The sequence below is a fragment of the Notolepis coatsorum genome, assembly GCF_963971535.1.
Source record: "Notolepis coatsorum genome assembly, chromosome: 17".
Taxonomy (NCBI): domain Eukaryota; kingdom Metazoa; phylum Chordata; class Actinopteri; order Aulopiformes; family Paralepididae; genus Notolepis; species Notolepis coatsorum.
In genome coordinates this window covers 65828994-65901082 of record NC_140181.1, presented here as the reverse complement: position 1 = coordinate 65901082, position 72089 = coordinate 65828994, and positions in this window count along the sequence as shown.

Genomic DNA, 72089 nt, shown 5'->3' with positions numbered 1-72089 from the left:
TGGTGGAATTCCTCACCAGCCTGGGTTTTGCTGTGAACTGGAAGAAGAGTACTCCTCTTCCCAGTCAACAGGTGGAGTACTTGGGCTTAATTCTAAGCTCAAGGTCTATGTGGGCATCCCTCTCAGAGAGGCGGCGAGAGGATATTCTCGGCGCTTGGGAGGTTCCGTCCTGGCAGGACGGTTACGGCGCTGTCCATGATGCCCCTGCTCGGTATGATGGCATCTGCTCAAGCTGTGGTCCCTCTTGGCCTCCTCTTCATGAAGAGGATACAGAGGTGGGTTTTTCAGTATGAAAATAGACCCTGTGGGAGTTAAGTGGAAGCAGCTGAAAGTTCCCATGTCAGTACTGGGGGACCTCGCCCACTGGCGGGGGCCTGGGGCATTCACCAGCGGGGTCCCCATGGGCAGCAGACTGTCACACGTCACGGTCTTCACCGACGCCTCCCTCACGGGATGGGGGGGGACGTGTCGGACTGACGCAGTAGGGAGCAGCTGGCAAGGACCATGCTGCCCGGTCTGCACTACATATCAATGTGTTGGAATTGAAGGCAGTGCTTCTAGTCCTCAGACAGCTCGGCCATCATGTGATGGGCGAGCATGTTCTGATCAGGACTGACAGCACGACATCGGCGTCGTATGTCAACAGACAGGGAGGAGTACGCTCCCCCCGTCTCCACCGGGCGGCGGCCGATTCGATCCGTGGCCGCCCGGGGTTCTGTACGCGTTCCCCTCCACACACCTGATAGCTCAACTGTTGGAGCGGGTACGTCAGGAGTGCAGGACTTTGATCCTGGTCGCGCCGGACTGGGGCACAGCTGTGTGGTTCCCGGCCCTGATTCCGATTTTGGTGGCCCCGCCGTGGCCTGTTCCGTGGTCACTGCGGGCCCTCTCTCAGGCACGCGGAACACTGTTTCTGCCTCCTGTTCTGGGGCAGCCTCTAATGGCTTGGCTGCTGAAAGGGTGAATCTGGAGGGGATGCGTCTTAACTCTACTGTGGTTAACACCATCCAGAACGTGCACGCTCCGTCCACTACCGCGGTTTACGCAGGGAAGTGGCGTACGGTTCGAGAGTGGTGTGAGGTTGGGGGCCTGGACCCGGTGTCATGCCCCCTGGACTCGGTTCTGTCCTTCCTCCAGTCTATCCTGGATAGGCTGTCGGCCTCGACAGTGAAGGTATACGCTGCAGCTATATCTTCTTGTCATGTGGGCTTTGAGCGCAGAACACTGTTCAGCCACCCTCTCGTGGGACGTTTCCTGCTTGGCGCACGGCGTCTCAAGCCTGTGGAACATTCTCTGTCTCCGAGTCCGGACCTCCAACTGTTCCTGGAAAGGCTTTTGGGGGCCCCGTTTGAGCCTCTTGAGCAGGCGCCATTGGATCGTCTGTCTTTAAGACCGCGTTCCTTTTGGCCATCACCTCCGGTAAACGCGTGGGTGAGCTGTGTGCTCTCTCTGTGCTGTCAGAGTGCCTGTCTATTCGGGCCGATAGCAGTGCGACTCTGAGGCCTAATCCGGCCTTTGTGCCAAAGAATATCCGGAGCTCTTATCGCTCCAGGGATATTGTGCTTCAGGCGTTTCACCCTCCTCCTCACACTAGTGAGTTGGAGGCGAGCCTTCACCTGTTGTGTCCTGTCCGTGCGCTGAAGGTTTACCTTAGTCGCACGCAGGATCTCAGGGCTACCGATCAACTGTTGTTTGTTATGGTGGCTCTCACGCAGGTAAGGCGCTGTCCAAGCAACGCCTGTCACATTGGTTGTGCGAGGGCATTGCCCTCTGCTACACTTTGGCTGGACAGGTTCCCCCCGCAGGCGTCAGGGCACACTCCACTCGTGGAGTGGCGGCCTCCGCTGCCCTGTTTGGGGGGGCCTCGGTGGAGGACATCTGCGCTGCGGCCTCCTGGTCCTCCCCGGGCCCTTTTGTTAGGTTTTACCTCATGGACATGACTGGGGGCTCTGTCTCCCAGGCAGTCCTGAGGTCCGGGACCTCTCCTGCATCCCGCCATCAGGTGGGCTAGCAGGTGTGTGTGGACCGCGGAGTGCTATGTCACACGTGGTCCCGCTTGCACTGTGCGTTCTAGGGTGACTGGTTTCCTTTTTCGCACATTGGTTGTAGTTGACTGCCTCCCCCCCTTCGTTAGGACGGGTGGTGGACGGGACTCCCCTCCTCCCTGGCAGGGGCTTATGAGCCCTCAGGGGGTGTATTTGACGTGGCCACGCGTCCGCTCTGCCCCTTTTGATCTCATAATGGCAGAGCGAGACGCGATTGGCCAGTATGAATATATAATGAAGGTTATCCATAACCCTAGTTATATGAATACTGGCTGAGCGTCTCGCTCTTCAGCGCCCTGAGGACCCTTGGCTGTTTTTCACGCATGGAATTCAGACTTGGAAGGACGTGGACGTGACCACTTCCTGTGTCTTGTAGGCACACACGGGAGTAGGCGTGGTCACGTGCAAGTGACGTGCATGTGCAACTTTTTGACATCTCATAATGGCAGAGTGAGACGCTCAGCCAGTATTCATATAACTAGGGTTATAGGATTTTCTTTCTGGAATCAGAAACTTCAGAATGTCATCTTTCAAAAGAGACCAGGCTCATGCATGTGCTATAAGTATAAAGTTGTTTTGGTTTGCAAAAAAAGTATGCAGTCCTCAAAAACGAAAACTAAAATGGCCAAAATGGCCATTGCAGATTAATAACTTTGCTATTTTGGATCTTAGACCCTATTCGTGGTGTACCTGCCACATAGAGACCATAATTTCACTGATTGGTCCAGTATTGAGCTAGCTACAATTTCCCTGCAGGCTTTCACTGTGCTACAGTAGCAGACAATAGGCAATCGTAAATCCTTTGCAAAAACAACGATAAATGTGCTTTTCCAAGACGAGAAGCTCAGGGTGTATTCTTATCTGTTACAGTCGAGGAGGATGAGGATGGTGAGGGAGCCAGAGTCAGCAGAGAGAAGGATGTCATTGGCGATTTTGAGTAGTACTGCTACTGTGCTGTGTTTGGAGTGGAAGCCAGATTGGAATGGTTCCTAGAGGTTGTTGTTTTCAAGGTGAGATTTGAGTTGGGTGGCAAAAGCTCCTTCAAGGACTTTGGACAGGAAGGGGAGGTTGGATATGGATCAGAAGTTGTTGGGGATGTCAGGGTCAAGACCAGGTTTTTTTTTTAGAATGGAGGTAACGTCAGCAAGCTTGAGGGAGGGGGGTACGATGCCAGTGGACAGGGAGGAGTTGATTAATATTGGTAATGAGTGGGGAGACCCTATTTATACAATGGCATGCAAATTTCTTGATTCTGATTGGCTGAAACAGTTACACGTTGTTATTTCTCATAACACACTCCACGTGATCCCAGAACCTGCCCACAACCGAATTACAATCACTCTGCCGTTCGTGGTTTTAGGAATGAAACCAAGATGGCGGACAATAATCTTTATGAATGAATGTATTGATAGCGTCATAACGACTCATTCAAAAACGATTCTGTCACGTGGAATGTGTTAGTTGCTTACACAATGTTGGATTATGTAATTGGTTGGTGATGGTCATGACTCATTGTGAAACAAAATATAAATCGCGCGAAGTGTGTTGTTAGATGCCATTCGTTATAGAACCTCCCTCTCCTTCAAAAGAACACTCTCATTTCACTGTTAATAAACATTTCAATCAATCAATCAATCAAACAAATAACAACCGCTCACTTCACTGTTAGACGGCATGCTTTGAAGCAACATATAGCTTTGAAGTGGTTATGCTTTGGCCCTCTTTCGAAGTGGGTTATGCTTAGAGTTTATCTTTAGAGCAGGGCGATAGACCACCAGCCCTGATTCCAAACTCTAAGCATAACCCACTTCGAAAGAGGGCCAAAGCATAACCACTTCGAAGCACAAGGCGGACATTAATACAATTTTCAATCAATCAATCAATCAATCAATCAATCAATAAAATAAATCTCCATTATGCTTCAATTAATGTGTGTTTATTGTATAGCAATAAGGTTGGATGAATAATAAAATTTTCAATCAATCAATCAATCAATCCAATAACAACCGCTCACTTCATTCTTAGATGGCATGCTTTGAAACAGCGCACCTCCAAGCTCCGATTATTTTGTACCTAGGTTGGATGAATTCGCCAATTGTATAAAAGACATTACACCACTTGTAGTCGTGTGTTATGAGAATTAGAGCATGCCTGGGGGGTCTAACGATCACAAGGGTCACACTCCTGCACGTGATGTAATGCTTAATCGCGATCTGTCTACTATGTACCTGACACAGAGACCATCATTTCACTGATTGGTCCAGTATTGAGCTAGCAAAAATTTCCCTGCAGGCTTTCGCTGCGCTACAATAGCAGACAATAGGCAATCGTAAATCCTTTGCAAAAACAACGATAAATGTGCGTTTTCCAAGACGAGAAGCTCAGGGTGTAATGTTCCGCCTGGCCCTGCTCATTTCTCCCCACCTATGCACGGACTTCTCCCCCCACCTGTTATGGACAATTCCCCTCACTTACTCATGGACTACCCTCGCCTGATCTGCCTCTCCTTGTTAATTTATGTTTGTCCTTTATATTAGGGATGTTCGATATTGGCTTTTTTACCGATATCCGATATACCGATATTGTCCAACTTTCCGATACCGATATCAACCGATACCAATATATGCAGTAATTAACATTACATATCTCTTGGAATTATTATTATTATTATTATCATAACATTATGCATACTTTTCACAATAAATAAAATAAGAATTTGTTCTTACTTGCTTGCCTGGGTAAATAAAGGTTAAATAAAATTAAATTAATTTAAAAAAAGAAAATTGGAAAACCGATAGGCCTACCAATAATTTCCGATATTACATTTCAATGCCAATATCGGCCGATAATAACGGTAGGCTGATAATATCGGACACAGGGCCGCCTCAGGGGGTGTGCGAGCAGTGCGGTCGCACAGGGCCTCGCGGGAAAGGGGGCCTCGCAAATTTTTTTATTTTTATTTTTTTATTTTGCGAGGCCCCCCTTCCCGCGAGGCCCTTTTTCATCACAGACCTAAAATCTAGTTTTGCTTATATGCTTATATATTTCACATTAGACACGTTTGTAGAATGTGTCTGACTTGTTCCTGGGTCTGCAGACATACTCACTATTGGAGCTCAGCCTCTGGGGCTCTGCAGCAGACATACTATTGGTTTCAACGAAGGGAGTGGTTACTTACATCATGTGTAGTACGCCGGCGTGAGTCAGCTGCGTTTGACTATTTCGCGCGTGCAGCTTTTGACTATTATGCTTAGTTATGCCAGCCAAGACGAAGAAAGAGGTCGGTCATTATCAGTCGGTCGGTCACCAAGGAACGTTGACGAAAGGCCTCTCGCTGGCGGGACAAATGGCCGGAGCCTTGTCATGGTATAGCCATGATGATGTCGGCTAGTAGCTAGCTTAGCTAAAGGCTAACTAGCGTTAGCTAACCTAGAGACAGCGCATACAGCCAAGATGAAGAGGATGGTCGTTTGGCAGATGAACTTTGTCAACTCCACGCGGTTGTCTCCATCCTCTTGGACGTTTGGTGAGTTTTTAACCTATTCTATTAACTCTATTCTATTCCCGCCGTGGACATCTCTCTCTCTCTCTCTCTCTCTCTGGAGCTAAACTGGCCGACTAGCTGTTGTAGTACTACTAGTAGCTAACGGTGTGTGGCCTGGTGTCGGCACCTGTATGTAGCCGCATAGCTTGCTTCTGCGTTAGCTAATGGTTAGCGATAGCCTGGTTGAGCTAACTGTTAGCCAGTTAGCTGTTTAGCTACGACGTTAGCTGCCGGCTGCGCTCGGCTGGGAACGTTCGTTTGATGCTATCAGTTAGCCTTGAGTTAGCTGTTAGCTTGTGCTACGACCATTGACATTAGCCGTGAGAATAGCAGGGGGTTATTTTTGTCCCGCCAGCGAGAGGCCTTTTGTCAACGTGGAGACCTGTGTTGCGGCCTTTCGCCCTGCGTTCCTTGGTGCAGGTAAGATTAATGAAAATCATGACATTACCCCACTCTTCCTTCCTTCCCCTCCCGAATGTTTTGTTAATAACGATGTTTTTTTCCAGGCAAAACATATGTTACTTCACAACATTTGGAGATACGACATGTGCTGTGTGTGAATTCATTGTCTTGGTCGTTTGTGTAGCTTGGGTAGCGTTGGGCCGTTGGCCAAAGCTGTGTGTGGCCTGGTGTCAGTAGCCTACCTGGCTAGCCTTTAGCTGTCGGCCATTGGCTCCTTGCTGCTTTGTTTTCTCTGGTATAGACCCTCTTCTCTTTGGATTTAAGTGTTGATCTTTGTCCTTTTGGATCTATGTATATTCATGTTGCCTTTGTGAAGTTATCTTTTCCTTCTGTTTTGTTCTTTCATTAAAAGTTGAATATCCTTTAGGGGGTAATCTTTGCTTATCTCTCTCATACATGCTCTCTCTCTAACACACATGCTCTCTCTCTCTCTCTCTCTTTCTAACACACACAGTCTGCCTATGGCGGCCTTTCTCGATGGCTAGGCTGTGCTCGCTGAGTCTGTACCTAGTCAAGGATCTTCAGTCACAGTGCTCAGGTATTCTGCCACTGTGTACTCTCTGTTTAGGGCCAAATAGCATTTCAATTTCTTTCCAATGTGTCTCTCTCTGTACACTGTATATTGACTGTAGAACGGGAGCTCTCTCTCGCTCTCTCTCTTGCTATATGTTGACTGTATCATGCCTGCAGCCTCGGGCAGCGCTATTATTTACGAATATGTTGACTGTATGAAAAAAAAAATATATATATATATGATATAATTTTTTTTTATTTTTATTTTTTTTTTACCTTTTGGGGGGGGGGGGGCCTCGCGTTTAATTCTCGCACAGGGCCTCGCATTTCTCCCAGGCGGCCCTGATCGGACATCCCTATTTTATCTATGTTCCTTTGTGTTTTTCCTCTCTTGCTCCCTCTCTCGGTCTTCCTCTTGCCCTTCATGTTCCCCTCTCTGGCTTAGTACTCTTGTCTTGTGTATTCTGTTTAGTCTTAGGCCCAGTCCACACTATCACGGGTATTTTTGACACAGAGATTTAAAAAAAATATTCCTCCGTATACACGGGTGGTTTAAAAAAATAACTGCGTCCTCACGCAACTGGAAAAGCTGCTACCGAGTGACGTAATATACATGTAGTACAATGCCAAAGCAATAGGTGGCGATGTAAGTTCAAACATGAAGGCAATTTCAACCAATCAGAAGGGTTTAGCGTTAATACCGGAAGGTTTAGCGTTAATACCGGAAACTGAACTAAAGCCTGGAACACAAACATCCCTCCTTGCTCACAGCCAAAAGTTCTACAGTTTGCAGCTAGAACAACGTGCAATAAACAAAAAAGGATACATTCGCTGTGTGTTCTGCCTCATTTGTTGATGAAACAAAACCAACATCAACACAATTTACCACCAAGAGCGGAGAGTTTAGTCTCACAAAAAGAGCGCTGATATTGTTAGCTTACATGCTAACGTGATTGGGATTTGCCACTATAAACGCTAGCATTGCGGCTAGCGTACATTAGCGTAGTAACGCTAGTAGAATGAATGGATGAAAACGTTTAACCTATTGCAGAATGGGTACAATACAATACGGCTCAATACAAACAATTGTTAAGGGGATGCAGACTGTTGTAGTTTGGACTGGGTTCCTTATAACAATAACTTGACAACACATGAGCTTAGTTGGTAGCCGCAGCTACTTGGGACAGCTCTGCTGTAAACACTGGAAATAATCTCGGTTACTATGTCCACACGCAACCACTGCAACCGGGAATGCGCGCAAAACTTCACCCTGGACTCCGGTTTTCAAAGACCACGGTTGCAGTGTTCTAAAAACCCGGTTGCGTGTGGACGAACAGTGCAACTGCACACATTAAATCACGGTTACATAACACCCTGCGTTCGTGTAGACAGGGCCTTAGTATATAGTCTGTATGTTCTGTCCCATGTGTGTCTTGTCTGCCATTGTTTTAGTCCTAGTAGAATTTGTCTGTTTCCCCTCCCAGGTGTCTCTCGTTGTAATCAGCCCTAGTGTGTCTCCTTTGCCAATTAGCCATGTGTATTTAAGTTCTGTGTTTCCTTGTCTCTGGTGTGCGTTCATTGTATTGTGACCCCTGGATGCATTATGCTGTCGTTGTTCTCTGGATGTCTTCTGTTCCCTGGATGTCATTTGTACTCGTTCATCCACCTGTCTGCAATTGGGTCCTGTCCTCACCACCAACCGTGACAGAATGAACGCACCAAGCAAGGACCCACCCCAACACTTGCTCAACAGTCCTCTAACCTAACCCTAACCCCAACCCCAACCCTAACCCTAACCCTAACCCTAACCCCAACCCTAAGGCCCTATGGCCCCTACTGCTAGGACTGTCTCCTCAGCTAGCATGGTCCCTACTGCTAGGACTGCCTCTTCAGCTAGCATGCTGCTAGGACTGTCTCTAATGCTAGTATAGCCCCTACAGCTAGCATGGCCCTCACTGCTAGTACAGCCCTTACAGCTAGCATGGTCCCTACTGCTAGGACTGCCTCTAATGCTAGCCCCTACAACCAGTGCCGTCTGGGAGAAATGTGAGGCCCTGTGCGAGATTTAAACGTGAGGCCCCCCCCCCCCCCCCCCCCCCACTAAAGGTTAAAAAAAAATTATATAATAATTAATTTATATTTTTTATTATTAATTAATAATTAAAAAAAAAATTGCATACAGTCAACGTATTCTTAAATAATAGCGCTGCCCGAGGCTGGGCATATGATACAGTCAACGTATTCTTAAATAATAGCGCTGCCCGAGGCTTAGTGGCAATGCACCTGTACAGTCGTACACCTGGCAGTAACAGGGAAATGCATAAAACACCCCTGGAACCTGATAAACAAGCTTAAAGCCAGGTTAATTTTTCAAGCACGACATGCAGATTTGCAGTTTTGCCTTATTTGAATCGAACTCTATAAGCTTAGTACACACGTCACAAACTGCACGAGCACAGTGTGAAATGTTCCCAGAGAGCAACTTGTAAAGCTGGAGTGATCATGTTGAGCAGTAATGTCCAGGCAGCAGAACAGTGCGTAGCATTACTGCACATTCAATATTGATACCGGAGCAGACCCTGTTGCATGATACAACACACCGAGTGAGAGAGAGAGAGACAGAGAGAGACCGAGAGAGCGCGAGAGAGAGAGAGAGCGAGAGGGAGAGAGAGAGAGCAAGAGAGAGAGAGAGAGAGTGCGAGCGAGAGAGAGCGCGAGAGAGAGAGAGAGAGAGAGAGAGAGAGAGAGAGAGAGAGAGAAAGAGAGAGAGATCCACGGCAGGAACAGAATAGATTGCATTAAAAACTCACCCTAACGCAGAATCAGGTCCAAGAGGAAGGAGACGACCGTGGAGATGACAAAGTTCACCAGTCCCATGATATTGTCCCCCCGTTGGGATGAACTTGGGAGTCTGTTCCTAGTTTATCTGCCACACGTTAGCACTCGATAACGTAGCTAACGCTAGCTAGCTAGGTTAGCTAACGCTAGTTAGCTGTCCCTGCCTTTAGCTAAGCTACTAGCCGACATGGCTAGCCCGACTGAACCACACGTTAGCACTCGATAACATAGCTAAAGTTAACTAGCTAGCTAGGTTAGCTAACGCTAGTTAGTTGTCCCTGCCTTTAGCTAAGCTACTAGCCGACATGGCTAGCCCGACTGAACCACACGTTAGCACTCGATAACATAGCTAAAGCTAACTAGCTAGCTAGGTTAGCTAACGCTAGTTAGCTGTCCCTGCCTTTAGCTAAGCTACTAGCCGACATGGCTAGTCTGACTGAACGTTCTAACACGCAACAACTTTCATCTTCAGTCCATCTGCCGAACGTCCTCTTCGTCTTGGCATAATCACTATACTTGGTATTGATAAGCTTACGGCATGCTGCGTTATTTCTTCTGCTCCGATGCTGCACATTTGGTTTTCAAAAGTAGGATGCTCTTGGCCAAGACATCCACTCGCTCCCGTGGATAGCGCCGAATAGACCCCGTACCTGTACCCCCTCCCCTCATGGATAATACCGGTCTTCTTCACATCTCTCTACCGACTACCAGACCGACGCCAACCAGCTCCCCCTAGTGTTAGTCCTCCCACGATGCTTTGCACAAAAGTAAACGGGTCATTGAATGAAACCAATAGTATATATCTGCAGAGCCCGGAACACTATTCTACAAACGTGTCTAATGTGAAATATATAAGCATGTAAGCAAAACTAGATTTTAGGTCTGTGATGGAAAGTGATTGTTAACATTCTATTTATTTTATAAATATTTCTATTTTAATAAATAATAAATAATAAATAAAAAATTAAAATTAAAAATTTATTTTTTTCTCGCGAGGCCCTGTGTGACCGCACTGCTCGCACGCCCCTAGCGGCGGCCCTGCCTACAGCTAGCATGGCCCTCACTGCTAGTACAGCCCTTACAGCTAGCATGGTCTCTATTGCTAGCATGGCCTCTACAGCTAGCAAAGTCTCTACAGCTAGCAAGGCCTCTACAGCTAGCAAGGGCTCTACTACTGCTAGCATAGTCTCTACAGCTAGCACAGCCCCTGCAGCTAGCAAAACCCCTACTGCTAGCATAGCCCCTACAGCCAGCATGGCCACTACTGCTAGCACAGCCTCTACTGCTAATGTCCTCTGTGGATCCTGAACACTGAGTAACACTGGTATCACCAACTACCGCAGCAAGCCTAGTGTATGGTGAAGGTGCATCAATCTAAATGAAAGCATCAAAGTGGTGGTGATCTGACACACATCCTGCAGACACAGCAGCAGAAGACATTAAATGTATGTGTACATGCAACTCCATCCTCTCTACACCAACATAATAAATAAATAAATAAATAAGAAACTGATGATTTGGTCCTGTTAACTTTGAATTTTCTATGGGGACTGCCCAGATCCCTCTCATGGACCTGGACCTCACTTTGAGAACCTCTAATGATTCTAGTTATTCAGTATTCATCTCTAATTACTCTAAAATTGCGTACACCCCCCCCCCCCGGGCTGAAGCCCCCAATGTTTTCTAACCCTAAAAACGCCCCTGCTCCACACTACCCCTGACACCTCCTTCCCAGTGAGAGAGCCATTGGTTGTCCCTCCTCTTGGTCAAAAGGGACATGTCCCAAAATTATGTCCTTGTGTAAATTGTTGTTCCTCCTTTCTGTCTCTTGTGGCTGTGTACTCTGGTGGGAACCTATTGATGTCATCGAGGTTCGATTGCCTCGACCTGTGACATAATCTTGATTTGATTAATTTGTACAAATGAATACACAAATACAGCTTAAATTGTCAATGAGCATGAATTGTTTTTACTTAATGTTGTGTGAATCATGGCAATGTAATACTGTAGCTATTTCATCATGTGATGGAATATCACAGTGAACTTTGTTGATGTTATATTCATTAGCTGGCTAGCTAACGTTATCGCCAGTGATGTTCGCTTCACTTCTTACTTCTTAAGTCTAGATACCATGTCTTACAAGAGGCCGTTAGTGTTATATATGATCCTTCCCAGGTTGTCAAAGGGGTGAAGCCACTGGCCTGTAATAGACCTCTCACGGGTGATGTATTGTCTTTGCTGCAGCTATAGGAAAATTAATGGACTATTAATAGATCACTCCTAGCTTCGTCTGTGGTTCATGCAGCTCTGGTCCCGTGAACAAAGCCTTCTAATATACATTTCTCTCTCTGATAAGGCAGGGGGGTTCGAATTCTAAGCAACAAAAAAAGAAAAAATCACTAGCCAAAACTAGCTTAGCATTGCAGATCAAGTCACCCGATGTCACCAGTATCATTCTCTGCTGCAACTTCCGGCCATTTAGGGTTAGCAATTTGGCCTTTAGAAATTTGAACGTTAACAAAGTGAAACACAATTTTCCCATCAACCTCACATGCAGCATCAATGACTAATAAACAGGAAAGGAAAAGACAGCTTATTTCTGCCATAGGGAGGAAAATAAATGACGCAATGATGTGAACACATGCAAGGTCTATGGTTTAAGATGCCTCGCGATGTGCAGGGCTGCTTCAACCAGTTCTCCCTCTTCAGATTTCCGAGGGACAAAGTCAGCCACTGTATGTTATAGGGAGGTGTAGTGGTTAGGTCATTGCTGTTTCCCGCGCGGTTCACCCCTCTTGATATTGCAATGTATTTCCAATGGACCCATTTTAAAATAGTCTTGTTTAAAACAAATAAAGCATGCACATTGGCATGGTGTACCTTTCTGTGTGTATTCATCCACAATCTATAGCTCAACATGAAAAAAAATTATCGTAAAAGTAGCAAAATAACAATGTTTATGTTTTCGTTCACTGACAAACTACACTTAACTTTGGCGCTGCTGACTGACGTCACCACAGCCTAGACTCCTGGCTTTAGTCACCCTGACCCAACACACACGAGTGCTCTGATGAACCACGTTACCATATTTGTATTTATAATTAAAATTGTATAACGTTAATTCGCTGCATATTATATCACTGTAAATACTAATGTAAATCATTGTTTCATTGTACTTATTGTGTATATAGTTTATAACGTTATTGTTTTTTACACAACGTTAGTAGCCAAGTGTGACCGGTGTAAATGGTTCTGCATTGTGTTTCAGTTATGCAAGGGACAGCCAGGACTCCGCTTTGTTGAACACAGGTTTATATTTTTCTCTCAGCCTGTACAATCAAGCAAACAAACACACAGGTTGAGTCAGCAACGGTGCTCTAAGGCTGTGCAACAGTGACCTTTCTGTTTCATCAACATGACAAGAGAGCGTAACGTTATATACAGAAATAAACTATGTTTTTTTTTTATACAATTTGACTCATCTGAATTTCTACAGTTCATTGTCTTGGCTCATTTAAAATATTCACGGATTGCAAGTGACACGGATTGCAAACCATTCTACACTCACCGAAACATGATAGACTCTGTCTCTGTCTCTGGGAACCTCAAAACCTACTCTAGAGAGGCCTTTAACCAAGAACTAGAGAGCATGGACTGGTCAGATGAGCTCAGTGGTACACAGGTTGAAGAAACATGGCTTGGATTCAAAACCAAATTCACAACAATACTTAACAACATGGCACTCCTAAGAACCACCAGGGTTAAAAATCGCGCTGAGCCATGGATGCACACTGAAATACTGACCGCTATGAAAACCAGAGACAAAAAATGCTCTGAACTTCATAAAAGTCAGACAAAGCTTACCAAAAGCTCAAACAGTGAACTCCAAGCCCACGTGGTTGAACAAAAAATTCAAAGAAACAGAAATGACGTAAACACCATGATCAAAACCGCAAAAAAAAGATTTCATCAATGACAAAACCGAGGAAAACAAAAACAAACCCGCAAACTTTGGAAATTACTCAACAACCAACTAGGCTGCAGCAAAAAACTAAAAACCAGATTTACAAACATAAACATAAAGACAGAAAACATGCTCATCACAGACAAACTGGATGTGGCCAAATACCTAAACATATTCTTTACAAACATAGCCACAACACTGGTTAATAAACTACCCTCCCACTCAGGGCATTATGGGGTAGAACACATAGTAGCATACTACAAACACCTAGGGGTCCGCAAAGACGACTTCAAACTGGAAATGGTAACAACAGATGAGGTACTCAAAAAACTGAGTGCCCTCCAACCTAACAAGGCCACTGGCCATGACAACATCCCCTCCAAATTCCTCAGAGACTCAGCAGCCACCATCACCCCAGTCATCACACACAGTGGTGCAGTCGTGGTCACACGCGGTTACACGCCGTGTTACTAGATGATCACTGAGGCAGAAGTACGCGCGCACAAAGATGCGCTCTATCCATTCGTTGTGCGCTAAGTACCCGGCCAGTGGCCACCCATAACAAAAGCGCGTCTTCAACCACGCCCCCGCCCGCAAATACAAACAGATATAAACAGATCATTTGAGTACACCCGGCCACCCATAACAAAAGCGCGTCTTCAACCACGCCCCCGCCCGCAAATACAAACCGATATAAACAGATCATTTGACAACAGTGGCGAATCCTTATAGAAGCCAACGGAAGCCATGCCTCCCTAATATTAAAATATGAATTAATATCAAATATGAAATATAAAAAAAAAAGAAAAAAAAAATATATAGTTTACATTCTTTTTCATCTGTGCATCTGTGTTATATATATATATATTTTTTTTTAAATGTCTCCCTCTTCTCCTTCTCACTCCCTCTAACACACTGTCAGCCTCACTATGCTCACTGCAGCAGGAGAGGAGGCAGATGGTAGGTCTCTTTCTCCAGGCTTCCAGCATTATAGAGTCCAAATCCGATCCTAGCCAATCAGATTCGAGCTGACTGCCACACCCTAAAAGTTTAAAACGGGGCTGAGAGGAAAACACTCAGCATATTTTCCCCTCTGCACTCTGAACATTGTATTAACCCGTAACTGTTCCCACGGGCCGAATATTGCCCCGATCCTCGCGAGATTAAATCCACGGGGACCTCTCGGCGTGCCGAAGCTTTTCATAAATCACTTCCATCATCGAAAACGAGGGGAAAAGGTCGGCTCGCGACCCTGAAAATGTCGCGTGATTTAAAAAATGCTGTATTAAGTGAGCCTATTATGGGATCCACGCGAGCTTTCTATCGTGGAAACATCTGGACGTCCCGCAACTTTTACTCATTCACATGTAGCCCCTAAAATGCTTAGAAAAGGAAAACAGAAAGCGTGGAATAAACTCGCCGAAACGGAAAAGTGTCCCACGGGCGCGCCGTGATTCCGATCCGCGTGAAAATATTCACGGCCATAGAGGAGACCGTGGGACACCTTTTTGCAACCGAATATGTGTCTCGAATTTGCTCCCACGCGGCGCGCAAAATCGTGCAAGGAAAAATCGGACCAAAAATTAACCAATGCTCCAGCAGTATTAATGACCCTGATGTAAACAAGACAAACGTCTTTCTCTGGTCTGCATCCCCTTATACAATTGTGTGTATTGAGCCGTACTGTATTGTACCCATTCTGCAATCTGTTAAATAAATAAAAAGAAAGTTTGACTGGCCGCCGAGCCATACTGTAGTGTACATGGTGACTGCTTGACTAAAAAAAAAAAAAAATATATATATATATATATATATTAATAAAAATATATATATATTTTTTTTTTTTATAATTTTTTTTTGGCTTCCCCTGTTTTTTTACCCACGCGACGCCACTGTTTGACAACAGTATCATGTTCCTACCTGCAACGCAACCTGAACCAACGATGCCACCGCCGCTCCCCAAGAGAAGAAAGTTGCAGCTTCAGAATCAGCTTATCCAAAGCAAACTTAGTTTCGCTATACCTGCACGACCTCCAATGCCCGGGTACAGTACAGTACAGCTCAATACATGCATACAATTGTTAAGGGGATGCAGACCAAGACTTTCGTCTTGTTTACATCAGGGTCCCCCATTTTCAATTCATCATAACATACACCAGATAGACAGTCTTGCTCTCTTAATATGCTGGTTAAATCGGCTGTCTTTAACCTGAATTAGCAAACAAGATACAAAGCATTCAGTTGACTAATTGTATATGTTCTAATGTTCTCTGTTCTAATGTTCCTGCTACCTTTTTCAGCTTCGCTATTTAAAAAAATAAAAAATAAAATCTGTTCTGTGCGCATGCACGTACCGGCGGTGCACGCGCGCGCGTGCGTGGCGTGTTACCAGTTCCCATATTACGACTGCACCACTGATCACACACATAATAAACCTCTCCATAAAACAGGGAGACGTCCCCAAGGACTTCAAAATTGCGAGAGTGACCCCCCCTGCACAAAAAGGGCAGCAAATTAGACCCAGGCAACTACCGCCCTGTTTCTATTCTTAACTCCATCTCGAAAGTCATGGAAAAAAAATTCTACGAACAGGTCGAAAACTACCTAGCGAGAAAAAATCTAATCTACGAATTCCAATCTGGCTTCAGAACATCCCACTCCACTGACACATGCCTTCTCTATTTGAACGACCACATCAAACAAGAGGTGGACGCGGGCAAATACTGCGGCATGGTCATGCTGGACTTACAAAAGGCCTAACTGTAATGAAGAAGATCCAGTTAACGTTACTTCTCGACCTGTGTCTTAGTGATGAAGCTAAGGCTCAGCTTCTTCCCCCAGGCCATCAGAACATTGAACACTGAACTCTCCACACACAAGTACACATGAGCTCACACATACACACACACAAAACACACATTCTGCATTCGCTCACACACAAACGGTCACTTTAAAGGGGACATGCATTGCTATTCCTTGCACTATTTGGGCAACTTTACACAATTCCTGTGAGTCTATGGAAGACATCTGTAAGTTTTTTTTTTTTTTTTTTAATCATTGTTTTATATTTCTAATGGAGTACTCAAAAGCATAATTTTCCAGCCTCAGGATTTCAGCCTGTTATTGGATGGGCTCCGCCCATAAGCGCTTTCAGTGACAGTCACCCACACAGCGTGATACATACGAGAGAGAGCGAGAGAGAACGAGCAAGCGAGAGAGAGGGAGAGGGAGAGAGAGAGAGAGAGAGAGGAGATATGCGTCCCAGGCACACACGTGTCAGGATGGAGGTAGGTGAGTTCCAATTGTTGTAGGCAATCACAGAGACGGAGAAGGTATACTCTTGAACAGGTTCGACTTTAATAGTAAAGAACACAAAGAGTAATACTAGGATACTATGCCAAGGCAAGGGAACGAGAGAATTAGGTAATGGAGCTTAGTGGTGGTCCAGAACTGGAACCGCCCGTGTTATCTCCTGACAAATGACAAGCAGAGGAAAGGAATGTTATATAGCTACTAAATACCAACATTCCACACACACCCCCGTGACAGCCAATCAGAAGCCAACCCCTAATTGACAGCACTAAATGACAGGGAAAACAAGTGACAGTAATCAAGTGACAGATGACAGAGAAGGTGGGAGGTTCCCGACCGTAGTCAAGAACCAGAATCGTAACAGTACCCTCCCCCGACGAACGGCACCAGACGTTCACCTGGGGGCCTCGGGATTCAGCCGCCGGAAATCATCGATCAGGCTGGGATCTAAAATATCCCTTTGAGGCACCCAAGAACGCTCTTCTATCCCGTACCCCTGCCAATCCACCAAGAACTGAAACCCCCTACCCCTCCGCCTACAACCCAAATGGGCTGACCACCCATAAACCGAGGCGGAGGAACCGTAGGCAGTGGCGGGGCCAAGGCTGATGAGAGGAACGGCTTCAACAGGGACACATGAAACGTCGGATGAACCCTCATAGAACTCGGAAGCCGTAGCCTGTAAGCCACACGATTCACCCGACGTACCACCTTAAAGGGTCCTATAAAGCGAGGAGCCAGCTTCCTGGATTCCACCCGGAGAGGGAGATCCCGGGTGGAAAGCCAAACCCGCTGCCCAGGACGGTAAACCGGAGCCGGACGACGCTTGCGTTTAGCCTGCCGCTGGGTACTAACCGAAACCTTCTGCAGCGCCGCCCGGACCCGCTTCCACGTCCTGCGGCAGCGAGCCACATGTGCCTGGGCTGAGGGCACCTCCGCCTCCTGCTCCTGCTCGGGAAACAAAGGAGGTTGAAAACCATACTGACACTGAAAGGGAGACATACCGGTAGAGGAGGAGAGGAGGGTATTATGTGCGTACTCAGCCCATGCCAACCTCTTACTCCACGTTGCCGGGCAACCGGCAACGTAACATCTCAAGACCCCTTCCAGGTCCTGGTTGACGCGCTCCATCTGCCCGTTCGACTGCGGATGAAACCCAGACGAAAGGCTGACGGAGGCGCCGAGACCGGCGGCAAACGCCTTCCAGAACCTGGAAGCGAACTGAGGACCCCGGTCCGACACGATATCCACCGGAAGCCCGTGGACCCGAAAGACATGCTGTATCACCAGATCAGCAGTCTCTCGGGCCGATGGAAGCTTGGGGAGAGGAACAAAATGAGCCGCCTTCGAGAACCGGTCCACCACCACCAAAATGGCGGTGAACCCGTCCGAAAGGGGGTGGCCAGAAATAAAGTCCAGGGATATGTGCGACCAGGGCCGTTTAGGAATAGGAAGTGGCCGGAGGAGACCTGCCGGTGCACGGCGAGAGGTCTTACTGCGTGCGCACATCGGGCAGGCCGCCACAAAGGAACGCATATCCCCCTCCACTGTCGGCCACCAGAACCTCCTACGGATAAATTCCAGGGTCCTGGTGGCCCCAGGGTGGCTGGTGAGGGATGAGGCATGTGCCCACTGCAGCAAACATGAGCGTGCTGCCTTGGGCACATACGACCGCCCCGGAGGGCCCCCGCCAGGATCGGGCTCCCGCGTCAGCGCCGACCTTACCACCTTATCTATGCCCCAAGACACGGGTGCCAAAATCAAGGCCGGTGGAATAATGGGATGGGGCTGCTCCTCCCGGCCAGGAAGATCAAACTGGCGCGATAACGCGTCGGGTTTGATATTCTTGGACCCGGGTCTATAGGAGATGGTAAATCGAAATCGTGTGAAGAATAACGCCCACCTGGCCTGGCGAGCGTTAAGGCGTTTAGCCCCTTGGATGTAAGCCAAGTTCTTATGATTGGTCCAAACAATGAAAGGATGTGCCGCCCCCTCCAACCAATGTCTCCATTCCTCCAGTGCCAATTTGATAGCCAACAACTCCCGATTACCCACGTCGTAGTTGCGCTCGGCTGATGACAGACGGCGAGAAAAAAAAGCACACGGGTGCACTTTCCCATCCTTTAAGCACCTCTGAGAGAGCACCCCCCCCCCACAGCGATGTCAGAGGCATCCACCTCCACAATGAACGGAACCTCTGCATCGTGGCGGATCAATACAGGAGCGGATGTAAATCGACGCTTGAGATCGCAGAAGGCCGACTCTGCCCTAGGCGACCATTCAAAGCTAGGGAGAGAGGCCTTAGTGAGAGTGGTTAACGGATTGGCTAAGGCGCTAAAGTTGCGAATAAAGCGCCTGTAAAAATTTGCAAAGCCCAAAAAACGTTGTAACCCCTTGAGCGACGAAGGCCATGGCCAGTCCAAGACTGCACTCACCTTGGCCGAATCCATGCGTAGATCACCCTTCGTCAACACAAAGCCCAGGAAGGAAACGGTATCAGTGTGAAACACACACTTCTCAGCCTTAACGAATAGTTGATGCTTGAGGAGACGGTCTAGCACCTCCCGAACATGCAGTTGGTGTTGCTCCATATCGCGAGAAAAAATTAGGATATCATCTAGGTAAACAAACACCAACACTAGGGATGTCCCGATCCGATCACGTGATCGGGATCGGGCGTCGATCACGTGCTTTTCAGAGGATCGGGGATCGGGAAAAAATAATAATAAAAATCGGCAGTCAAAAAAAGAAAAATTGTATTCAACAAACATGACCATGTCCACGTCTTAAACTCATACGGAGGCCTTGGTTTTGGTTTTAAATTACATATAATATATCATCATTAATGTATTTATTGTCACACAGAGCAGAATAATTGTCCACAACAAACACATTCCCCTTTAATTTTCACCGTTGCAACAAACACCCCTTTAATTTAGACGCTACACGCTACACGCTACACGCTCGACCACATCACAACAACAGTACAACACGTCGCTCCCGAAACAAGGTTAATATCCACTGACTTGAGCAGCTAGACTTGATGTCAGAGGTTTGGAACTAAGCATTTTAAAATAGAAAGTCAAGCCAGTTGCAATGTTTGCAAGGAGGACAGGCTGGAGGCAAAGTTTTCAGACTAACTTTTCACCTGGAGGATAACGTGAGTTACGTGACTGAGGATTATCGTCGGCGTTTCAGACCAGAATGGACCATTACGTAAGTCGAACACTGAATGTATACTAATGTGCAAACATATATTGAAACTTTTAATATTTCTCATATGAAGCAGAAGCACATTTCTCAGGGTGAATGTAATAACAAAAGCCTCCGCTCTCGCGCCCCGGACTATAGGCAACAGATGGGCTTGTCTCGCTCTGCCAGTTTCTGACAAAAATGCGTCAAAATTGATTACTAATGTGAAAGATCGGATCGGAAACGATCGGATCGATAGATATTTAAAATCACATGATCGGATCGGATCGGAAGCAAAAAAAGGCGATCGGGACATCCCTAACCGACACCCCAATCAAGTCTCGCAGCACGTCGTTAACCAGGGCTTGGAAGACTGCCGGAGCATTAGCCAAACCAAAGGGCATGACCAAATACTCATAGTGACCATTGGGTGTATTAAATGCAGTCTTCCACTCGTCTCCTTCTCTAATCCTGACCAGATTGTATGCATTACGTAAGTCAAGTTTAGAAAAGACCTGTGCCCCCTGTAAGCACTCAAAGGCCGTGTCCATGAGAGGTAAAGGATATCGGTTCTTGATGGAAACGTCATTCAATCCCCTATAATCAATGCACGGGCGCTGATCCCCATCTTTTTTGTCAACAAAGAAGAAACCAGCGCCGGCCGGGGATGTGGAAGGACGTATGTGCCCCGCAAGCAATGCCTCCTCAATGTAGGTGTTCATGGCCAAGGTCTCGGGGCGTGAGAGAGAGAACATTCGCCCGCGAGGCGGGGAGGTACCGGGTAGAAGATTATTGGGACAGTCGTATGATCTATGAGGCGGTATTGCTTTAGCACGCGTCTTGCTAAAAACGTCCGCCAGGTCCCAATAGATCTCAGGAACCCCTATCAAATCGGGATTAGAGGGTGGAACAGAATCTGCGACGCTCCCCACCACCCTGGAGAGAGAAGAAGGAGAAAAAAGAGAAGAGGGGAAGGGAGACAAGGGAGTGGACAAACTCTCGCCGACGACCGACTTCACGTCGACCTCCGTTGAGAGCTTGCCCGTGCTCCAATTAATATTCCGTACACATGAAGACAACCAGGGATGACCCAACACTATAACAGAATAGGGGGAGACAATAACAAATAATTGAACCCACTCCCACCCGCCACCCGGATGTGCATAGGAACAGTACGTTGTGTGACGCTCCCACTGCCCAGGGGCTGACCATCCAGGGCGTAGACAGGAATGGGAACCCCCAACTCTTCTACCGGGATTCCCCATTCTCTCACCAACCCCAAGTGAATGAAATTGCCCGCTGCCCCTGAGTCAATGAGAGCCTTCGTTCCCCTAACGTTACCCCCACAGTTAACCGCCACCTCCAGAAATGTACGTGAGTCAGATGGTAGTGCTGGGGTGAGCCCACCTGCTGGCGCCCTCTCAAGGCCCGGCGGAGCACCTCCCCTTCCCGACTGGCGCCGAGTTGAGCCAGCCTGTTCCCGACAGCTGCCGAAACGATGACCGGTGCGGCCGCACCGGAAGCAACGTCGCTCCTCGATGAAGCGCCGCCGCTCGTCGTCTGAGAGCGACAGCGCCCCAAGCTGCATGGATTCATCACCCAGTGGCTCACTCGTGTAATGCGGGAAGATGTCAACAACGGGAGGAGAAAGGACACGTACCTGGGTAGTATCTTCACGCTCCCTCTCTCTCTCCCGATGTCGGTTGTCCATCCGTATGGCGGTGTTGATGAGCGTTTCCAGCTGCTCAGGGATCTCACGCACGGAGAACTCGTCTTGCATCCGTGCGGAGAGTCCCTTGAGAAATAGAACCACACAAGGAATTTCCGGCCAAGCCGCCTCCCGAGCCACGATCCGAAATTCGATGGCGTATTCTGAGACCGTGCGGGAGCCCTGCCGGCAAGCGAGAAGCCGCCCACCGGCCTCGAAGACCGAGAGTACTCGGGAAGTGTCGAATACCCTTCTCAACTCCCTGGTGAAGTCGTCCACACAGTCGCAGAGAGGCGAACCGCTCTCTAATTCGACCGTAGCCCAGGAGAGTGCTTGACCGGTGAGGAGGGTGATAATATATGCAACTTGTGCTCTGGAAGAGGGGAATGAGCGTGGCTGCAGCTGGAACACGAGTGAGCACTGGGTGATGAACTCCCTGCATGCCTCCGGTGCTCCCGCGTAGCGGCTTGGTGCGGGTAGCCGTGGCTCCTGGTTCCGATCCTGGTGCCCAAGAGCTCCCCGACTCTCCTCGGTGTTGAACGTGGTGTTGAACGACGCCTCTCCTGCCGCTGTCTCACCCACCGTCGTCCTTACCCCCGCCACCTCGACTTGTGCCTGCTGGGCTGTGATGAGCGCCGATTGCGCCGTCTCCTGCGACGCGCTGACAATCCCGCCCAGCCGAACCAACTCGGCGCTGATCAGATGTTGCCATTCCTCCAAGCGCTCCTGTGCACTCTTCTGTGCCCGGAGCATCTCCATGATTGCCTCCATGGAACTCTGATGGTCAGGTCTTCTGTCAGGATGGAGGTAGGTGAGTTCCAATTGTTGTAGGCAATCACAGAGACGGAGAAGGTATACTCTTGAACAGCTTCGACTTTAATAGTAAAGAACACAAAGAGTAATACTAGGATACTATGCCAAGGCAAGGGAACGAGAGAATTAGGTAATGGAGCTTAGTGGTGGTCCAGAACTGGAACCGCCCGCGTTATCTCCGAATGCCTATAGTGAAGACCTGACAAATGACAAGCAGAGGAAAGGAATGTTATATAGCCACCAAATACCAATATTCCACACACACCCCTGTGACAGCCAATCAGAAGCCAGCCCCTAATTGACAGCACTAAATGACAGGGAAAACAAGTGACAGTAATCAAGTGACAGATGACAGAGAAGGTGGGAGGTTCCTGACCGTAGTCAAGAACCAGAATCGTAACACACACGCAGTCAAGTTTGTGTGTAATGCTCCGACGAGGGAGAGAGAGAGAGGAGAGATGCGTCCCCGACACACACGCAGTCAAGTTTGTGTATGTGTGTGTCCCCGACCAGGGAGAGAGATGGCGCACACACATTTACACACACTTCTGCAGTCCCTCCTGCCGTCCCTCTCTCTCTCTCTATCTCTCTCTCCCTCTCTCTCCTCGCTCGTTCTCTGCCTGTCAAACCCCGTTTGAGGAAGTGTCGGGTTACACTATGCCTACGTCCCCGACACACACACAGTCAAGTTTGTGTGTGTGTGTGTGTGTCCCCGACGAGGGAGAGAGATGGCGCACACACATTTACACACACTTCTGCAGTCCCTCCCGCCGTCCCTCTCTCTCTCTCTCGCTCGTTCTCTGCCTGTCAAACCCGCGTTTGAGGAAGTGTCGGGTTACAATGCGGTATCTGGTCTCTGCACTATAATGGTTGATGTGGGCCATGGAGGTGAGTACAACTAGGAGCGGAGCTATGCAAATCAATGCTATATTAACGTCACGGAAACCGTCAAATCAGAACAGTTTAGTTGAGTGAGGGAGGATCTCGTGAACTCGAGACTAGACTGATGAGTCAAATTAGAGACACAGACCCATTGATACTAACCTGTATTACTATAAAACCATGCTAAACACAGAAAAAAGGCATTTATAATGCATGTCCCCTTTAAACATAATGGAAAGGTCACTTTAAGGAAAGAACTGTTGTGGTTCTTGTATAGTATAGTTTAGAAATAGCAAGTATAGCATACGGATATAGAGTAAAAACTGTATATTGTATAGTAGTGTACATAGGACCCAGTGCCTTAATTCGTAGCTAACATAGTATTGCATTATCTCAAGATTTTATCATGTCTATTTTATGTCTATTTTATTACCTGTTTATTATTTAGTATTACATTTACATTTACATTTAGTCATTTAGCTGACGCTTTTATCCAAAGCGACTTACAAGTTCTGTGCGACAAGACAGCAAGAAGGGTATAACTCTATCAGCTGAGTAACAATGTTCATCAAAGTGTTGCGTGTTACAGTGTAGGTTAGTTTATTAGGACAAGTGCATGACATTAAGGTTAGTCGGGGTTAGATTATTATTTTTTTTTTTATCATTTCAGATAATGGTTGAAGAAGTGAGTCTTTAGTCGACGGCGAAAGATTGGACGGGATTCGGCTGTCCTAACTGGGATGGGTAGTTCATTCCACCATTGTGGGGCAAGGACTGAGAATAGGCGGCTTCTCTTTGATGACCCTCCGGGAGCTTGGATAGGAGTAGATCTGAGGCGGCCAGAAGATGCAGAGCGTAGGGGTCTTGAGGGTGTGTAGTTAGAGACCATTGACCGGAGGTAGGCGGGAGCGGTTCCCTTTGCCGCACGGTATGCTAGGTCGAGGACCTTGAAGCGGATACGTGCAGCAATGGGGAGCCAGTGCAGGTCCCTAAGAAGTGGGGTGACATGGGCCGACTTCGGTAGGTTTGAGATCAGGCGGGCCGCTGCATTTTGAATGAGTTGAAGAGGCTTGGTGGCAGTGGCCGGGAGGCCAGCTAGCAGTGCGTTGCAGTAGTCGAGGCGGGAGATGACTGTTGATTGGACGAGGAGTTGGGTGGCTTCTTTTGTCAGGAAGGGGCGTATCCTTCTGACGTTGCTCAGGAGGAATCTGCAGGTTCTGGTTGTCGCTGCGATGTGAGCAGAGAAGTTCAACTGGTCGTCGAGGACAACACCAAGGTTCTTGGCGGTCGGCGACGCGGTCACAGCTGCATTCTCGACTGTGATGGAGAGGTCGGTCAGGGGGGAGGATTTGGCCGGCAGGTGGAGCAATTCTGTTTTGCTTAGGTTCAGTTTGAGGTGGTTGGTCGTCATCCAGGCGGAGATGTCGGACAGACAGGCCGAGATCCGCTCAGAGACGTGGATATCTGAGGGAGGGAAGGAGAGGAAGAGTTGAGTATCATCGGCATAACAATGATATGAGAAGCCATGAGACGTGATAATGTTACCCAGTGATTTAGTGTAGAGGGAGAAGAGAAGGGGTCCTAGGACCGAGCCCTGGGGGACACCCGTCCGGAGGGGGCGGGTGGCCGACAGAGTCCCTCTCCATGACACTTGGTAGGAGCGGTCATTGAGGTATGATGTCAGCCATGTCAGCGCAGATCCAGCCACTCCCATTCCTGCGAGGGCCGCGAGGAGGATCTGATGGTTGACTGTGTCGAAGGCTGCAGATAGATCTAGGAGAATCAGGACAGAGGAGAGGCCTTTCGCTTTTGCTAAGTGAAGTGCCTCTGTGACCGCAATGAGGGCCGTTTCTGTGGAGTGGCCAGTCCGGAAGCCAGACTGATTGGGGTCTAGGAGGTCATTCTGTAAGAGATAAGCAGTAAGTTGGTTGGATACAGCACGTTCAGGTGTTTTAGAAAGGAAGGAGAGAAGAGAGACAGGGCGATAGTTGGCTATGACGGTGGGGTTCAGGGTTGGTTTTTTTATGAGGGGCGTGACTCTGGCTTGTTTTAGGGAGTTGAGTGAGGAGTTGATGGTTGCAGTTAGGAATGGGAGGATGTCCGGTGCTATGGTCTGGAGGAGTGGGGAGGGTAGCTGGTCCAGCTGGCATGTAGTCGGACGGTTCGACGTTACCAGTGTCAGGGTCTCGGCTTCTGTAATGGGAGAGAAAGATGACAGAGTGAAGGATGAGGTTCTCGATTCAGCGTTTGGAATGGGTGGGGGTTGGGAGAAGGAGCTGCGGATGTTCTCCACTTTTTCCTCAAAGAAGATCGCAAAGTCTTCGGCAGAAAAAGATGAGGGAGGAGGAGGTGGGGGGGGGAGTGAGGAGGGAGGACATGGTAGCATGCAGTTTGCGAAGATTCTTGGCAGAGGCCTCGATCCTATGGTGAAAGAAAGAAGCTTTGGATCAATCAAAGCGGGCATGGCCACCTGCATTTCACTGTATGCCCTGGTATGTATGTGACAAATACACCTCTTGAATCTTGAATGAAGATGTCACATCTGATTGGTTCACTCACCTGTTATGGTCAAATCTACCTGTCTACCAGCTTGTATTTTATAAAGACCTTCAAGCCAATCCATTACTCTATTTATGCAAGTCTGTCTATAGCATCTATATGGTTTCACAGTGGCTGTAAAAAGTGATGACCCCGGGAGGGTCATCAAAGAGAAGTCGCCTATTCTCAGTCCTTGCCCCACAATGGTGGAATGAACTACCCACCAGTGGCATCGCGTGGGTAAAATAACAGGGGAAGCCAAAAAAAATTATAAAAAAAAAATTATTAAATATTTTTATTAATATTTTTTTTTTTTTTTTTTTTTTTTTAAGTCAAGCAGTCACCATGTACACTACAGTATGGCTCGGCGGCCAGTCAAACTTTATTTTTATTTATTTAACAGATTGCAGAATGGGTACAATACAGTACGGCTCAATACACACAATTGTATAAGGGGATGCAGACCAGAGAAAGACGTTTGTCTTGTTTACATCAGGGTCATTAATACTGCTGGAGCATTGGTTAATTTTTGGTCCGATTTTTCCTTGCACGATTTTGCGCGCCGCGTGGGAGCAAATTCGAGACACATATTCGGTTGCAAGGTGTCCCACGGTCTCCTCTATGGCCGTGAATATTTTCATGCGGATCGGAATCACGGCGCGCCCGTGGGACACTTTTCGGTTTCGGCGAGTTTATTCCGCGCTTTCTGTTTTCCTTTTCTAAGCATTTTAGGGGCTACATGTGAATGAGTAAAAGTTGCGGGACGCCCAGATGTTTCCACGATAGAAAGCTCGCGTGGATCCCATAATAGGCTCATTTAATACAGCGTTTTTAAAATCACGCAACATTTTCAGGGTCGCGAGCCGACCTTTTCCCCTCGTTTTCGATGATGGAAGTGATTTAGGAAAAGCTTCGGCACGCCGAGAGGTCCCCGTGGATTTAATCTCGCGAGGATCGGGGCAATATTCGGCCCGTGGGTGTGTTAGAGGGAGTGAGAAGGAGAAGAGGGAGACATTTAAAAAAATATATATATATATATAACACAGATGCACAGATGAAAAAGAATGTAAACTATATTTTTTTTTTTTTTTTTTTTTTTCATATTTCATATTTGATATTAATTCATATTTTAATATTAGGGAGGCATGGCTTCCGTTGGCTTCCATAAGGATTCGCCACTGCTACCCACCCCAGTTAGGACAGCCGAATCACGTCCAATCTTTCGCCGTCGACTAAAGACGCACTTCTTCAACCATTATCTGAATTTAAAAAAAAAACTATAAAAAAAAAATCTAACCCTAACTAACCGTACTGTCATGCACTTGTCCTAATAAACTAACCTACACTGTAGCACTCAACACTTTGATGAACATTGTTGCTCAGCTGATAGAGTTGTGCCCTTCCTGATGGCTTGTCGTACAGAACTTGTAAGTCGCTTTGGATAAAAGCGTCAGCTAAATGACTAAATGTAAATGTAAATGTAAATGTCTGCACATCTTTGCTAAAATATTTCGTCAACTAAAATATACGTCACACCCCGCGCCTCTCCCTGCCATCTGCAAGTGGCTAATCTTGAGTTTCCGACCCCCCAGTAAGATAACCATGGATAAATCCAAAAAAAGGAAAGTCAGAGGAAAATAGAGGGTTTAATTCAGCGTGGACAGATTCATTTGCTTTCACGACTAACGATGCAGGCTTACCTGTATGCCTGATATTTGGTGAGAAATGAAAAATGACTTTTTATTTTATAAATGTTCCACAAATAAGGGAAGGGCTCAAATAGAGCTGCATAGTTCTGTGTTTTATTTCAAAGTAGGTCTACAGATGCCAGTCTTTTTTTTAAAGTGGACTACTTTTTATTTGATACATTTTCCACAAATAAGGGAAGGACTCAAATATACCTGCTTAGTTCAGGGTTTTATTTCAAATTATACAATGGCATGCAAATGTCTTGATTCTGATTGGCTGAAATAGTGAAGTTGCCGGTTGTTATTTCGTATAACATACTCCATGTGACCCCAGAACCTGCCCACAACCGAATAACTTTTTTTCCTAATCACTCCGCCGTTCATTGTTTTTATGAATGAAACCAAGATGGCGGACAATAATCTTTATGAATGGATGTATTGATTTCGTCATAACGACTCATTCAAAAAAGATAAAGTCACCTGGAATATGTTAGTTGTTTACACAATGTTGGATTATGTAATTGGTTTGTCATGACTCATTGTAAAACAAAATATAAATTGCGGGCGGGGGGGGGGGGGGGGGGGGGGTTCTGAGGGGAGTGGCCAGCTGTCTCTGTCTCGGGTGCCGGTGTTTTGCCAAATTCGGACTCCCTGCCAGAATCCGACTCCCCCTCGGGTGAACGTGCATACACTCTATCAGCCTACCCAGCATGTAATACGTTCTTTGTTAGAACTCAACTCGTTATTATTGGCGCATAGATTGCAGAAATACGGGAACGTTTTGATTATATTTAAAAGGCTTTGACATTGTAAAACGAAATAAGTGGAGTTTCGAAGCTGTAAGCAGAATACAAGTCATAGGAACACCCACGATATAGTATTCTTCCCCCTTCCTACTGTATAAGAAAGAATTAAAAACGCATTGCAAGGAGAACAGAGGTTATTTGTTGAGTTTATGTGTATACAAAACCCTTGTAATAAATGTGTCTTAAATTAATGAAAAGCATACATAGCTTTTTTTTTTTTTTACTAGACATCACTCAGGTGTATTATTGATGCTCTCATTGATACTATGTGTGTGTGTGTGTGTGTGTGTGTGTGTGTGTGTGTGTGTGTGTGTGTGTGTGTGTGTGTGTGTGTGTGTGTGTGTGTGTGTGTGTGTGTGTGTGTGTGTGTGTGTGTGTGTGTGTGTGAGTGAGATATATAGAGAGAGAGGGGGGGCTTTGGTAGACTATTGCATTGGTCCATTCATTGAAGATGAACGCAATGCGACATCCTTTACTAGGCTCACCCACCAACAGTGCAGGTGCTGAACTGCTGATCCGAATGTATAGGTAAAAACCATATTATGCATTTTCATCAATAAAGAAATGGCCAAAAGAAAATTCGCTTGCGCGCTTACGCAGGCTCGCATTCACTGGGGGCCTAGAAATACATTCTTTCATGGGGCCCAGAATCTGGAGCTACACCCCTGTGTGGGTGTTCCTATGACTTGTATTCTGCTTACAGCTTTGAAACTCCACTTATTTCATTTTACAATGTCAAAGCCTTTGTAGGGATGTCCGATATTATCGGCCTACCGATATTATCGGCAGATATTGGCATTAAAATGTGATATCGGAAAATATCGGTATCGGTTTAATAGACAACGTGAGAAGATTTCTTAACTTGACGCACTGTGCCAAATCCATAGAAGATCCGGTCATAGCGATCTCGTTAGATGCGGAGAAGGCGTTTGATTGCGTAGAGTGACACTTTCTCTTCGCAGTTCTACAAAAAATGAACTTTGTCCCAAATATGCTAAGGATCATCCATATGCTGTACCTTAACCCTACAGCCAGGATACAGACCAACTCCGAGGTTTCACCTCCTTTCCCTCTAATGCGTAGTACTCGGCAGGGTTGTCTCCTTTCCCCTACACTTTTTGCACTGGTAATCGAACCCCTGGCTGCGTGTATCGCTTCCGCAACGAAATTCGGTTTCCTGGTTCCTCTGATTGGCCGCGACCCCCACGTGACCCGCCCCCCTATCCACCACTCTGCCGCTGCCGCGCGCGGCAGAGAGCGGCCGCGGACTCGCTCGCTTCCTCAATTTATACGCATGGAAGTATGGACTGAATGAATGAATGAATGAAAACTTTATTTTCCCACTGGCTACGCCAACACACAGTGACTGCATGTAGTCACTGTGTGTTGATGTTGTAGCCACCTCCTCCGCGGCAGGCGTACTAAGCTCCCCCTTAAGCTCCAGGAGAGAGGGGAGAGGCTGAAAACCCGCAGTTCTTGCCCGCCTGATAAGAGCCGAATCCCCGTATCCGATTTGTCTGATGAATACCCCCAAACATGGAGGTCCCGAATGCATCGAAGTATTGATTGCGCCGTAACAAATCATTAAAAAAAGATACCGTTAACTGGAATATGTTGTGCCTTTACACATATGTTGGATTATGTAATTGGTTTGTCATGACAAACAAATAAAATATCGCGTCGTTCTATATGAATTGAAAATGGGGGACCCTGATGTAAACAAGACAAACGTCTTTCTCATGGTCTGCATCCCCTTAACAATTGTGTGTATTGAGCCGTACTGTATTGTACCCATTCTGCAATCTGTTAAATAAAGTTTTCATTCATTCATTCATTCATTCATTCAGTCAATACTTCCATGCGTATAAATTGAGGAAGCGAGCGAGTCCGCGGCTCGGGGGGCGGGTCACGTGTGGGTCGCGGCCAATCAGAGGAACCGTTGCGGAAGCGATACACGCCCCCTGGCTATCGCAATAAGGTCACATAACTAACTAAACGAATAAAGGCATTCATATTCCAGCATGGTTATAATGACACACCAACGCCAAACAGTGGTTAACGAACGGTCTTTATTAGTATTTTGAGCTGTCCAGGCAGAATTGCAGCAATGGTCTTAGGGCAGGGGTCAGCAACCTTTACTATCAAAAGAGCCACTTTTCCCCCGTCCCACAAAATAAAATGCTCAGGGAGCCGCACAACCTATTTACCCTTAAAATGAAGATAACACAGTGTATAACGTTTTATATATCCCCAAGCATACCCCACATTTAGCATAAAACGCCTGACAATTGCATACCCAAAGTAATTTGCGATTTATTATACTTTATACTTATAGCACACAGTTTGTTGCATTAATGGGATTATAAAGCAACAAAAAGAAAGATTTTGACTTTTTAATTGCTGTTTTTACTTGTTATACCTTATAACAAAGGAAAACCTCAAACTCTTATGAAGAGGAGAAAAAATACTGGCTGTGTAGACCTATTTTTTAATAAAACACAGAAGAGGAGACAAAACACTGGTGTCTGTAGACCGACTTTGAAATAAAACCCTGAACTATTCAGGTATATTTGAGTCCTTCCCTTATTTGTGGAACATTTATAAAATAGAAAGTAGTCCACTTTGAAAAAAGAATACCATGTGTAGACCTACTTTGAAATAAAACACAGAAAAGGAGAAAAAACACTGGCATCTGTAGACCTACTTTGAAATAAAACCCTGAACTATGCAGCTCTATTAGAGTCCTTCCCTTATTTGTGGAAAATCTATCAAATAAAAAGTGAATTTTTCATTGTTCGCAAATTTCGCACCACATATCAGGCATACAGGTAAGCCTTTTGTTGACTAAATATCTTAGTTGATGAAATATTTTTTCATTTCAGTGTCACAGTATGACATCGATCTCCAAAATAAGAAAAAAAATTAAATAAAAAAGTAAAAAAACCTTTTTTTTTTGTCAGGGAGCCGCAGCTGATTGGCTAAAGAGCCGCATGCGGCCTCGAGGCCGCAGGTTGCCGACCCCTGTCTTAGGGAGTCGTTGATATCTGACATCACCATGTACAAGTCCGCCAGCCTTTTATTTATCCCATAACACGGGTTGTGTCTTCTTGGTTCGGCAGCGCTTCCGTGAACAATCTCGCTCGTGGAGTTTCTCATAGTTCGCTCGGGTCAGTCCATTATTTCACATCCCATGGGGGTGTTTCATTACCATATATGGATAATCATGCACGAGCATTGACGGTAAGAACAAAATGGTATTTATCAACAGGGAGGAGCGTAGGACCTGTGTACGCACGGTTGATAAATCCGGATATTTCTGTGCATACACACATTCTAAATGCTGTGCTTAAGTACGAAAATAGAACACTTTCTAAGAATTGTTGATAAATGAGGGCCCTGGCTTTAGTCGCAGACCTAGGATCAGATTTCCCTTACATTCGATAAGCTTAACAAGGCGTACAATGGGAAAATAACTGACCCTGAATCTGTTGCTAGTATCTGTTTCACCCAACACCAGTTTATAGCAATTTTTTTTTAATATTTGTATTTATAATTTAAATCATATGACGTTATTTCGCTGCATATTAAATCACTGTAAATACTAATGTAAATCATTGTTTCGTTGTACATATTGTGTATAGTTTATAACGTTATTGTTTTTTACATAACGTTAGTAGCTAGCTAGCTTGCTAGCCATTCCCGAAACTCCTCCACATGCCCCGATTTAAAATGGTTCTCTCCTCTTTGTATACTTTTGTCCTCACAAACAAAGTATTCTGCCAGGGAACTTATGGACATGACAGTAGTAGTTATAAGGTTTTTGAGCTTGTAACGTTAACATTAGTTAGCTATCGTGGTATCAGCAGGCCGTGACGTGTAGCTAGCTAGCTTGCTAGCCGGCATGATGCGTGTGCAGTGCTTGCCCCACAGGTCTGAGAAGAGGACCTGCACATTTTACTCGTTCCCAAAACTCCTCTACATTCCCCAATTTAACCTGTTCCCCCTGTGCGGTCCATCGGCGGACCGCAAATGACATCTGGTCATAAATCAAGTGTTGTATAAAATTTGCGATTCTAATTTCAAACGTATTCAAGTATTAAAATCATGAACATGTCACAACAGCATGTATATTATCATCAATACGTTAGTTTAGCAATAGGTTAAAAGTGTCATTAGATAGATTAAACTTTTCGATTTGCTCAAGTCTATTGCGAGAGGGCGACCATTTCGGAAATGTTTAACCATGGAAATTGTAGTCTTTTTGTGGCCATTTTGTAATAGACATCGGTAGCTGTCGATCAGCGTTGGAATTTTTCCAAACTTCACTTCCTGAAGGGATCTATGGGGTTCAAGGTTCAGAGTTCTGTATGAATTATTTCAATAACTGTTAATATTCGGGATAATAAGCCACAAAAGGTAAAATGTTTGACAAATATTGAAAGGCTTTCAAGTTTCTCTTCCCTATTGTTAACATGTAGGAACAATTAGATCTGAAATTAGTTTGAAAACGGTTGCACTGTGGGGAAAAAAAAAATCTGTTCTTATGCACGCCTGGTGATACTAAATCCAAATTGAACTCGGGCATTTGAAAGATAATATATGTATATAAATGTGCGAATTGGCTATAATAAGGTAATTTATAAGCCTCCTATTTATATATTTTTTTTATCCACTTTTTCTCCCCATTTTCTATTTTTCTCCCATCCCAATTTCGTATTTCCAATTCTTCCCTCCCCTGTCTTGAACGTTGCTAGACTATGCCTCCCACTGGTCGGCTGTAGTGAGGATAGAAGCCTTGCATCACGTGTCCCCTCCGGTACACGAGGAGGCAGCCTGTCGCATCTTTTCACCGCAGCAGCTCGAACTCTGTGGCGAGGAGTAACGCGTGGGAGGCTCACGCTGCCCCCGATACTTTCTGTTTCCGCCGCACCGGTGTCACCCAACCGACTTGTAGGATTCGCTGTCCACAACGTCCAATCCCCACCCACCGGCTTTCCCACCCTCTAACACTGCCAATTGTATTAGTATGACGGCCGGCCAAGCCGGTAGCAACGCAGAGAGTTGGGCTCGATACCAGCATCTCCTGCGTTAGTGGCGAGCGCCTTGCCCACTGCGCCACTCAGCCGCTTCCTATTCTATATTCTATAATAATATTTCAAATTGCATTGGGCCGGATGGGAGAATTCAGTACTGTATCTACAGAACCTTCTGTTTAATCATCTTCCCTTTATTAATTTCCTTTGATTTTTTGTACACATGATCTCAAGAAGGTACTGAACGAGATCAGTGGCAGTTTTTAATGTTTGGTCATTATTAGCATGGTGTTATTCACTGTCAAAGATGCAAATAAAAATCATAATTCATATTCTCCTTTGTTTCATCACAATTTAAGCAAGCCTAGTAATAGACACAATATTTCTGACACTGTGAATACATTCCCTGAGGTCCGTAGATGTCCCTAGATACCAAGAATAATGCAAATGGGTCTTGTATAAGTGGAGCAATATTCCATTTACCTAGGTATATATTTTAGGCGGATTTTCAGAAAATAGGCTCCGGGTGGAAGAGGTTAAAATGGTTCACGACAGTAGACATTGCTAACGTCTAGTACGTTTAGCGGGGTAACGCTAACGTTAGCTAGCTAGCTAGCTTGGTATCAGCTTGCCGTGACGTGAGGTAGGCGACAGCTGCCTACTGAACAACAGGCTGCCTACTGCTAAATGTAGTTTTTTTTTTTTACGACAAATTAAAAACTACTTATAACTACCTTTATTTCAACCAAAAATGCTTAAACAGTAATGTTAGTGGTAGAAGGGAACTCATTTTGTGCAAAAATGGAAGCTTGTCAATTTCCATGAGGCAGAATTGTAGCCGATAATCCATTTTCCCAATGATAAATCCCTATACGGGTGGAACAACCAGTGACGTCAGACTACACCTCCCTATTCCTTTTATCCGGTCGTACCACACCCTGAAGAATAGCTCAGATAACCCATTTATTAAACACACAGCAAGAACAAAGTTTGCGATTCAGACACATCTTGGTAGCTTTATTGCATTTCACAGGAATACTCCCTTACATACCAGCCCAGCTTTACCAGAATCACTTAGAGATGGCATCACCAAGAAGTGGTACACTCAGGGAATTAAAACTTTTGGGGACCTCTATGCTAATTGTTACGAAGGATCAGATTAAACCGAATATATATATTTATTTATGGATATATATTGAATAGTATTTGTATATCGTTTGATATCCCTTGTATATTCCTTGTACATATACACGGAATATCCCTTTAGCCTACTATAGCCCATAATAGTTCATTCTCTTATTGGACAAGGACCTGGCGCCAGGGGACAAGCCCCTTGGAGCCAAGTTCAATGGTACCGACGAGACATGTCTCTACTAGCCCCGGCTCTGCGCAGGAATACGGCTACCGAAAGGAGAGTGGCACTATTTGTTCACCGTGCATATAAATATGGCGCAAGTAAATGTAGAAGACCCTTAGTCCTTTACCCTTCTACCCAACTAAGTAACAGAACGTGAAGCCTCACCCACGATACCGCGTGCGGTGTAGTATGGCCTGTTTGGCCTTAGAATAGCATCGAGACCTCGTGCGAATTAATAGCTGAATTGTCAGAGTTTGGCACTGTACCGTCGAGTGCGACGTATTTCTATTAAGTAATAATAGTCTATCGTGTATGGTGCATCGTGCGGTTAGAGTTCTAAAGTGACCAGCATCTCCAACGCTTCCTCGTGTTATCTAGAGTCTTATCCAGGCTGGGGCCGACCACACATGGCGCTTTCTTCCGAGGAGATCTAGACGAGGACCGAGGGACATGTACACTGGATTACCTACCCGACGACTGCTGAGCCCTATGCGGCTGGAATATATTTGCTTTGGTACTGTGATTTATGGAGCGGATAATCGCCGACGCCTGTGAGTGTTGGATTTACCTCCGAGAGGAGTCAAGTTGAGTCGGCGCTCAGAGACTGAGGTCGCCTAGCTTCTTCTTCACTGTGGAGCTACAGCCTACAAGAGAACAAGGTGTATTCATCTGCGGATCAAGAGTCTACTGCACTGTCTTCTGTACTTGAAGTCTCCCTAGACATCGTTGACCAGACGGTCTACTACCGACGGCTCTCCTACCCCCCCTACCGGCCTACAACCGGGAGGACCCCTTCCAGAATATCCTGCTATATCATTAAGAGTACCATAGATCTAATTCCCTAAGAGCCAGGTTGTATACTTGCTTCCTGCGTAACCAGAGATTGGACATTCAGTGTTGATTTGCCTACGAGTACTCATTTGCCTTACAAGTGCATTCAAATCATAAATGTAATAGTAACTATTATATGTACCTTTTGCTATATATTAAATATTTGATTATTACCTTTGTGTGGACCCGATTTCATTGTGGGAAAGTGTTCATCATATTTAGATATCGTGTACTGTATGGCCAGTAGTTAAAGTACATAAAGCGGTAGTGGTTTAATGATACCATACTTATCAATACAGTCAGGGAATTGTACCCCTCAGTTACACTAATAACATACTTATGTCCTTTGAACAGTTACGCGGCACCTTCCACCTTCCAACTACTAATTTCTTCAAATATCTACAGGTCAGAGTGACAGACACGTCATAGGTACAGGTCAGGGAGGAAGCTCCACTCTCCCAAAACCCCTCCTCAGTACTGAATTTTGCCATCCGGACACATGCAATTTGAAATATGAATATAGAATATCAGGCCTATAAATGACTTTATTATGGCCAAGTCACACATCTATGGATCGGGCCAAATCTCCTCTTTCCAATGGCAGAGTTCAATCTGGATTTAGTACCACCAGGCACGCGTAACAGGGCAGCAAAGACCACAAATAAAACCTACTGTAAATACAGTTACTTTTTTATAATACAATAGAATAGTACTTTATTCATCCGAAGGGAAATTTGGCACTACAAATCGCTCACAGTAAACATTTAAACATTTAGGGAGACAAAACAAGTCACGAATGAAGAATAAAATAAGCCTAAGAATAAAAATACCCAGCTCCGGGATATACATTTCCTATGTTATGTTTATACATTCTAACATAGATTAAATGTAGTGGAGTAAAAAATATATATATATTGTAAATAAAAGTTTTATATAAAAGTTAATTATAGATACTCCCAAAAACTACTTAAGTACTGTAACAACGTACTTTTACTCTACTTTACTTTACATCACTGGTAAGAAAGAAGCTCACTTTTATTTTGCATAAGTAATGATCTACTGTAATAAGATCGAAAACATCTTGCCATGCAGCATTACCGTAAGGAGAACAGTGGACCTATAATGGATACAGAAAGGCATGACGTGTGTTTGACTGAAGCCATAGCTAGCTGGGATGATAAGTGAAGTCTCGTCGTTTCGGGGGAAGAGCTTATTCAAGTTGTTTTTCGAAAAGCATCTTCCCTTGAGTCGAGCGTCCTATCAGCTTACGCTCATCCAATGACTGCAACCAAACACAATATCTTCCATTTCTCTCATCCTCCAATCGTATTCCCCCTCCCGCTAAGTTAAACCGCGTTTGACAGCTCTCTGTATCTCAGCTGTCATCTTGCATCCCACCACCACATTTTCCTCCTTAAATTCTCTGGGTAACCTACTCTGTTCGACAGGAAAAAGAGGTTGGTCTCCATGACCTTGGGTTGACAGCACCCTGCTGTACATACAAGCCAAACCAACCTTCACACAATCCTACCTCATAAACCTATCATCATCTTCTCATACAGTCAGTTGACATCGTGAAGCTCGTACTCGTGAAATATTCATGAAAACCTATTGTCCACATCCCGTCCAATCAACAAGCCCCCGTCCCTCCTACTGTATCCATTTATTATCTTTTCCTTTCAACGTGTCAGGAAATGTCCGTGTGGGAATGTATGTGTGGGCTTGATACTGATGCACATGCTAATGGCCGTGTCGTTTCCCCCCTGTAGACATAATGGCCGGCCCGAGCTCTTACACAAGCCTTCCCTCCCCTTCTAAGAGGAAACTCATGGCCCTAAAAGGAGTCTCCTGAATGGTAGTAAAGAGCTTCACAAGAGCTTTACAAGACAACTCTCCCCTGACATGTTTCACAAACTTCCCGTTTGCTACTTCTGTTGACTGTAGTTGTGTGACAATGTGTGTACCAATGGCTGATCATGACGTTCATAAAGGGAGCAGTAAGGTTAAACACGATTTCCTAACTTTTGCACTTTCAAAATACGGAGAAATACACCAGGGAAAAAGGGTTAACTTTACAGAAAAGCACAAATAAGCAGTGTAGATATAACTGGCATCAGTTGATACAAAATGAGTTTGTCCTGGTTTCTTGGCTCCCGGTGAAGCATGATTTTCTGAGGCACACTAGTCCAGGAACTATGTCTGACAGTTCTGATCTTAGTATTAATGCAAACCATTTTTATATCAGATGCAACCCTTATTTCTCTATGCCACTTCATCCCACCACTGCACACAAAATGACAGAGATGTGCAAATTAAACATATTCCATTAAAAGAACACAAGGAAGAAACTGATTTATTATGCCCATGATCTCACATACTGTATATCCCTAGATGTCTTGTACAAATTCAAATTGTATAAAGGATGTCATTATGATGATGTCATATTTTCCACAAAGTAATAGATACAGTGAAATTGTTACAAAGGGTCAGATTAAACCGAATATATATATTTATTGCCTGAGATCCCATGTATAATATCTGCATATCGTTTGATATCCCCTGTATATTCCTTGTACAATATATACGGAATATCCCTTTACCTGGTAGCAGGACAGACCATAATATTCGTTCCCCTATTGGAAGCGATCCCCTGGCGCCAGGTACCGAGTAAAGCCTTACCCCCTCGAGCTGACTTGAACTAGTAGTGACTTGACGGTAGTGATTCAACGCCATGATATTATTTCCTAATTTTCCTAATTTCATTGAGCGGTATTGACATCACACACACCAAACATTGAATTCAATTACTCTCAAAATCAAATGAATTAGTACAAGACCTGTTTATAGTTTTTGGGGGGATATGTGTGAGATTATATCCATAAAAGATCAGCTTTCCTTTTTTCGGTGGAGGTGTTCCTTTAAGTTTCATCTCAGTCTCTGTGGATATCTGTCAGGGAGAAGCTCTGTAGATGAACAGTGTCCACAACACCCATCCAGACATCCGGATCGGGACCAGACATCTGATGCTTTCATTTTCCTCCCATCACTTCCGGTTTATTATGACTTGTTTCGTGGGGCGATGTTCTTCTGTCTGTGTTGCCTGCATGCAGCGACCCTAACCACTCATTATTAATAAATATGTGCGCGCCAGACACCTGACAGCTCATCGGAACCAGCGGGCAGCCCATTACTTCCAAACGCTGGGGTATGAATAGAAGCAGGTTGACGTGGAAATTACCAACACATTTCTCTCTTTCTCTTTCTAATACACACACACACACACGTGCGCAAACACACTATTTCTCTCTCTCTCTCTCTCTCTCTCGCTCTCTTTTAATCTCCAACTTGTACACACATGCACAAACACAATCAAATCAAATCAAATCAAATTTATTTATAAGGCCCGACAACACACGTTAATGTCCCCATGGGCCGTACAGGTCTTCTTTAAACAAGTCAAGAAGAAAACATAACAATAAGTCAAGAACAGAACAAGAACATCATAAGGTCCAAAAATGTTTAGATGAATGCAAATAAATGAAAGAATGAAAGAATGAAAGAATGCAAGCACTCCCAGACATACCCCACGCGAAGGTAAGGAAAAACTCACTAAAACCTAACAATAGGGAAAAAAGCTCCACAGGCAGTGTGGAGGAGAGAAACCTTAGAAGGGCCATTCAAGGGGGGATCTCCCTTCTTAGATGTTGGTGATAGTAGTGTTGCAGACGGACAGTTGGTAAGCATGCACTCATGTGTGTAGTGAAACACAGATGAGTGCATGCAATAGCAACTGAACATTTAGAAAAATTAAAGATAGAGCTAATAGCGATAGCAACTGAACATTTTGAAAGATTAAAGATAGAGCTGATAGCGGATCTATTTGAGGCACAGGGGCGGCGCAAAGAGGGTCACGTCCTCCCCGTCTTAGTCACGGGACATTCAACACTCCGGTCATTGCTCAGGGACAGCCGGAGACAGGGAGATAGGGGGCGACGCAGAGAGGGTCGTGAACTCCCCGACATCATCGCGGGACGTCCGGCACTCCGGTCACCACAATGAGACCTCCGGAGACAGGGGGGCACGCAGAGGGGGTCGCAACCTCCCGGCCTTCATCACGGGACGTCCGACACTCCGGTCAGCACTCCAGGACAGCAAGTCATAGGGGGACAGGGAGACGGGACAGGCGTTAGACAGCTCATGTGATTGTAGTGGGCGGACATAGCAATAGATACAAGTGGTAAGCATATATGTGAATGGAGTAGATATATGAAGTAAGCATATTATGTGAATAGAATAGAAGTACTTAACCCAGCAATGAAACCGCGTTGACTGTTAATCTGTTAACAGTCTGTTAATACTGTTAATCAGTTGACAGGACCACGGACAGACGACGGTAAATAACTGATCCAAGGCCTCGGAGGTGCATGTAGAGCAGTCACTACAATCTTGGCCAAGACCCCGAGGCATCCATCACCTTAGTCAGCGCCAGGAGACGGGCACTCAGAGATATGGGGGAGGGAAGGGGGGGGGGGGGGGGGGGGAAGAGTTAGAGAGTTCCCATGTTTGTGGTGCTGCAAAAGAGCAGACATGTAGTACCCTGTAGTACCATGTAGTACCCTGTAGTGCCATGTAGTACCCTGTAGTGCCATGTAGTACCCTGTAGTACCCTGTAGTGCCATGTAGTACCCTGTAGTGCCCTGTAGTACCATGTAGTACCATGTAGTACCCTGTAGTGCCATGTAGTGCCATGTAGTACCATGTAGAGCCATGTAGTACCATGTAGTACCCTGTAGTCATGTAGTGCCATGTAGTACCATGTAGTACCCTGTAGTACCATGTAGTACCCTGTACCCTAACTAAACTAGACAGATTAATCTAAAGGTCAGTCCCCGACCAGGTGAGATCAGGGTAGGTTGAAGGAGAGAGAGAAAAGATGAGTCTTAAGCAGGGATTTAAAAGCTTCGACAGAGCAGGCGCCCCTGATGACGGCAGGTAATTTGTTCCACAGGTAGGGAGCGTGGTAGACAAAGGCTCTGTGGCCGGCGGATTTCTTTTTAACCCTAGGGATCGATAGAAGCCCCGCATTTTGTGAGCGCAGAGCACGAGCGGGCGAGTATCTGGAGATGAGATCGGATAGATAGAGCGGTGCAAGCCCATTTAAAATTTTGTAGGTGAGGAGTAAAGTCAGATCGGGCTTGGATAGGAAGCCAGTGTAGGGCGGACAAAACTGGTGTGATGTGATCAAATTTTCTAGTTCTAGTTAGTATCCGTGCAGCCGCATTTTGCACGAGTTGAAGATTTTTGATGCTTGAATTAGGTAGGCCTGAAAAAAGTGCATTACAGTAGTCCAGACGTGATGAGACAAAAGCATGAATCAGGGTTTCAGCATCAGCCAGAGTTAAAATGGGGCGAATTTTTGCGATATTACGGAGATGGAAGAATGCAATTTTGGTGACATTTTTTATATGTGCATTAAATGAGAGGGAGGAATCAAAAATGACTCAGAGGTTTTTTATGGTGGAGCTCTGGGATACATGACAGGTATCAAAGTTGAGGGAGATGTCCTGAAACAGGCCTCTGTGGTTTGGGGGGCCAACAATTAACATCTCAGTTTTATCTGCATTAAGGAGTAGAAAGTTTTGCGACATCCATTTTTTGAGGGCAAGCAAGCAGGCCTCAAGGTTTTGTAGTTGGGAGGAATCATTTCGCTTAATAGGTATATATAATTGGGTGTCATCAGCGTAAAAATGAAAGTTTATGCCAAATTTGTGTATGATATCGCCGAGGGGTAGCATGTAAATCGAAAATAGCAAAGGGCCCAGGACAGAGCCTTGTGGGACACCACATTGCACTGGGAGGGTCTCAGATGTTAAATCATTATAGACCATGCAGTGTGTTCTATCAGTTAAATAGGATTTAAACCAAGCTAGGGCGAGACCCCGAATGCCAACATGATTCTCAAGCCGACCTAGAAGAATCGAGTGATCGATAGTGTCAAAGGCTGCACTGAGATCAAGCAATAAGAGCACAGAAGTGAGGTTTGAGTCAAGAGAGAGCAGTAAGTCATTTGTGACTTTGGTAACCGCCGTTTCGGTGGAGTGTAAGGCTCTAAAGCCAGATTGAAATGATTCATTAAGATTATTGTTTGATAAATGGTCAGTAAGTTGCGTTGCGACGATCCGTTCTAACACTTTGGATAGGAATGGAAGATTGGAGATAGGTCTGTAATTTTTCAAGATTAGAGGGTCGAGGTTCGGTTTTTTAAGTAGTGGTTTAATGGCGGCTGATTTAAAGGCCAGGGGCACCACGCCAGTAGACAAGGAGGTGTTGAAGATATTGAGTAGGGCAGGGCCTAGAGTTGGGAAGAGTTTTTTGATGAGAGTTGCTGGAAGAGGGTCAAACAGACAGGTTGAGGGTTTAGCCGCGCCAACCAGTTTAGAGAGGGCACTAAGTGAGACGTTTTCAAGGCAGCATAGCGTATGGCTGGAATCAAAGTCAGGGGGAATGCCCGTCAGAGGTTGGGAGGGACTCTGATTGTTGAGTAAAGCAACAATTTCATCTCTAATGAGGTCAATTTTCTTGGTAAAAAATGTCATGAATTCGTTAGCCGAGAACGCATGGTTTAGGGCACTTGGTTGTTTCTGCGTAAGTTTTGCAACTGTGTCAAACAGAAACTTTGAGTTGTTTTTGTTTTCATTTGTGAGCCTGGAAAAATACCTCTCTCTCTCTCTCTCTCTCTCTTTCAACCTTCAACTTGTACACACATGCGCGCGCACACACACACACACACACACACACACACACACACACACACACACACACACAGCCTTCTCATAAGTACACATCATTATCCAGTTATCTCTGTAGTACATCATATCTATAATCCACTTGGTTTTGTCTATACTCCTGTATAAATATATATAAAAAGCTTGCCGTTCTACAGAGATCTGTGCTATAGGGCCATTGCTGTAACCGTGGTCACCAACCCGTCGATCGCGATCGACTGGTCGATCTTTGAGACTTTCCCTGTCGATCTTTCCCTGAAAATTTAAAAAAAAATAAAAAAAAAATATATATATATTTTTTTATCTTTCCCTGAGAGTCCACATTACAGTTCTACTTTTGTTTTGATGTGAAAAGTGATGCTGGACTTAGCACTGACTGAGAAAGTCTACATTACAGTTCTACTTTTGTTTTGATGTGAAAAGTGATGCTGCACTTAGCACTGACTGAGAAAGTACACATTACAGTTCTACTTTATAAAATGCTAATTGTAAATATGTTTGTCAATGTTAATAATATGAGAAAGTCCACATTACAGTTCTACTTTTGTTTTGATGTGAAAAGTGATGCTGCACTTAGCACTGACTGCACTTAGCACTGACTGAGAAAGTACACATTACAGTTCTACTTTATAAAATGCTAATTGTAAATATGTTTGTCAATGTTAATAATATGAGAAAGTCCACATTACAGTTCTACTTTTGTTTTGATGTGAAAAGTGATGCTGCATAAGATGACTGCACTTAGCACTGACTGAGAAAGTACATATTACAGTTCTACTTTGACGTTTTAATGTTGGACCAAAGCATTGCATGTAATTAGAATAGAGGCAAATAAAAGTCATTTAGTTTAAAGTACAATCTTGGCTGTATTTTTCTCTCAACACTTCAATAGGTAGATCTTGCCTTCACCACAAAAAAAAATTGATCTTGGGCTTAAAAAGATTGGTGACCACTAGGGGTGGGACGATACATCGATCCAGATCGATATATCGATCTATTATCAATAATCAAATAGGATCGATGCAACGTAAAAAGATCGATTCATATTGCGATACTCTTATTTTGAAAATCCCTCGTATCCGCTCGGCTCGGATGAACAGCACACAGCATTAGCGTCTAGAGCGTCACTAGAGCAAGGCTAGTGTGCCTATTCTGCAACCCAAAACATGTCCCTGCTGTTTTATTCCGCCATGGGTCAAATGCATCTAACCTGCTTTGCAATCCTCGCCATTCCATTATGCCCACGTCACGTTAAAGATCGAAAAGAATGTTACGTTAGCGTAAGCTAACCGAGAGCCATAGGCAGAGAGAAGTGGGGACTGGGAAGGAGGGTGCATTCTCGAAATAGCCCCACTAACAGGATCTGGCCGGTACTGCACCTTCGGACTCCCAATATGCCTTTTCCAGCCAAAATACAGCTCTGTTTATGTTTATTTGGATCCCCATTAGCCACAGCAGTGCTGGGGCTATTCTTCCTGTCTTCTCTGTGACAGTGAATAGGATATTAATATAAAAAAAAAAAAAACAGTGAACAGGAGGTCTATTTGTATTAAAAACAATAGATTGCTTTTCATTTAAATGTCTGGAAGAGCTCAAAAATAAAAATGTCAAATGATATTAAAATTGCCTTTTTTTTGTTGATTTAAATGTTACTGATTGTGTTAAATGGGCATATAATATCGTCTCATATCGATCGCAGGCACCTGAATCGAATCAAATCGTATCGTATCGTGGCAGACTTTGTGATATCGGAAAATATCGTATCGTTGTCCAAAGAATCGATATCGTATCGTATCGTGATGAAACTGGTGATTCCCACCCCTAGTGACCACTGTCCTAGGTCATTCTGTCTGTAAACTCTATCCTTATTTCAAAGACTCTGTTGTCCTCTGTGAATAATATCTGGTCAAATTATTACATGTCACAGGTTCACACAAGATAACCAAATAACATAAAACAAAAAAGCTATGTTGGATCTGAACCACCTAGTTTCGGACTAAGTCGACAGAAACAGGTACTCTTAGGAGGGTGACTACAACACACACACACTGACAAAATAAATTATGTATTTTATAGTGCATTTTATATAGCGCTTTTTTATCCAAAGCGCTTTACAATTTGTTCCTCACATTTTCCCCATTCACTCACACATTCACACACTGACGGCGGAGGCAACCATGCAAGGTGCCAGGGTTAAGTGTCTTGCTCAAGGACACTTCGACACGCTGTCCGGGAGGAGTGGGAATCAAACCCGGGAACCTCCGGATTACCAGACGACTGCTCTACCTCCCGAGCCACTGTCGCCTATGCCTAGACACTTTATACCCTTGAATAGATGTATATTTTTACCTGCTATTAACCTCAAAGCCATCAAGGTCAAGCCAAAGCAGACCTCCTCTAAAGAAGTCCAGCTAATAAAATTAGCCCTCCTAAATGTCAGATCATTGAATAATAAATTTTTTTTAGTAAATGATCTGATTAAAGAAAATAACTTCGATTACATTTGCCTAGTAGAGACATGGCTAAATAATGACACAGCTACATCAATAATGATTGAGGCTTCTCCACCAGACTATAATTTTTATCAAATACCCAGAAAAAATAGAAGGGGTGGCGGAGTTGCAGCAATTTTCTCCTCAAAACTCTTGTTTAGAATCACGGAACTAGGCGAGTTCATGTCGATGGAATATCTTGCCATTGAGCTGAAAACAGAATCAATCATTATTGTCACGATTTACCGACCGCCCAGACACTCACCAATATTTATACAGGAGCTCTCTGAACTGATCTCATTATGTGTTACCGGATATGATAAGGTGATCCTAAATGGAGACTTGAACATCCATTTAATAAGAAAACAGACTCCAAAACTATAGAGCTAGAAAATCTACTGGATAGCTTTGACCTAACACAACATATAACAAATGCAACTCACAAGCTTGGAAATACATTAGACTTAGTTATAACAACAACTGGGCTAAGCATAACAAATGTCTCAATAACTGAATTACCTGTCTCCGACCATCACTGTATATTTTTTGATACTCAAATAACCCTTACTAAAACAAAAAAAGAAATCATATAAAAGAGGCTCCTAAACGACAAGGCTGAATCAAAGTTCATTAATCTTATCAGATTACATGAACCACACAATCATGACAGCTCTCTAAATGAAATGGTAGAAAATCTCAATTATGCACTGTCATCTGTATTAGATTCTGTCGCCCCACTAAAAATGAAAAAGAAAAAACCAGAGCCTCGCCCTGGCTGAACTATAATGCTGTCAACAAAGAAAAAAGGAAATGTCGTGCAGCAGAGCGAAAATGGAGAAAAACAAAAACCACCACATGCTGTGATATATACAAAGATGCTTTAACTGCTTATAATAAAACCATCCGCTTAGCAAGGAAAGACTACTTCTCTAAAATCATTACAGAAAATGCTGGAAACTCCAGAATCCTTTTTTCCACTATTAACCTACTACTCAACACTGCCCCTACACCTCCTCAGTCATCAACGGTTAAGTGTGAAGAACTTGCACTATTCTTTAACAACAAAATAACCTTGATCAGGGCCAGCATTACTCATGATGGAAATAAAGCTGATTGCAGCAAACCGTGCAATGTAACCATGAGAAGTTTCACATGCATCACATTAGATGTACTCTGCAAAACTGTCTCAGAATGTAACTCCTCCACCTCAGACATTGACCCTATGCCTACAGCTTTCTTCAAACTGGTGTTTAATAGTGTTTCAAGCCCTGTGCTAGATATCATAAACACTTCCCTTAGAACTGGTATTTTCCCAGATGCCTTTAAAACAGCAGTTGTAAAGCCATTACTAAAAAAACCTAACTTGGATAGTAATGAAATGGCAAATTATCGTCCAATATCCAACCTACCATTCATTAGCAAAGTACTTGAAAAGATATGCAGCAAGCAGGAGAAAAAACAACCAGGTGCTCAGAAGGGAGAACTTGGTTAGCTCAGTTCAATATAGGTTAAGGTGCTCTTGGATCACCGGGAATGCAGAGTTCAGAGAAGAGAGTCGATCCAGGCACTCAAAAAGATGTAAAATCCAGAGGGAAGATGGTTAAAAAGCCTTTATTAAAAGTGGCTAAGTCATTTAAAATCTAATCAACATGTTTCGACCATAGCGGTCTTCATCAGGATTGGAGTAAAATGTACAAACACATCAACCCCTTAAATACCCACAGGTGAGTGTCAGGTGAAACAATAAAGCAATAAACACCAAATGATTGAACCGAGTGATGATTGGAAGGCACACGCAAGGGCGGAGCCATCAATCAGTGACAGTGTAGAAAAATAAAAAATATATATCAAACAGGCTATAAGTATAAGCATAGATAAATAATCAATAAGCAATATACAGAAAAATATAATAGCCTAAGTAGCCTATGTAAGGTACAAAGAATACACACAATACAATGGCAATAAACATATAGGATAGAAATCAAAGATAACACATGAAGTCAATATCCTCATTTAGCCCAGGGGCATTAAGAGCGTCAAGGCTATGAATCCAGAATGTTTCCCTCTGATTGAGTTTGCGGATGCGGTCTTCGCCCCTAATAAGAGGTTTGATATGTTCAATGCCCACAATTTTGAGTATAGAATCGTTATTATTGTAAAATTAACATTTCACAGAAGTACACAATAATAACGATTCTATACTGAAAATTGTGGGCATTGAACATATCAAACCTCTTATTAGGGGCGGAGACCGCATCCGCAAACTCAATCAGAGGGAAACATTCTGGATTCATAGCCTTGACGCTCTTAATGCCCCTGGGCTAAATGAGGATATTGACTTCATGTGTTATCTTTGATTTCTATCCTATATGTTTATTGCCATTGTATACTTATAGCCTGTTTGATATATATTTTTTATTTTTCTACACTGTCACTGATTGATGGCTCCGCCCTTGCGTGTGCCTTCCAATCATCACTCGGTTCAATCATTTGGTGTTTATTGCTTTATTGTTTCACCTGACACTCACCTGTGGGTATTTAAGGGGTTGATGTGTTTGTACATTTTACTCCAATCCTGATGAAGACCGCTATGGTCGAAACATGTTGATTAGATTTTAAATGACTTAGCCACTTTTAATAAAGGCTTTTTAACCATCTTCCCTCTGGATTTTACATCTTTTTGAGTGCCTGGATCGACTCTCTTCTCTGTACTTGAAAAGATAGTTTCAGTTCAAATAAATTCCTTTCTTGAAGAAAACAACATCTTAGAAGAATTTCAGTCGGGATTCAGAAAATATCATAGCACTGAAACTGCCCTCACCAAAATAATCAGTGACCTCAGGCTAAACTCTGACGAGAATAAGATCTCCATCCTTGTCCTGCTAGATCTCAGTGCAGCATTTGATACAATCGATCACGATATTAGAATCGATCGTCTTGAAAACCTTGTCGGTTTCTCAGAACATGTACTAAGCTGGTTCAAAACATACATCAGAGGGAGGAAATTCTATGTTAGACTAGGAGAGCACATGTCTGATATATACGAATACAACTATGGAGTTGCACAAGGGAGTTGCTTAGGTCCTTTACTCTTCTCCCTTTACATGTTACCGCTGGGTGATATCATCAGAGAACATAATGTAGATTTCCATAGCTATGCGGATGATACACAACTGTACATATCTGCTGAACCAAATGATACAGCGATCAGCTCCATTACAGACTGCTTACTGGCAATAAATAAATGGATGAGTAAGAACTTCCTGAAACTAAATGAGAACAAAACTGAAATTCTAATTATCGGCCCCAAAACTAAAAAAGAAACGTTAATAAAGAACCTAGGAGGACTAACCCCTTGGATCAAATCTGAGGTCACTAGTCTCGGGGTTATCATAGATTCAGAACTGAACTTCAATTCTCATATTAGCAAAGTAACGAAAACATCGTTCTTCCATCTCAGAAATATAGCAAAAGTACGACCATTTATTATTCAGAACGATGCTGAGAAGCTAATTCATGCATTCATATCTAGCCGGTTAGACTACTGTAATGCACTTTTCACAGGTCTCCCTAAGAAAACCACAGAGAGGCTTCAGCTAATCCAAAACTCCGCAGCCCGACTGCTAACTAGAACCAAAAGGAGAGAGCACATTAGTCCAGTCTTAGCTGCTTTACACTGGCTTCCTGTAACATTTAGAATTGACTTTAAGGTCCTTCTCCTTACATACAAAGCTCTAAATGGACAGGGACCTAGCTACATCACCAACACTCTAATAAATTACACGCCAGCAAGAACACTGCGATCATCAGCTGCTGGACTACTAGAGGCTCCCAGAAACAGTCAAAAGAGGATCGGTAATGCAGCCTTTATCAACTATGCCCCAAAACTGTGGAACAAACTACCCCAAAACATCAGGGAAGCCAACTCGCTAGACATCTTCAAAAGACAGCTTAAAACCTATCTCTTTGCTCAGGCATTTCAATGATTTCCTGCACTATTCTTACCCTGCCTACTTTACTATGCTAATTGTATCTTATTTTACACTGCCTATCAAATTCATGTGTCGGTTATCACACTTTTTACTTCTTACTGATGACTATTTTTAAACTGAATCATTTTAAACTATTTTTCACACTTTTTACTGTAACCTTGCTATTTACATTTTTTACTGTTGTTGTATGTCTGTTCTATTTTATAATTTTTAGACTATTTTTAAACTTAATCATTTTAAACTACTTTATTATTTGTATTACTGAATAGAGAGCCTATTAGGATGCTAGATCCTAATGTGAAACACTGTGATTTACCATACCCTGCCTATCAAATTCATGGGTCGGTTATTGCACTTTTTACTTCTTACTGAAACACTGTGATTATTTGTATTACTGAATAGAGAGCCTATTAGGATGCTAGATCCTAATGTGAAACACTGTGATTTACCATACCTTGCTATGCTCGCTCATGCTTGTATTTTTTATGTCTGTTCTATTTTATAATTTTTAGACTATTTTTAAACTGAATCATTTTAAACTATTTTTATTATTTGTGTTACTGAAAACTGTAAGCGGAGAGCCTATTGGGATGCTAGATCCTACCTTGCTACCTGTCTATCTTTTTATGCCCGCTTATGCCTATTTTTTACTGTTGTGAAGCACTTTGAACTGCAACCTCTGTATGAAAAGTGCTATACAAATAAAGTTATTATTATTATTATTATTATTACACACTTCAATAGATGTTAACTCTACTCTTACACCCTTGAGTACATTTTCTACATGTCAACAATGGATATTTTCCTGTTTTTCAATAAACAACAGGGCTTTTGATGTGAGGAAATCACTGCGCCCAGGCAGCAGTGGTTCGGCAAAAAGAATTCAGAGTATATTTCTGCTTAGAAAACGAAAATATCTAATTATAATATTTTAAGTAAATACACAGGTCACAACATGTTTACAGGAACGTTTTGGAGTTGTATTTGGAGTGTATTTTCTTGACTGTACACTGGCGCACCTACTTCCAGTGAATGACGCTAAGCTAGGCTAATGGTACGGCTGTTCCTTAAGCCTAATGCATGCACAGAGAAGAAAAGGGTATGTATCTGCTTGTCTAACTCCAGGGTAGATGGCAAATAAGCTAATTTCCCAAAAAGTTGGCGTGTTCCTTTAAGTGATGTCAGTGTAGAACCAAATAACATTTCCATTTGAAGTGCACCATATTCAACATCAAAGTTAACAGATGATTAAAAGAAATTATTTCAAAAGGTAAATCTACTTTAAAAATGTTGGTTAATAATATGGTCAGAAAGAATTAGGATCTGGCTCCCACATCATTAAGCAGGGTCTTGCTGATTCATCCATCTCAAGCATCCTTGGCGTCTTGTTTTATTAGGCAGTGTTGCGTAAAGCCTATGGCCACTTCAGGCTTCAAAGCATTTCCAGTCTCATTAGTGGGTATCTGGCCTTCCTTCTAACCTCAAATCCATCTTCAACAGGGGAGATGTAGATCATTAAAGGGATATTTCACTTTAGTAGAACGGGTCAAGTTTCAGCAGTCTTATATCACAGTAAATTTCACTGAGTAAATTTTACTCAAACAGAGTAAAATTGTCCTCACTTGGGCTAAAATGGACTCAGTTTGAGTAAAATTTACTCTGTGAAATTTACTGTACTGTGTAAGTGTGATCTTCCTGTTCTGATGAAAATTATTATTATTATTATTATTACAGAACTTGCATGCATTCACTGCATTTACTATGTTACTGGAGCAGGGGTCTGTAACCTTTTCACCTTCAAGAGCCACTTGTTTCTGTTGTGTACTCCAGGGTCATCACTGATACTGCTGTAGAGTTAAAGGGTAACAATGGGTCTCATTCCCGAACGGATTTACGACCAAAAATGTCCTCTTAGGCAGATTTCTGCCCATTTAAGACATATTAGGGCTGGTAGCGCGATTCCCCAAATTTTCCTGAGATCAGATTTGAGCGTGGCTGAGAGCAGATTTAAGAGTGCTGAGAAGCACACTTATGATTGATTGACTAATTGAAAATTGTATTAACTTGACAGACTGTGTTCTCATAGTTATTCCTTCATGTCAACGCTACAGGCCTCCTTGGAATTAATTACTTAATCATAATTAAAATAAATATGACAATATTTGTACGATAAGAAATTACGCATTTGATGTCGGAAAAATAAATAATATGGATTCATCTGATCACAGGGCAGCTGGATTAACCATATCTGAACCAGCTATTTTGGACAAATGTATAATTACTTTAATTACTCAGATATTCAAACACAATTATGCAATTATTGTGAAATGATTGAAAATAATAATTATTTAATGCCTTCTGTGGAATTTGTATTTCTTATTTGTTACATATCTGTTTGAATGATTAATTATATAAATTTTAAAGAATGCAGGTCAACATGCAATATATCCCATTGATTGGTATACAATGGGACAGACCTTTGTTTGATATAGCTATAAACCTGTATTCCTTCGAATATATCATTAATCAATTAAACTTATATTGAAATACACTATATAGCCTATACACCAACACTGAAATGACAGTGGATAAATAAATAAATAAATAAATAAATAAATAAATAAATAAGAACTAAAGCTAATTGTGTGGAAATAGACTGCATTAATATTCCATAAATCTTGTGTGCGCCAGTATAGCCTACGTGTCTAATGAATGAACAGTTTATAGGCTTATATTATTCTAATTACTTGTTTCATTAGGATTTAGTAGATACTATATATATGCTCTGCCCTATGTACAGTATAAGTACAGTCTGTACTTATACTGTACGTAGGGCAGAGCATATATATAGTATCTACTAAATCCTAATGAAACAAGTCATTAATGGAATAATAAGCCTATACTGCGTTCATTCATTATGCACGTAGGCAGGGCCGCCTCAGGGGGTGTGCGAGCAGTGCGGTCACACAGGGCCTCGCGGGAAGGGGGGCCTCGCAAAAAAACAATTAATTTTATTTTTTTTAAATATTTTTTATTTTTATTTTTTTTATTATTATTTTTTTTTTTTTTTGCGGGGCCCCCCTTCCCGCGAGGCCCTTTTTCATCACAGACCTAAAATCTAGTTTTGCTTATATGCTTATATATTTCACATTAGACACGTTTGTAGAATGTTCCTGGCTCTGCGGCTCTGCACTATTCTCTATTGGAGCTCTGGGGCTCTGCAGCAGACATACTATTGGTTTCAAGAAGGGAGGGGTTACATCATGTGTATGCTGGCGTGCGTCAGCTGCGTTTGACTATTTCGCGCGTGCAGCTTTGGAGGTTATTCTTAGTTATGCCAGCCAAAACGAAGACGGTCATTCGGCAGATGGACTGAAGATGAAAGTTGTTGCATGTTAGACAGTTCAGTCAGGCTAGCCATCCCGGCTAAAGGCAGGGACAGCTAGTTAGCTTTAGCTACGTTATAATATTGAGTGCTAACGTGTGGTTCAGTCGGGATAGCCATGATGATGTCGGCTAGTAGCTAGCTTAGCTAAAGGCTAACTAGCGTTAGCTAACCTAGAGAGAGCGCGTGCAGCATTGTTATGCCAAGATGAAGAGGACGGTCATTCGGCAGATGAACTTCGTCAACTCCACGCGGTTGTCTCCATCCTCTTGGACGTTTGGTGAGTTTTTAATGCACTCTATTCTATTCCCGCCGTGGATATCTCTCTCTCTCTCTCTCTCGGGAGCCAAACGGGCCGGCTAGCTGTTGTAGTAGCTAACGGTGTGTGGCCTGGTGTCAGCACCTGGTGCGAGGGAGGTGAGCTTGGTGTTTCATTATGAGAATATCTCCATGCTCAAGTCGGCTATAGTCCGCGAGGGACTTGTTGCCGGCACCGCTATGGTAAACACCACTCTGTAGTGGGACGTGTATTGCCTTCTTTTTCCCTTCCCTCTTCGGATGAGAAGAGGAAAACACAGCGGCTGTCTGAAGTGTTGGCCTGTATTGCTTTTCTCACTTTGTACAGTTTTTCAGTGGTAGCCGCATAGCTTGCTTCTGCGTTAGCTAGTGGTTAGCGATAGCCGGGTTGAGCTAACTGTTAGCCAGTTAGCTGTTTAGCTACGACGTTAGCTGCTTGTTTTCGCTCGGCTGGGAACGTTAGCTTGATGCTATCAGTTAGCCTAGAGTTAGCTGTTAGCTTGTGCTACGACCATTGACATTAGCCATGAGAATAGCAGGCCCTGGCACTCTGACTACGACATCATCTTTGACAGAAGATGTAGTCGGGCCTGCACCATGACAAGGCTCCGGCCATAGCTTCTTTTTGTCCCGCCAGCGAGAGGCCTTTCGTCAACGTGGAGACCTGTGTTGCGGCCTTTCGCCCTGCGTTCCTTGGTGCAGGTAAGATGTCCATTGGACATTACCCCACTCTTCCTTCCTTCCCCTCCCAAATGTTTTGTTAATAACGATGTTTTTTTCCAGGCAAAACATATGTTACTTCACAACATTTGGAGATACGACATGTGCTGTGTGTGAATTGTCTTGGTCGTTTGTGTAGCTTGGGTAGCGTTGGCCAAAGCTGTGTGTGGCCTGGTGTCAGTACCTGGCTACTCTATTTGCAGTTAGCCTATTTAGCTGATGTCGGCCATTGGCTCCTTGCTACTTTGTTTTCTCTGGTATAGACCCTCTTCTCTTTGGATTTAAGTGTTGATCTTTGTCCTTTTGGATCTATGTATATTCATGTTGCCTTTGTGAAGTTATCTTTTCCTTCTGTTTTGTTCTTCCATTAAAAGCTCTCATACATGCTCTCTCTCTAACACACACAGACATGCTCTCTCTCTCTAACACACAAACACACATGCTCTCTCTCTCTCTCTCTCTCTCTCTCTTTCTAACACACAGACATGCTCTATATCTCTCTCTAACACACAAAATGACATGCTCTCTCTCTATATATTTATCTCTCTTTCTAACACACATATACATGCTCTCTCTCTAACACACACACACAAACAGACATGCTCTCTCTCTCTATCTCTCTCTCTCTGGCCTTGCTCTGGTGGAGGGTCAGGGGCATTGCCGGGTCTGTGCAGCGATAACACTGTATATTGACTGTAGAACGGGAGCTCTCTCTCGCTCTCTCTCTTGCTATATGTTGACTGTATCATGCCCAGCCTCGGGCAGCGCTATTATTTAAGAAATGTTGACTGTATTAAAAAAAAAAAAAAAAATTATATATATATATATATTTTTTTACCTTTTAGGGGGGGGGGGGGGGGGCCTCGCGTTTAAATCTCGCACAGGGCCTCGCATTTCTCTCAGGCGGCCTTGCGCGTAGGCTATACAGTACTGCAGGCGTGTGCGCGTGTGTGTGTGTGTGTGTGTGCGCGCACAGCGGCAAGTGCCCGAGCTGTACTATATATGATGATAATACAATTAATCTAATCTAATTTCGATGGGTCGCAAAACGCTTCTGCATCCATTTTCCCACGGCTGCATCATTAGTTGCCTTATAAGGAGCTCTGGAGCCGTTGTTTTGTATGCAAATGACCTGAACGGGGACGCGCCTTCATGTTTCAGACTGGTGCCATTCCCCAACGCAGATATCTCAGGTGCAAACATTTGAGACACTTAAGACATATTACCAGCATGTTGAGGACTCAGAGTGAACTTGTCATTGATTCTGTCTCAGTCGGTTCCAAGATAAGTCTTCCAAGAGAACTCTTTGGAAAATATTGGGGAATGAGACCCATTATGTTCTTCCACTCTCATCTGAAAGCTTTGCAGTAGGACTCACTCAGAAATACTGCACGTGGTTTAGGCGAGGGTGGCACCAAGGTAGAGCGAGGGCATGGTGCAGAATGGGAAAATGTCTCCTCCACCTGTGTATGGAAGATCATCATTTTAAATATGTATTTAGCTGGCATACTCAACATTGTTGCAAATGAGGGCAACATTTATTTTTTTCTAGTTAAAATAAAGGTTTGAATTTAAATGAATTAGGGTCAATGGTATTCCATACACATTGCAAAAAACTTACTTTTTCTTGACTTGATATTTCAAAAATCTCCTGTTCCAAAGGATTATTGAGCTATTTCACCACTTTATGACCACTTAATAATAATTTCATACAAGCTAAAACACTGTGAGAAGCACACATTTAATATAAACGTACAATGTTACTGCTGTCTCGTTCTTGATGCAGGCCTCCACACTGTTTGGAACATATTGGGCGCATCTTGCAAAGCCATATGTTTTCATTCAACTACCAGCAGAAAACGCCATCTGTACTCATACAACATTGTTGTGTATAGAACATAGTTAGTCTGCGTTAATCAATATGCCCATTCGCTCACTGTGTGAATTCTGCGAACAATGACATGGGTTCAGTTTGTCATTACACTGACTTAGGACGTGGATGCTGGGAGAGGGTAAACTCTGATTCATGTGCAGATTAGATTGTCAGGAGTCCAGTGCATGTGCAAAAGGGGCTTCAGGTTGTGTGTTTTGGGGGGCAAGCATGTGTGATGCCCACTAGAAGTGGTATCACGTTAATCATTAGATTATGTGTCAAAACGGTGTGAACATACTGGTACAGGATTACCTCCATCAGAAACAAGGTAGAACATTCATGTCATACTTAATGGACAACATTAATATAATTTGGTCGATAGGTGGCAGTATAGGACTTGTGTTCAGTAACTTCGCCTTCTAGGGAACCGTACTTTGCTACCTACAGGCGCACGAGGCGAGCTGATCCTCACAACTGAGAGGATTCAGAACCAGTAACATCATGTCCACGCCTCCTTTTGTCCATGACTAACTACAACCTGTTTCATAGGTGGGTAATACATTACAAAACACACATAAAGGTTAACAATGATACATGCAATGTCGAGAGCCGAATGAGGTGATGTTTGAGTCAAGTTTAAGAAGTTTAAGACCACAATTAAAGTGATTTAGAAGTTGACCGTCCATTGATGGTGCCGTGTCTCGTGGTCAGTGATGCCGGTAACGCGTTACTAAGTAACGCGTTATTGTAATCTGATTACTTTTCCCCGAAAATAGTAATCTAACGCGTTAATCTTTAAAAGCCAGTAATCTGATTGCAGTTACTTGTCCAAGTGGCTGTGCGTTACTATTTCGTTACTATCTCATCATAAATTCATAATGCAGGCGGAATGCAGTATTTTATTTCGTTTTCGACAGTCAAAAATACATTTTGAGCTGTTTTTCTTATTTGGGAGTGACGTGGTGTGGCAGTGAAAGGGTTACACAAGAATGTGTCCCGCGGCGTGACTGGACTCTCTGTCTGTGAGTGACTCTGCTTTGGCCCAATCACATTCCCCATCCACAGTCTGCGAATCAGAGGCAGAGTAGGGCGGGTCTTCACAGCACGTCATGTGATATATGCGCCAATCGTGTGACAGCAGGGCTCCGTTGTTAGTCTCGTCTGCATTCGTCTGAGAATTCCACCCCAAAACGCTTGTCTAAACGAAGTGAAACCGCAAGAAGACTTTTGCGGTTTCTGTTCAGACTTCCACCCCAAAACGCTCGTCTAAACGTAGCCTCAGTCAAAATACTGTCTATCGCTAAAAACAGCACATCCAATTGCATTGAAAGCATCTGGAATCACAACACTAGCCGACGCTTCGACTAGGTACAGGAGGACTCGGAGGCCAGCCAAACAGCAAAAGAGAGAGATTGTTTCTTTCCCTATTGATTAATGTATATTTGATGGTGGCAGAGCAAAAGCTCTTATTTGCCAGATGTACAGTTAATTTACATGTTAAAGAGAGACTGATTGTATGTTTATAGAGAGACATTTATAAAAACAATTTAATAGTTACAGTTGATATAATTGAATAGTTCAGCCTGCATTTGTTAGATGTGAATGGATACACTGGTTTTGTAAAACCACTGGCTGGCTGCTCTAATGCTGTGAGCATCATAGACTGTTGCTTTACCATACTTGATGGTACAGAAGCTGAAGCACTAGTTTAACAATTTACGTTATGTGCAGAGAAACAAGTTAAAAACAATTTATGCACTTTCAATAAAGCGTTTAAAAAAAACTGTTGGGGGAACGACGACGACTTCATAACCTAGTTACTTTCAAAGTAACTAAGTTACTCTGATAATCAAGTAATCAGTAAAGTAACTTGGATTACTTTTTAAAGGAGTAATCAGTAATCAGTAATCGGATTACTTTTACAGGTAATCTGTGGCATCACTGCTCGTGGTACATTAAAATAGAGTGTTGAAATACAATTTCCGATTAATCATTAAAGTGTCAGAGCTAAGTATCTCCAAGGGGATTATAAAGGTTATGTTTGGGAAATATGTACTGTTTGAGTTGAAATGTTGTTTGGTAAATCAATATTGACATATTTGGTACAAGTGTTAAAAGGTGGTTTAGAGCAGGGGTTCCCAAACTTTTCAGGCCGCGACCCAAAAATAACGGTGTCAGAGAGCCGTGACCCCCACTATTATAGAGGTAAAAAAAAATTATTATTAATATATATTTTTTTTTTTTATAAATGGAAATGTATAGTTGAAACATGCACACGTTCAAACGCACACACACTAATAAGCATTGGAGGCTTTTAACAAGGGCCGGACTGGGGAAATCATTCAGGCCAGGAAATATAGTGCAAAATATAGCCCCAGTCAGGCCACTTTTTAAGCAGGGGGTCTGGGGGTCCCCCACCAGGACATTTCTTGTTACAAAGACTTAATTTCCTGCATTCTGGTGCAGGCATTTTTGTATTTGTACCCTTTAAATGCCAGTGTTTGTGATGGCATCACAAATTATTGTTAAAAAACAGGCTAGCATATGTATGATTAGCAACAACACTGATTTTGATGGATTTTCAGTTTTTTTGTAATGTAAGATTGAAAATAATACAATCTTTTATTCAACTTCAGCCCTGATCATAACACCACATATTAATTGTATAATTCTAACCCTTTAAATGCCAGTGTGTGTGATGGCATATATTTGCAATATATCAAATGCAAAGTAGATTTTTCTGGGGGGGATTATTACAGGCTAGCATGTGTCAATGATTAGCAACAACAGTTTTTTGTAAGGGTCCCGCCTCCACCAATCACATGTGGCTCCTTTTGTGTGTGTGTGAGAGCAAGAGAGAGAGAGAGATAGTTCTCCAACTTGTTTGAGTTGCAGTGATCTCCTGGTTGTTCCCCACCTAGGTTATCTAACTATTGCGCTGCTGCAACTAGAAACACTGTCCTGGCCTGCTTCTAAGTTTTTTTTTTAATCATCTGGCGACCCCCCCCCCCTTCCAATATGCCTAGACAGAGGTTAACAGGAGAATGCTCCCTTTTCACGTGCTTATATTTAAGACACCAAATATGCATAAAGACATAATTACTTACAATGTACAGTATATAATGCTGGATAACAACATTTGAAAGGAAAATGCTATTGAAGTGAACCAGGGTATCCTAAAAGGGTAGAATGTGTACTGTAATGATGAATATGCTTTTGAATTGATGACAAGAACGGAACTATAATGGAATGTATTAAAAGTAATGTAAAATAATTGAACTAAGTGATGGTATAATGTTATAATGATTGATTGAAGATTCTCATGAATAAATGAGTGCTGTTGTAATAAACAACTGAGAGGATTCAGAACCAGTAACATCATGTCCACGCCTCCTTTTGTCCATGACTAATGACTACTAGCCAAACCTGGTGTACAGAAAATGTCAGACCTACCCGAGGATCGGATAACACCGGACCTCCCACCTTTTACTCATGTGGGTATTGATTATTTCGGCCCCATAGAGGTAAAGAGAGCACGAAGTACCGTCAAGAGATGGGGTGTCATTTTTACTTGCCTAGTGACACGGGCCGTTCATCTTGATGTAGCACACTTCCTCGATACTGCATCCTGTATAAACGCCATCAGAAGATTCATTTGCAGACGGGGTCCAGTACGCTCCATAAGGACGGATCAAGGGACCAATTTCGTTGGTGCCCAAAGAGAGCTAAATCAGGCCCTCAAGCAGCTGGACCAAACTAAGATTAGCACCATAATGGTGGACTCTGGAGTAAAGTGGATTCTCAATCCCCCCTCTGCAGCCCACTTCGGTGGGGTATGGGAGAGGTTGATCAAATCGACAAAAAGGATCCTCCAGTCGGTCCTGAAGGAACAGAAGGTGGATGATGAGACTCTCCTCACAGCACTGTGTGAGGTGGAAGCCATTATGAACGATCGCCCACTTACCACGGTGTCCAACGACCCCAAGGATTTAGAACCCCTTACACCAAACCACCTACTCCTCTTGAAGGGACAACCTGTTATGCCTCCAGGTGTATTTGAGAAGGAGGATATGTACACCCGCAGAAGGTGGAAACAGGCACAATACCTGGCCGACATCTTCTGGAAACGCTGGGTGAGGGAGTGCTTGCCCATGATGCAGGAAAGATGCAAGTGGCAGACCCAGAAAGAGAACTTCGCCCCTGGTGACTTGGTGGTCATAGTGGACGACACAGCGCCCAGGAATTCCTGGCCGCTTGGACGGATCCTGGAAACCTTTCCCGATAACAAGGGCCTGGTACGAAGTGTCAGGGTGAAGACCAAGACCAATGTGCTACAGAGGACAATCACGAAGCTTTGCCTACTACTGGAGTCAAAGGAGGATTGCCAGCTGTAATGAACACTCGCCCGACCATGTTTTGTAATTGTGTAGGCACAATTAGGGGCCGGTGTAAAGGCCGAATGAGTGTTTTTTGTTATAGATTATTATTATTATTAGTATTATTATTATCATTATTGTTATTATTATTTCCAATGGAAGGATATGATTTATGGGAATGTTATGATTATCTGTGTAACCAGGTGGGTTCAGGTGGGTTCGGCCCACGGCGCGGCGGAGATCATTAAATGGGTGATGGGGATCAGCTGTGGGTTGGTAGCCGACGGGGAAAGCATATAATTTTCTGACCGCTTCGGGAACGCTTTAGAATAGTCTTATCTTAGGAAACACTTTGAACAATTAGAACCACGGTTATAGGACGCTTTAGGATCGCTTTGATCACCTCTCCCATGTAACCTACATTTTCTAAATAAATCGGATAGCCACGTCGTTATCTGATAACGGAACTCAAGGTGTGGAGACTATTCTTTGGATGTAGCGCGTATGGAATCACTCCCCGACTGCCACTGGAAGCGGACCCAGGCAGAGGCCGCTACATTAAGTCAGAAAATTGCTTTTATTGAAGCCACCCAAGGAGAGGAAAGCTTCAATAATGTGAAAGAGGACTCGCGCAGATTATTGATAGCGACCCAAGCTGAGGCGCGCGTCAATAAGTGACAACTGACAAGGGACTCGCAAGAGGACTGACAACGATCCAGCATCGTTGAGAGAGAGGACCAGAACAAGGAAACTGGTTGTGTTTGGAGAACGCTGTGATCAAAAGGAAGGAGTCGATCAAGGACGGCATCACAGCGAGTGGAGGACCCTCCCTCCCGAGGACAGCAAATGGAACGTGCGTAAGTAGAATTTATGAATGAAATAGAGACTACTATGTACGTGGCGCGCGCACACGGCGCTGTGGAATATAAAATAATTATAAAGCTGTCTTAAGAATTGGTGGATAAATATAAACAAGATGTCAGCTACTGAAACGGATAACATGGATTTGACGGGCGCGGAAATTGAGCTGAAACAATTAATGGCATCACGTAAAGCCAGGCTTGCAGCATGCACCCGCAAGAAAAATGAGATTAAAGTGATGATGATATCAAAGGATGAACAAGGAGTAAGTAAGAACGGACATGGCATTGTTCAATAAGACACTCAGTGCTTTTAAGATCGCAAATGAGTCTGTACAGCTGTATTTACAGGATGATGATGATGATGATGAAACACAATGGTATAAACCAAAAATAGATGAATTTAATACATGGGTTAACGATATGGAAGAATGGTTGATGGAGGGGTATAAGGAAAGGCAAACTCCAGCCCAAAGTCCAACTGAGTCTGTGATCCAAGAGTCTCCAGTAGAGACTCAAGATAAGCTGGAAACGGACCTTCAGGCTACAATAGGCCCAGAGGATAGCATTTCCAGGGCCCCATCAAAATCATCCAAATCATCAAAATCATCAGGTGGAAGCCATTCATCCAGGTTATCTGCCTCCCGTCGAAGGGCTGACACTGAGAGGGCCATCATTCAGGCAAAAGCCGCTGCACTTTCAGCCAGACAAGCCATGAGCCTAAAGGAAGCTGAATTAGAGGCTGAATTAAATCTAAACAATGCTAAAGTACAAGCTGAATTAAGTCTGCAGGAGGCTAAAGCCAGGGCTAAATTAAAGGCTGAGAAGGATAAACTTGACTTTGACACAGACATGGCTGTATCAACGGCCAAACTCAAGATACTGGATGATTATGAGACATCATCACAAACCAACTCATCTAGAACCATGAGGTATCCATCTCAAATTAACCAGCCTCCCTCTCAAGAGGACGGATATGTGTACAAGATGCAAACGGGATGGTATGAATGATTATGTTGACCGAGCACATGCTCTAGACACCTCAGAAGGACTACCGATATTGCAATCACCGGTAGAATATGCATCCATAAATGCTGTTCCAAAAACCCCTGTGCAAAGACAGCTCTTGGACCAGTATGCATGGGCGCACACACCGCAACAACAACAGCAACAACCACAACAACAGCAACAACCACAACAGCAACAACAACAACAGCAACAACAGCAACAACAGCAACAACAACAACAGCAACAACAGCAACAACAGCAACAACAGCAACAACAACAACAACAGCAACAACCACAACAGCAACAACAGCAACAACCACAACAACAACCACAACAGCAACAACCACAACAGCAACAACAACAACAGCAACAACAGCAACAGCAACAACAACAACAACAACAGCAGCAGCAACAGCAACAACAACAACAGAGGCCTCCACAAGCAGTGAGACCCAAACAGCCATATATACAGCCACTACCACCTGTACAGTATCGACCACCACCCTATGTGCTACCTCAGCCACAACCTTGGCAACAACCACATGCACCATATCAGCATCAGCCACCTGTGCAGCTTCAGCTACAACCATCTGGAGCTACAGCAGGACAACAGGGTCAAACCCAAACAGACCAGGTTCTATTAAATGTCATGGCAAGACAGAATGACATTACAGATATACTTGTCACACAGCAGAATCTGGCGCTACTCCCAACGAGGGAGATTCCCATGTTTGACGGAGATCCTATGAACTTTAGGTCATTCATGCGAGCCTTTGAGTACGGCATAGAAAATAGAACCACCAGCGATCAAGATAGACTCTACTTTTTGGAACAATACACCACAGGGCAACCTAAAGATCTTGTGAGGAGCTGCCTACACATGCATCCACAGGATGGATATGTGGAAGCCAAAAGACTACTTAAAGAGAATTTCGGTGATGAAATAAGAATAACAAATGCTTATATAAAGAAGGCCTTGGACTGGTCCAGCATCAAACCGGAGGATAGTCGAGCTTTGCGCGCCTACGCCCTCTACCTGAGAGGATGCAGTAATGCAATGCAGGAGCTTCACTATATGGATGAGCTGGACAATCCATCTAACCTACGACTGATATTATCCAAGATACCCTTTAGGATCAGAGAAAGATGGAGGTCAACAGCCTACGACATCCAGGAGCGCACTGGGCAAAGAGCCAAATTCAAGGACCTTGTGGCTTATCTGGAGAGACAAGCCAAAATCGCCTCCGACCCATTGTTCGGTAGTATTCAGGACTATGGTACTGACAGAGCTGCCCCAAGGTACCTCAAGACGGCAGCCTCTGGATGGCAAACCCGAGCAGGAGCATCAGCCGCACCGGTTAAAGAGAGAAAGGAGAGAAGCAGCTTTGTCACGACAGTGACACCGGCCACCAACATACCGTCAACCGTCAGTAATGTAGGATCCAAGGCAGATGGCTCTGTGGCTTTTAGAACTCCTTGCTTGTACTGTGCAGGCGATCATTCACTTGAAGCCTGCAGGAGGATAAGAGCTCAGAAACATCTGAACAAAATAGAGTTCTTAAAGGTGAAAGGACTTTGTTTTGGTTGTCTCACCAAGGGACATCTCAGTAGGCACTGTAGCCAGCGGATGAGGTGTCAGCATTGCCAGAAAGAACACCTGACTCTGCTACACATAGAAACAAATGACCAAGAAGGACCAGACAATCAAAAGGGAACAGTCAGGTCTACAACATGGAAGGTGAAAACACCTCAACAGGTGAGGACACCACCCGTGACCAAGAAGACTGTGGGTAGTGCTCTGGTGAGGCTGAGTGAAGATAATGGGGCCGGTAAGGACTGTGCCTTAGCCATCGTTCCAGTTAAGGTGAAACAAGCTGACGGAAGTAGGTATGTAACTACATATGCCTTCTTGGACCATGGCAGCTCGGCATCCTTTTGCACAAAGAGCCTCATGAGGAAGCTGAATGCTAAGGGCCCGGAAAACCTCAATTCTCCTTACAACAATGGCACAAGAGAAACCAGTCCCGGCATATGAGATATCAGGCCTGGAGGTAGGCAACATCGATGACGACACATTTCTTGCACTGCCTACAATTTACACTCAACCAGCAATCCCAGTGTCAAAAGAAAACATCCTTACTCAAGAGGAATTGAAAAGATGGCCCTACCTGAAGGATGTTCACACCACTCAGATTGATGCAGAGGTGGAACTTCTGATTGGAGTCAATACTCCAAGAGCCATGGAACCTTGGCAGGTCATAAACAGTCAGGATGACGGGCCATATGCTGTGAGGACACTCTTGGGATGGGCGGTTTGTGGTCCACTTAACATCAACGCGGTGGATGAGATGGGAAGACCCAAAGCCACAGCAAACAGAATATCAATCGCGAAACTGGAGGACCTGCTTGTGGAACAATACAATCAGGACTTTTCTGAAAAGCACCATGATGAGCAGAATGAACTATCGGTAGAAGACAAAAAGTTCATGAAGATCGCCACCAGTTCAATAACCTTAAAAGATGGTCATTATCACTTGCCACTCCCTTTTCGAAAGGGAGATGTGATGATGCCCAACAACAGACAGGTGGCGACACAACGAGCCATGGGCCTGCAAAAGAAGCTCAGGAAGAATGAGGAGTACCATGCAGAGTACAAAGGCTTCATGGAAGAGGTAATCAAAATGGACTACGCAGAGAAGGTACCTCTTCAAGAGCTAAGCAAAAAAGATGGCCATGTCTGGTACATACCCCATCACGGGGTGTATCACAAAAGAAAGAACAAATTACGAGTGGTGTTTGATTGCACATCATCATTCCAAGGCACATCACTCAATGATGAACTGCTTCAGGGTCCAGACCTGACAAACACACTAATAGGAGTGTTGTTAAGATTCCGTCAAGACCAAGTAGCCTTCATGGCAGACATACAAGGAATGTTCCATCAGGTCAGAGTCCATCCAGATCACATTGACTTTCTGCGATTCTTATGGTGGCCAGATGGCGATATCACCCGGCCGCTGGAAGAGTACAGGATGAAGGTACATCTGTTCGGTACCGTATCTTCACCTAGTTGTTCCAACTTTGCTCTGAGACAGACAGCGGAGGATAACAGTGATCATTACGGCCAAGAAGTCACCGATACCATCAGGTCTAACTTTTACGTTGATGACTGCCTGAAGTCGGTGGAGACAGTAAGCCAAGCCGTCAAGTTGACAGAAGGACTCAGAGAAGCATGTGCAAGAGGTGGATTCAGACTCACCAAATGGGTGAGCAACAGTAAAGAGGTGCTGGCTAGCCTCCCTGAAGAGGACAAGGCCAAGCAGAACGTTGAGTTGGATCTTGACTGGGAGAAACCACTCACTGAACGAGCTCTAGGCATCCAATGGAACCTTGAAAGTGACACATTCAATTTCCGAGTTACCATCAGGAATCGACCCCTAACCAGGAGAGGCATTCTTTCCATCGTATGTTCCATGTATGACCCACTTGGTTTCCTAGCTCCTTATGTGCTCACGGCAAAAATTATTATTCAAGAGCTCTGCAGGAACAAGTGCGGATGGGATACAGACATCCCGGAGCCACTGGCAAAACGGTGGCAAGAGTGGTTTTCAGACCTGGACAAGCTGTCAGAGCTCAGGATAAACAGGTGCATGAAACCCGCCGGTTCTGGGAAACTGGAAGCTGTTCAACTCCACCACTTCTGTGATGCAAGCGAATCAGGATACGGCACAGTGAGTTACGCAAGGTACACAAATGACCAGGGCGAGATCTACACTGCATTTGTGATGGGAAAAGCAAGGGTAGCCCCTTTGAAACAAGTAAAAATCCCTCGGATGGAACTTGCCGCTGCTACTCTGGCTTCCCGTATGGACAGATTGCTCAGAAAAGAGCTACACCTGACACTGAAAGAGTCGGTACTATGGACAGACAGCCAGACAGTCCTAAAATATGTCTACAATGAGAAAAGACGATTTCGGACATTTGTTGCCAATCGCCTCGCCATTATTCAGGACCTTACCACGACATCTCAATGGAGGTACGTGCGCTCGAAGGAGAACCCTGCAGATGAGGCATCAAGAGGTTTGGATGCTGACAGGATGCTCAAGTCAAAGCAATGGTTGAGTGGCCCAGGATTCCTACGGAGGGGAGAGGAGCACTGGCCGAAGAGACCAGAGGAGTTATATGGTTCGGTGCACCAAGATGACCCAGAAGTCAAGAAAGAGGTCTTTGTAAGTAGTGTTACGGTAGAAGAGGCGAACCCGACAAGTCAGCTGATTGGGCACTACTCAACCTGGAATCGGTTGACAAGAGCAGCTGCGTGGTTCCTAAAACTAAAACGACTACTTCGAGCCAGGCTCCAAAAGAAGGAGCCAGGTCCTAGCATGGATCAAGCCTCCACCGACTCCATAGTGCAACCTAGCCTGTCAGTAGAGGAATTGACTGAGGCCAGGCATGCACTCATACGCTACTCTCAAGAGCAGCACTTCAAGGATGAGATAACATCTCTCAGGAAGGGAAAATCGGTGAAACTATCCAGCTCCATTTTAAGACTGGATCCACTCCTGGATGATGGATTGCTGAGTGGGAGGTAGGCTGAACAAAATGGCCATGCCAGTGGAAGAGAAACACCCACTGATCCTGCCCAAACACACTCGCATATCAAGCTTGATTGTGAGGCAGATCCATGAACAACTGCGACACTCGGGGAGAGGACACACCCTTTCCAGGCTAAGGGAGCGGTACTGGCTACCCTGCGCTAATTCCATGACCAGGAAGGTCATTAGGGAGTGTGTAGTCTGTAGACGTGTACTAGCCAAACCTGGTGTACAGAAAATGTCAGACCTACCCGAGGATCGGATAACACCGGACCTCCCACCTTTTACTCATGTGGGTATTGATTATTTCGGCCCCATAGAGGTAAAGAGAGCACGAAGTACCGTCAAGAGATGGGGTGTCATTTTTACTTGCCTAGTGACACGGGCCGTTCATCTTGATGTAGCACACTTCCTCGATACTGCATCCTGTATAAACGCCATCAGAAGATTCATTTGCAGACGGGGTCCAGTACGCTCCATAAGGACGGATCAAGGGACCAATTTCGTTGGTGCCCAAAGAGAGCTAAATCAGGCCCTCAAGCAGCTGGACCAAACTAAGATTAGCACCATAATGGCGGACTCTGGAGTAAAGTGGATTCTCAATCCCCCCTCTGCAGCCCACTTCGGTGGGGTATGGGAGAGGTTGATCAAATCGACAAAAAGGATCCTCCAGTCGGTCCTGAAGGAACAGAAGGTGGATGATGAGACTCTCCTCACAGCACTGTGTGAGGTGGAAGCCATTATGAACGATCGCCCACTTACCACGGTGTCCAACGACCCCAAGGATTTAGAACCCCTTACACCAAACCACCTACTCCTCTTGAAGGGACAGCCTGTTATGACTCGAGGTGTATTTGAGAAGGAGGATATGTACACCCGCAGAAGGTGGAAACAGGCACAATACCTGGCCGACATCTTCTGGAAACGCTGGGTGAGGGAGTGCTTGCCCATGATGCAGGAAAGATGCAAGTGGCAGACCCAGAAAGAGAACTTCGCCCCTGGTGACTTGGTGGTCATAGTGGACGACACAGCGCCCAGGAATTCCTGGCCGCTTGGACGGATCCTGGAAACCTTTCCGGATAACAAGGGCCTGGTACGAAGTGTCAGGGTGAAGACCAAGACCAATGTGCTACAGAGGCCAATCACGAAGCTTTGCCTACTACTGGAGTCAAAGGAGGATTGCCAGCTGTAATGAACACTCGCCCGACCATGTTTTGTAATTGTGTAGGCACAATTAGGGGCCGGTGTAAAGGCCGAATGAGTGTTTTTTGTTATAGATTATTATTATTATTATTATTATTATTAGTATTATTATTATCATTATTGTTATTATTATTTTCAATGGAAGGATATGATTTATGGGAATGTTATTATTATCTGTGTAACCAGTTGGGTGGACTCTGTTGTACTGTGGGCGGATCACCTGCACCTGTCAGGTGGGTCGGCCCACGGCGCGGCGGAGATCATTAAATGGGTGATGGGGATCAGCTGTGGGTTGGTAGCCGACGGGGAAAGCATATAATTTTCTGACCGCTTCGGGAACGCTTTAGAATAGTCTTATCTTAGGAAACACTTTGAACAATTAGAACCACGGTTATAGGACGCTTTAGGATCGCTTTGATCACCTCTCCCATGTAACCTACATTTTCTAAATAAATCGGATAGCCACGTCGGTATCTGATAACGGAACTCAAGGTGTGGAGACTATTCTTTGGATGTAGCGCGTATGGAATCACTCCCCGACTGCCACTGGAAACATTAATATAATTTGGTCGATAGGTGGCAGTATAGGACTTGTGTTCAGTAACTTCGTCTTCTAGGGAACCGTACTTTGCTACCTACAGGCGCACGAGGCGAGCTGATCCTCACAACTGAGAGGATTCAGAACCAGTAACATCATGTCCGCGCCTCCTTTTGTCCATGACTAACTACAACCTGTTTCATAGGTGGGTAATACATTACAAAACACACATAAAGGTTAACAATGATACATGCAATGTCGAGAGCCGAATGAGGTGATGTTTGAGTCAAGTTTAAGAAGTTTAAGACGACAATTAAAGTGATTTAGAAGTTGACCGTCCATTGATGGTGCCGTGTCTCGTGGTACATTAAAATAGAGTGTTGAAATACAATTTCCGATTAATCATTAAAGTGTCGGAGCTAAGTATCTCCAAGGGGATTATAAAGGTTATGTTTGGGAAATATATACTGTTTGAGTTGAAATGTTGTTTGGTAAATCAATATTGACATATTTGGTACAAGTGTTAAAAGGTGGTTTAGAGCAGGGGTTCCCAAACTTTTCAGGCCGCGACCCAAAAATAACGGTGTCAGAGAGACCCCCACTATTATAGGAGGTAAAAAAAAATTAATATATATATATATATATTTTTTTATAAATGGAAATGTATAGTTGAAACATGCACACGTTCAAACGCACACACACTAATAAGCATTGGAGGCTTTTAACAAGGGCCGGACTGGGGAAATCATTCAGGCCAGGAAATATAGTGCAAAATATAGCCCCAGTCAGGCCACTTTTTAAGCAGGGGGTCTGGGGGTCCCCCACCAAGACATTTCTTGTTACAAAGACTTCATTTCCTGCATTCTGGTGCAGGCATTTTTTTATTTGTACCCTTTAAATGCCAGTGTTTGTGATGGCATCACAAATTATTGTTAAAAAACAGGCTAGCATATGTATGATTAGCAACAACACTGATTTTGATGGATTTTCATTTTTTTTGTAATGTAAGATTGAAAATAATACAATCTTTTATTCAACTTCAGCCCTGATCATAACACCACATATTAATTGTATAATTCTAACCCTTTAAATGCCAGTGTGTGTGATGGCATATATTTGCAATATATCAAATGCAAAGTAGATTTTTCTGGGGGGGATTATTACAGGCTAGCATGTGTCAATGATTAGCAACAACAGTTTTTTGTAAGGGTCCCGCCTCCACCAATCACATGTGGCTCCTTTTGTGTGTGTGTGAGAGCAAGAGAGAGAGAGAGATAGTTCTCCAACTTGTGTGAGTTGCAGTGATCTCCTGGTTGTTCCCCACCTAGGTTATCTAACTATTGCGCTGCTGCAACTAGAAACACTGTCCTGGCCTGCTTCTAAGTTCAGTGGCCTGACTGCAAAAAAATTCAAAAAAATTAAAAATATTTTTTTTTTGTAATCATCTGGCGACCCCCCCCCCCCTTCCAATATGCCTAGACAGAGGTTAACAGGAGAATGCTCCCTTTTCACGTGCTTATATTTAAGTCACCAAATATGCATAAAGACATAATTACTTACAATGTACAGTATATAATGCTGGATAACAACATTTGAAAGGAAAATGCTATTGAAGTGAACCAGGGTATCCTAAAAGGGTAGAATGTGTACTGTAATGATGAATATGCTTTTGAATTGATGACAAGAACGGAACTATAATGGAATGTATTAAAAGTAATGTAAAATAATTGAACTAAGTGATGGTATAATGTTATAATGATTGATTGAAGATTCTCATGAATAAATGAGTGCTGTTGTAATAAACAACTGAGAGGATTCAGAACCAGTAACATCATGTCCGCGCCTCCTTTTGTCCATGACTAACTACAACCTGTTTCATAGGTTGAACATATTTCTGCTATCAGGTGTCATATCCTGGTACCTTTAAGAGTTTATTGGGGGCTCGTCCAGGATCAGCGCCACCTGCTGGCTGGGAGCTGATCCAGAGATCTTGACACTTGGACCAACCGCGACCCGATGAACCAGGAAGCAACGCCCGGTGTAAAGGTCCACCAAATGAGGGACTGATCTACGCAGTATCGACAGCAGTGAAGTGCCTCATCTGGTGCCAGACGAAAACGAGAGCTGTGTCCACTACTCCACCTGACGAGAAGGAAGACCGGTGTCATGTAGAGGAGAACCACCCACCACGGAAAGTCGCTACAGTGATCCTGAACTGAAAACCAAGTGTGAGGAATCGGGAAGCAGCCATGGGAGACAGTGAGAGGAAAAGCTTGGTGTGGGACATCAAGAAGAACCTGCTCACTCTACCTGCGGATGAACTGTTTCGCATCGCCAAGGCATTGGTGCTAGTAACAGGACTGGAGGCGTCTGACCGATCCTACCTTACCGTAGATGACGCGGAGGGGTGCTTCAACTTTATCAACGACTACCTGTACAGTAAGGTTTTACTGGAGTTAGAGGATACAGGGTTGGCTTATTTATTGCAGATAAAAGATGTAACTGATGGGCTTATGCAGAGTAAGGTGGTGGGTCCAGAAGAGGGTATAACCGAGGGCCTACGGTCCACCAGTCAAAGTCATGCAGTACCAGTCGACCCAAATAGTGTCTTTTATGATGTAAGTGAAACAATTGAGAGTGTGCCCACTTCCGATGCGAAATTACAGCAAATGCTGACTAGCTATGAAAAATTAAGCAACCAGGTTTTACAGTGCCTGCCCACACGTGTCTCACCAAGTGTGCCACCACCCACAGCTCAGGCTGTGCCATTGAATGAGAGTGTACCAGACACCAAAAGTAGACAGGAACCCCCTAGTGTGTCGCCAGATAAACTAGTCTCTTTAAGAGAACTGTCGTACCTTCACCGCAGGGAGTTTAAGCTCCAGGGAGGTCAGATTGGAGACCAGGGTTCAGACATTAGTTACAACAGTGTCTGCAAACAGATCGACGAAGGTCTGAAGGAACAATTCAGCGATGCAGAGGTTGTTAGAGCAGTCTTGAGAGTGATCAAAGCTGGCAGCTTTAAGGATATGTTAATGGTAAAAGACGATTTAACTATCGATGAGCTGAAGGGTTTTCTCCATTCTCACCTCGGTGAACAAAGTAACACAGAGTTGTTTCAATAACTTATGTGCACGAAGCAAAAGGATAGTGAAACACTGCAACAGTTTTTATAATATATAGAGTCATAGGACTCAAACAGAAGATTTTACTAGCATCAAAATATGCTGATACTGACGTTAAGTACAACGAACGCACAGTTCAGGATGTCTTTCTCCACACTGTGTACCAAGGTTTAGGACACAAACATGATGACATTCGTAGGGAACTCAAACCCTTACTTGAAGACAGAGTACCTGATGAGGCCATTCTCAGACAGATGAAAAAGGTAATGAGCGATGAGAGTGAAAGACAGCGACGGTTAGGGCCTACCAACCGCAATAGACCCCCCCCCATGTACATAGCGCAGATGCTGAGGTGAAGGGAGCACAGTGTCCCCCCCCGCATTAGGGAAGAAAATACAGGAAAGAAACTTAAAGTAGACCCGATCCAACAGTTAGCAGAGAAAGTAGAGAAACTTACCAATCTAGTTGAGCTCCTGCAACAGCAGCCACCGGTCAGAACAGGGAGGATAAATAGGCAGAGAGACAGGCCATATGGCTGTAGCAGATGTGTAGAACAGAATTTACCTAACTGCCCCCACTGTTTCCATTGTGGTGACGAAGGCCACAGAGCGTTAGGTTGCCTAAAGAGACCACCACGTCAGGGAAACTGGGACCGGTCCCTGCAGGGGGACAAACATTGACCGGTTCCCCTTTACTGTCCCAAACTGACAACCGTCGTACTGGTGAGCCTGAGAAGGAAAGAGTAAGAGAGGAGAAGACTGCACCTAGAACAAGAACCAAGGTGATAAATCAGATACAGTCAGACCCCTTAGCGAAATCATCGAAGAAGAAGAGGAGTTGAAAGTCTATGCTGTAAACTGTGAGGTCCTCCCATTTGATGGCTGGGTGGCCCTTACAGTGAACTTAAAGGGGAATGAAGATCCTAACCTGTCAATCACTGTGCCTTTCCTTGTAAGCAGCCTTGTTCTTGAGAGACCCCTACTGGGTTTTAATGTGCTGGAAGTGATGATACAGGAACAACCTGGAAGACTGATCCCAACTCTCACCAGCCTGCTCTGTAACGCCATGGTGATACCAGCCGAGAAGGCAGAACTCCTGGTGAATTATATCCAGACTGACAGACCCGCTGTGCAAGTTGGTTGCCTACGAACAGGTAAACGAGCCACTGTCATCCCCGCAGGTCAAGTGGCCTGGGTCAGGTGCCAAATCCCACCCCACGTGGAACTGTCTGACCCCACCTTCCTGTTCGAACCAGATGACAACAGTTTACCGCTGGCAGAACTGGATGTTGGAGAAGGCCTGCTGCAGGTGCAA